The sequence below is a fragment of the Spinacia oleracea genome, chromosome 4 (genome assembly GCF_020520425.1).
Source record: "Spinacia oleracea cultivar Varoflay chromosome 4, BTI_SOV_V1, whole genome shotgun sequence".
Classification (NCBI taxonomy): Eukaryota; Viridiplantae; Streptophyta; class Magnoliopsida; order Caryophyllales; family Amaranthaceae; genus Spinacia; species Spinacia oleracea.
The window spans coordinates 162052364-162124452 of NC_079490.1; the positions used below are offsets into that span (position 1 = coordinate 162052364).

The 72089-nt window shown below is 38.5% G+C and overlaps 5 protein-coding genes across 6 annotated transcripts in view; 4 read left to right on the forward strand and 1 right to left on the reverse strand.

Moving 5' to 3' along the window:
• LOC110788713 (probable pterin-4-alpha-carbinolamine dehydratase, chloroplastic) overlaps positions 1-831 on the forward strand; it is a 958-nt gene extending 127 nt beyond the window's left edge. Inside the window, exons 1-2 of the mRNA XM_021993361.2 lie at positions 1-112; positions 247-831. The exon at positions 1-112 is cut by the window's left edge and continues 127 nt beyond it. Coding sequence (XP_021849053.2) covers positions 1-112; positions 247-752 — 618 coding nt within the window. The 3' untranslated portion in view covers positions 753-831. The remainder of the gene's footprint in view (positions 113-246) is intronic.
• Positions 832-4774: 3943 nt separating this feature from the next.
• On the reverse strand, positions 4775-7417 carry LOC130459783 (ubiquitin-like-specific protease 1). The gene is made up of 6 exons (XM_056827330.1): positions 7111-7417; positions 6852-7031; positions 6655-6759; positions 5203-5272; positions 4993-5091; positions 4775-4891 (listed from the first exon to the last, which is right to left on the reverse strand). Exons 1-6 carry the CDS (start codon positions 7278-7280, stop codon positions 4793-4795), a joined length of 723 nt encoding a protein of 240 aa, XP_056683308.1. The 5' UTR covers positions 7281-7417; the 3' UTR covers positions 4775-4792.
• An 8647-nt stretch (positions 7418-16064) lies between these two features.
• LOC130472105 (uncharacterized) lies at positions 16065-29354 on the forward strand. Its single transcript, XM_056842544.1, has 7 exons — positions 16065-17112; positions 17205-17458; positions 17551-17634; positions 17710-17793; positions 17872-18570; positions 18652-19177; positions 29236-29354. The coding sequence occupies exons 1-7, from the start codon at positions 16065-16067 to the stop codon at positions 29352-29354; spliced, it is 2814 nt and encodes a 937-aa protein (XP_056698522.1).
• Positions 29355-29592: 238 nt separating this feature from the next.
• Positions 29593-36427, forward strand: LOC110788714 (endoglucanase 11). 2 transcript variants are annotated; one of them, XM_056841584.1, is made up of 6 exons: positions 29593-29987; positions 31559-31771; positions 32813-32863; positions 34298-34498; positions 34586-34840; positions 35695-36427. In XM_056841584.1, the coding sequence occupies exons 1-6, from the start codon at positions 29769-29771 to the stop codon at positions 36334-36336; spliced, it is 1581 nt and encodes a 526-aa protein (XP_056697562.1). In that variant the 5' UTR covers positions 29593-29768; the 3' UTR covers positions 36337-36427. The 2 variants fall into 2 exon arrangements, with proteins under 2 accessions (XP_056697562.1, XP_021849054.1); XM_021993362.2 differs by lacking the exon at positions 32813-32863 and having other exon boundaries at positions 29606-29987.
• Positions 36428-71911: 35484 nt separating this feature from the next.
• The window catches only part of LOC110788678 (uncharacterized), a 1359-nt gene continuing 1181 nt past the window's right edge, over positions 71912-72089 (forward strand). Inside the window, exon 1 of the mRNA XM_021993318.2 lies at positions 71912-72089. This exon is cut by the window's right edge and continues 786 nt beyond it. Coding sequence (XP_021849010.2) covers positions 71912-72089 — 178 coding nt within the window.

Consider the following 72089-nt stretch of genomic DNA (forward strand, 5'->3'; position numbering starts at 1 on the left):
CTCTTCTACCCCCACCCTTCCATCAAACCCTCTTCTACTACTTCCTCACCTCCTACCCTTCTCCCTTTCCTATCCCCTCGAACGCGCCGTACCACTAGAATCATGGTCACAGGTATTGAGATAATATCAATATAAAGGATAATGTATCCTTTATATTATTACTAATTATGTAAATATATTTAACATATTAGTGGTAGATTTGATTATATAATATCTTCTAATTATGTACAATATCTTTGTTATTAGACTTCCTAGGCGATTTCGGAGCCAGAGATCCATTCCCAGAAGAACTAGAGAGCAACTTCGGCGAAAAAGTCCTAGGAAACATGAGCACTGAACATAAGATTCTCATTCCTCAAGCTATAGCTCTTGCTCTTTCGCAACAGTCATGTATTCCTGTCTCTCCTACTGATACTCCCTTGTCTAAGGATGATGCTAAGCAGCTCCTCTTCAAGGTTATCGGGTGGCGATTACTCGAAAACGAACAAGAAGATGGTAAAACTGTGTTGAAGTTGACATGTTTGTGGAAGTTGAAGGATGTTGAAGCTGGGGTTGAGTTGAAAGATAGGATTTCTAAGGTTGTTGAAAGTGCAGGGCATTCTCTTGTGTTTCAGCAAGAGGATAATAAGGTGACTGCTGTTTTGTGGACTCAGATTATTGGTGGTTTGAGTATTAATGATTTTATTGTTGCTGCTAAGATTGATGAGGTTAACATCTCTGATCTTCTTCCTAGAAAGAGATCTTGGGCTTAATTTTATTTTTTTTGTTATCGAATATTGTACTAGGAATTTGGTTCCATTTTGTTTCGTAATCCCAATTTTGATATATTTACATTAGTTGCGTTATATAAGTTTCAGAATGTTCAACCAAATGGCATATTATGTTCCTATACTCAGAAACTTGTATTATTGTAGATTGGGTAAAACCTGACACCTATTACGCTATCAATTTTGCTCCTAATCGTAAATGTGGCTCGGGATGAATGTATTTTTTTTTAGTTGATCTTGGTGTTTGGGCTCCCAATTGATATTCAATTGGGCCACTAAATCCAAAGCCCAATGGCTCTAAACAACAACATCAAACCTACCACAATGGCTATTCAGCCATCCATTAAGGCCCAAAGCCCAATAGCAATAAATGACCTATGGGCATTTATTATGCAAACACTATAAGTAGGCCGCCAAGGCTCACACCTCAAGGTACGTCCAATTTATTGCCTTAAGACTACTCTTCTAGAGAACTTCTCTCTAGAATCCGAGCATCATTCTTACTTAGGCATCGGAGGGGCTTTCCTCGGAAACACCCCGAGGCTAGTGACTTTACTCTTGTGCAGGTGAATTCGGACTCGACTCATTCATGCAAGCAAGATCTTCAACACACACGAAAGGGCCTTCATTCGAAACCCATTGTTTCCATCTTTACAACACCGGAACACTTGATATTCTCTTCTTTAAAGGACATATTTTTAATCAATTTTGAGCTTACTTCAACTAGAGTCACTCAAGTTTTGTCCCTGGAAATTACAATCAAAGAACCATTAGTCCATTACACATTATTTTTAAGCTCCGTTCTATTAGACTTATTTTGACTGAACTTATATTATTTGAACTTATCTGAACTTAACTGAACTTAACTAAACTTATCTGAATTTATTTTATTTGAAAATAACTTATTTTGTCTGAAATAAACTTATTTGTGTATGAAAATGTCTGAAAAAAACTTATTTTTGTTGAACTTAACTGAACCTATTTTGTCTGAAATAAGTCAAAATAAGTCGAACAGAACATAGCCTAAAGGAGGGTTTTGCAATTAAAAGGAATCTTCTTATGTAACAACTAATGACTACCTACTGAATGTAAAAAAAAAAAAAAAAAAAAAAAAAACTAACGACTACCTATAACTTTCACAAAACGACTACCTACTGAATGTCAAAAAAAAAAAAAAAAAACGACTACCTATGACTTTCACAAAATATTTAGATTTTAATACGATACGGAAGTTGGATGTATATGATAGTCATGGAGTCATGGGGTACTAAAAATTTGATAAGGTGCTAGGTTAACGGCTTAGTTGGTTAAAGTCATGTGAGTAATACCTATGAGGCTATGACATAAGATCGAATCCCGTCTATATCATTTGTCTTTGTAAATCTTTCTGCACAAAAGTTAGATGATAATCTGTAGGAGTAATTATATGTTTCATTTGGTTAGATTGTGAGGAACACGTTATCATCCATCAAATATAATTTGGGTAGAAAAATCCATTTCAATTTCATTAGAATAAGGAATTTGATGTCAATGTTTAAAAATGCGATCTTCTTACCTTAAAAGTTAAAATAATTACAAAAAAAAACAAAGAGGCAGGTAATGTTTTTGTTAAGTAGGCATATAAATCATAATTGTTGTGATTTTATACCATATTTACATAATGATTTTAATTTTCATAGTCAACAGATAACTTACCCTATTCCCACTTCACCTAAAAATCTCGTGTATAAAAGCTGCATCACATTTTATTGTCGAGATTTGAATAAAGAAAAGAAAACGCATCTTAAAAACGTGTTAATGTTAACAACTCCAATTTCAGAAATCAGAACCTAGCATGCTTATTTTTAACAAAGAGTAAATCTTATCATTTTTGCTTTATCTAGCTATTTTTTATTTTTTTTATTACTTCTTACTATCCCTCCTTTAAGATTGCCCCGTTACAATTTTTAATAAAGTGTTACATAGTACTCCGTAGTAAGAAATTATGACCAATATATTTCTACTTTCTCCGTCTTTTAATACTCGCAACGTTTGTTAGTTTCACGCATGCCAATGCACAACTTTGATCATTTATATTTTAAATTCTCTTTACACAAAAATTATAAAAAGTTGATATTTTGAAAATATACATTAAGGCGAATCTAACAAGATCTCACATGACTATGTTTTATCTTATATAAAAAACACTACGAATAGTCAAAGTAGATTATATGAATAGTGACAAAAGTCCAAACGTTACGAGTATTAAAAAACGGAGGAAGTATTATATAAGTCAACTTATAAGATGACCTTAATAAAAGAAAAAAATCATTTTCATTGTTTTAAAATAATTTTAAAAATAATCAACACATATCATATTATGTTTTTTGATATCAATTCTGATTCACGATCAATTCTGATTCACAATCAATTCTGATTCACAAGAAAGAACAGTTGAGATTTGTGAAACCAAAATATTACATTTCAGACATATCCAGCATTTTAGCAAAAAAAATTCTCTATACACTACTGTAGCACAAACTCTTAATTACTTCCGGTATACAATAAAATATTATAAAACAGATGTAAAATCATCTCAAAATGCTTAAAAGTTATCCCAATATAATGTAAAAGTTATTTAATGTATTATATAATGATAACCTTTTTCTTTATAGTAAAAAATGTCCTTTCAAAATCACTCATACATATTGTTCCGGTGTTGTAAAGATGGAAACAATGGGCTTCGAATGAAGGCCCTTTTGTATGTGTTGAAGATCTTGCTTGTTTGAATGAGTGGAGTCCGAATTCACCTGCACAAGAGCAAAGTCACTGGCCTCGGGGGTGTTTCCGAGGAAAGCCCCTCCGATGCCTAAGTAAGAATGATGCTCGGATTCTAGAGAGAAGTTCTCTAGAAGAGTAGTCTTAAGGCGATAAATTGGACGTACCTTGAGGTGTGAGCCTTGGCGGCCTATTTATAGTGTTTGCATAATAAATGCCCATAGGTCACTTATTGTTATTGGGCCTTGGGCCTTAATGGATGGCTGAATAGCCATTGGTAGGTTTGATGTTGTTGTTTAGAGCCATTGGGCTTTGGACTTAGTGGCCCAATTGAGAATCAATTGGGAGCCCAAACAACATGCCCCCCAGACCCGGTCCATTTAGAATTAAATGGGTGGGTTTCCAGCTGTCAGAAGTCCGAAAGTTCCCTCTCTTTTTTGAAAAGGGATGATTTGCATTGATGACAAGTGTTGGGAATTGTACTGTGTCATGGAGATCGTGGGTTTGAGGAAGTTGATGCGCCCTTTCACTAGTGGAAAAAGGGTCATTTGCATCGCACTTTTAAGCACATTTGCGTCGCACATCGTGCGTGGCAAAAGCTCTCGACGCAAATGACTAAAAGTCATTTGCGTCGCACATTTGTGCGACGCAAATGAACCTTATTTGCGTCGCACATTTAGCTAATGTGCGACGCAAATAACTTTTCAGGCATGGTGCTGAAAAGTCATTTGCAACGCACATTAGCTAAATGTGCGACGCAAATAAGGTTCATTTGCAACGCACATTTAGCTAATGTGCGTTGCAAATGACTTTTCAGCACCATGCCTGAAAAGTTATTTGCGTCGCACATTAGCTAAATGTGCGACGCAAATAGCTTTTTAGGCATGGTGCTGAAAAGTCATTTGCAACGCACATTAGCTAAATGTGCGTTGCAAATGACAATTTTAGCGCCAAAAAATTAAGTCATTTGCCTCGCACATTGAGCTAACGTGCGTTGCAAATGACTTATTTTTTTTAAAAAAATATTCGTTTTTTAATATTTTAGTTGGAAATTCCGACATGATCGTCTTTGAAATTAGACGCTTCATTCCCAATACCGGGAATACATTTATAATTAATACCTGTCACTAAAGTTTACAACGTAATTAACGTTCCCAATAAAAGGCAATTAAATTCGTCATAGATCGATCAACCAACATGTTACAACAAACATAAAATTATTACAACAAAGGTACGTAGCTAGCTAGAGATCAAGTTCATATTACAAATTAAGCTAAAAATTCGACATTGTTCATGAAGTAATCTGCCCAAAAATCTTTCACCTCATTAATCTCCTCCGGTGAATAGGGCAATGTTCTTGAAAAATCCTAAAAAAGTGTAAATAATTCAATTTATCAACGATTGATCAATATAATAGTTTTGTGTACTTCAATTTATTATATAAAGTACGTAGTTTATGAGAACATACCTTAGTAAGATCTTGACTATTACCATGATTCATTATTATGTCGTACATAAAACGCATGACGTAGTAGCCACAATCTAGTGATCCCGGTTGTTGAGCACACTAAATGCATTAAAATAAATAACACAAGTAAAATTTCTATCACATTGTATGTTATAATTTTGAAAAACTTATTTCTTAGGTAAATAATAAACTAATTATATATATATATACCTGTGCTGGAATCCATGTTAATTTAGTTCCCTTAGATTGTCCACCTAGTCTCTTGTAACTCCGAAAAGCACTACACATTCGATAAAATATGCAATTATATATACTTTGTTTACACATGTAAATGCAAAGAATATTTTACATGTAAGTGCAATTATATACTTTATTTACACATGTAAATACAATTATATACGTAGTAGTCACATTTAAGGCTAATTGGGTCGTTCTAGGTCATTTTTAGGCAAAAATGATGTTTTCGAACCCAACTTTGAACCAAAGAACCTAAGGAATGTTTTCAAACTTATTACACGTCTCATATGCATAGTTATAACTTTCTAAGGCCCTTTACAATCTATTATTTCACATTTAAGGCTATTTGGGTCGTCCTAGGTCATTTTTAGGCAAAAATGATGTTTTCGAACCCAACTTTGAACCAAAGAACCTAAGGAATGTTTTCAAACTTATTACACGTCTCATATGCATAGTTATAACTTTCTAAGTCCCTTTACAATCTATTATTTCACATTTAAGGCTAATTGGGTCGTCCTAGGTCATTTTTAGGCAAAAATGATGTTTTCGAACCCAACTTTGAACCAAAGAACCTAAGGAATGTTTTCAAACTTATTACACGTCTCATATGCATAGTTATAACTTTCTAAGGCCCTTTACAATCTATTATTTCACATTTAAGGCTATTTGGGTCGTCCTAGGTCATTTTTAGGCAAAAATGATGTTTTCGAACCCAACTTTGAACCAAAGAACCTAAGGAATGTTTTCAAACTTATTACACGTCTCATATGCATAGTTATAACTTTCTAAGTCCCTTTACAATCTATTATTTCACATTTAAGGCTAATTGGGTCGTCCTAGGTCATTTTTAGGCAAAAATGATGTTTTCGAACCCAACTTTGAACCAAAGAACCTAAGGAATGTTTTCAAACTTATTACACGTCTCATATGCATAGTTATAACTTTCTAAGGCCCTTTACAATCTATTATTTCACATTTAAGGCTATTTGGGTCGTCCTAGGTCATTTTTAGGCAAAAATGATGTTTTCGAACCCAACTTTGAACCAAAGAACCTAAGGAATGTTTTCAAACTTATTACACGTCTCATATGCATAGTTATAACTTTCTAAGTCCCTTTACAATCTATTATTTCACATTTAAGGCTATTTGGGTCGTCCTAGGTCATTTTTAGGCAAAAATGATGTTTTCGAACCCAACTTTGAACCAAAGAACCTAAGGAATGTTTTCAAACTTATTACACGTCTCATATGCATAGTTATAACTTTCTAAGTCCCTTTACAATCTATTATTTCACATTTAAGGCTATTTGGGTCGTCCTAGGTCATTTTTAGGCAAAAATGATGTTTTCGAACCCAACTTTGAACTAAAGAACCTAAGGCAAAAATTTTGGCAAAAATGGCATTTTCATATGCATACTTTACTTACTTGTTTAGTGGCTCCTTAATCATCAAATTTCTCTTCTTCTGTTGAGAATCAAATATGTAGACCTCACGTTTAGACAAGCAAAGAACTAAAAGCATCCAGTGACTCCTACATACAAACAATAAACGTATGTAGTTAGAAAAAAAAAAGTTAAATTTATAACAATCAATTAAAAACGAAGTTCAAAGTAATTTTCATACTTTTCGTAGTATGGACATAAGATGAATGTCTTAGAACTAAGTGCACTCATGGACCTCGTGATGTACAATAGAATTCGATCTGCATCGGACTTTAACATGGTGGCCGAGATCATCTCCGGGCACATGAATCCAATACTATTGGGGTGACAATCATCGTGAAAACACAACTCACTCAAAGCCCTATAATATAGAGTGTAAGAACGTTAAGACAATCATAAAAATCAAATTTAGGGGCAAAATATGAATTTAGGTAACTCACGTAGCAAAAACTTGTATTATTGATATATTGAGCCATGCTCCCGAGAGAAGTTGATCGGTGTCTTCAACGGTGACACTAATTTCAAAGTCCTTTTCCATATTGAATGTCCTTTTAGTGCAATGTACCTTAACGTGCTCCCCTTCTTTTAATCCCAACATCATAGTTTTCATCACATTGCACTTACCACTCAAATTTTGCACTTTATAATTTTCAAGGAAATAGGTTTTTGATTTAGTGTTGGACGCTTTTGTTCCACTTCCCCCAACCACTATCTCTTTCCCTTTGTTCCCTTTCCCTTTAGGCTCTTTACTTGTAGGCTTGTTTACCTGAGGTATGATTTTCAAATAACGATATACATATTAGTGAGCATACATGGTATAATAGTTCTACTTCAAATTATCATGCATATGTTAGTTACCTCCTCATTCGTAAGCGACACCAAATGTTTTGGCCACTGAGTGAAGGTACCATGAGCTTGAGCAAGTTTCTTAATATATTGAGAAGGCACGGGGACGGGAGCTTCTTTGTACGCGGGCTCAAAATCATCAACGCTCACTTTCACGTTATCGGACGTGACGTCGTTGTGGTGATCAAGGAGCAACTCTGGACATATGGTACCATAGGCAACAAAGACTTTCTCCGAGCCTATGTTCAGGTATAGATGGCACGGGACAGGTTCCTTATTATTTATTTTGAACAATAACGCAAATACAATGTAACATGTTAGAAAAGTTCAATAGAATTAACTAGAAACAAAGTACTTGAAAAACACAAATTATCATACCGTAATGTCGGCAAATGGATCTAAACCCCCGGAACGACAACTACTATGAACATTTGCGTCTATCCTCATATGGCTTGGTATTTGGACACCAAGTTCTTTAGCAAATGTGATAAATTTCTCCATGACCATGGCATCCATCTTGGAGTTCATCTCTTGTATTGTCTCATCTTTGACCCTTTTGGTCACTCTTGCTTCCATTTCCTCCATCTCCGCATCTCCATACCGTCGAAAGCTACGCCGCTCTCCGGTCCCCCACACAGCTTTGATGCCTACTCCACCACCAAATGTTAGTGGTCTCCCTTCTTTAGTCTTACCAAGTGCACGAGATAAGACATCATCTCGTGCACTTTTGGGAACAAATTCCCCTTCATCTTGTTTCCTTTTCCATTCATCCTACATGAAATCAAATGGTTTTGAGAAAAGTTCAACACTTGGTTTCATATTTAAGAACATATATGAAATTAGAGGAATCACAACATTACGCAAAATTGTTAAATGAACTTACAATATTTTCTTTGACCTTTTGTGTGCCCTCATCCGGCAAGTAAGGATTTCCTTTCTCATCTGGTTTCGATCTTGCAAGAAGCCATAAACATGTCCTACTCGGCAAACTTGAAGAAATTGTAGACGCAGAGGAACCTTCAGATGACGAAGAAACTGAGGGAATGTACCCTTTTCTCTGCCATTCACTTGTCATTTCAGCATATGATTTCTGTCCCATATGATGAGGATATATGTTGAAAGATTGACTTTGTCTTGCTTTCTCACTTATTTCCTAATTTTAGGGGGGTAAAAGAAATTATTACAACAAAATAAAACTTAGATTATAACAAGACTTTAAATAAGAATAATTTTTATACCTCAGCTTCTTCGGAGGTACGTATCTTCACAAATTCCTTCCATATATCCTTAGTTATATAACTATACAAATCATATGGCATCTTTTCATCTTTTGGCCTTTTCCTTGTACCCCGAATCCAACCAGTCGCCAATCTTGATTTGAATTCCCTCCAACGCTTATCACAACTCTTTAAGACAACTTCTTTCTTAGTTTCATCTGTGATATGAAATTCTCTCTAAATGAAAGAAAAAGAAAAGGAACAAGAAAGTCTTTTAGCACATGAAAAAGACACGTAGATATGTACAACTGAATTTCCAAAATAAAACCGGTTACCTTGACGTCTTCCCACAAAGTGTCTTTTATTCCTTGTGAAACATCTTCCCAGGTTCTGATCAATATTGAAACCTTTGCGCGACTTATCTCGCCAATGTGATTCTTGTAATCCGTTGCCCATTTCCCTGTGGGTCGGTCCAAGTGATCCCATTCAATTTTTCTTGGAACCCCGGGCATGGATTTTATTCCTTTTGTAGGGCCTCTTGGCTTCTTTTTTTGCTTTTGGGGCACTTGATTTGGTGATTTGTTAGAAGGACCTGAATTTGCGTGTTGATCTTCATCCATGCCTGACGCTACTGCATTGGAAAATCATTAAAATTACATACCTTCAAAAGCAGGATTTTAAAATAAAAATAAAGTTCTGATCAGTTCTGTGCACTGATCTGCACAGCTCAGATCAGAACTGTGCAGATCAGTGCACAGAACTGGTCAGAACTGATCAGTTCTGTGCACTGATCTGCACAGCTCAGATCAGAACTGTGCAGATCAGTGCACAGAACTGATCAGAGCTGACCAGTTCTGTGCACTGATCTGCACAGCTCAGATCAGAACTGTGCAGATCAGTGCACAGAACTGATCAGAGCTGACCAGTTCTGTGCACTGATCTGCACAGCTCAGATCAGAACTGTGCAGATCAGTGCACAGAACTGATCAGAGCTGATCAGTTCTGTGCACTGATCTGCACAGCTCAGATCAGAACTGTGCAGATCAGTGCACAGAACTGGTCAGTTCTGATCAGTTCTGTGCACTGATCTGCACAGTTCTGATCTGAGCTGTGCAGATCAGTGCACAGAACTGATCAGAGCTGACCAGTTCTGTGCACTGATCTGCACAGCTCAGATCAGAACTATGCAGATCAGTGCACAGAACTGATCAGTTCTGACCAGTTCTGTGCACTGATCTGCACAGTTCTGATCTGAGCTGTGCAGATCAGTGCATAGAACTGGTCAGTTCTGATCAGTTCTGTACAAATGCTGGGGAATGAATTTGAATATGCAAAATTTTGGTCCACAAACCCACCCAAAAACAGACTGTTCTTTAAAGATTAAGCAACAAAGAAAGCACAACCAAGCTCCTGAAATGACGTTTTCGAACCCAACTTTGAACCAAAGAACCTAAGGAATGTTTTCAAACTTATTACATGTCTCATATGCATAGTTATAACTTTCTAAGCCTCGTAATAATCTATTATTCCACATTTAAGGGTAATTGGGTCGTTATAGTACATATTTAGGCAAAAATGACATTTTCGAACCCAACTTTGAACCAAAGAACCTAAGGAATGTTTTCAAACTTATTACATGTCTCATATGCATAGTTATAACTTTCTAAGCCTCGTACTAATCTATTATTCCACATTTAAGGGTAATTGGGTCGTTATAGTACATATTTAGGCAAAAATGACATTTTCGAACCCAACTTTGAACCAAAGAACCTAAGGAATGTTTTCAAACTTATTACATGTCTCATATGCATAGTTATAACTTTCTAAGCCTCGTACTAATCTATTATTCCACATTTAAGGGTAATTGGGTCGTTATAGTACATATTTAGGCAAAAATGACATTTTCGAACCCAACTTTTAACCAAAGAACCTAAGGAATGTTTTCAAACTTATTACATGTCTCATATGCATAGTTATAACTTTCTAAGCCTCGTAATAATCTATTATTCCACATTTAAGGGTAATTGGGTCGTTATAGTACATATTTAGGCAAAAATGACGTTTTCGAACCCAACTTTGAACCAAAGAACCTAAGGAATGTTTTCAAACTTATTACATGTCTCATATGCATAGTTATAACTTTCTAAGCCTCGTAATAATCTATTATTCCACATTTAAGGGTAATTGGGTCGTTATAGTACATATTTAGGCAAAAATGACATTTTCGAACCCAACTTTGAACCAAAGAACCTAAGGAATGTTTTCAAACTTATTACATGTCTCATATGCATAGTTATAACTTTCTAAGCCTCGTACTAATCTATTATTCCACATTTAAGGGTAATTGGGTCGTTATAGTACATATTTAGGCAAAAATGACATTTTCGAACCCAACTTTTAACTAATCTACAAATTAACTTGGTGAAAAAATAGTTGCCAAAATAGTACCTATCTCACTATTTCTCTTTTTCAACATAAAATCCTTCATCATGATCTCGGCGTGTATAACTCATGTCAACATCGTCAATCATTTGAGGGATATGCCAGGAGGAAGGTGGAATCTCATTAAACTGCTCATCATACTCTTCTTCATCATCTACATCCTCAACGCCAAGTATTCTTCTTTTGCCTTCCAGAACAACTGACCAACTACGATCGGCAGGGTCAACCATGTAAAAGATTTGTTTTGCCTGTGATGCTAATATGAAAGGATCTGCAAGATGCCCAACTCGACTAAAGTTTACAAGTGTCAGGTACCCATGTTCATCCTTTTTGACACCGCGACTAATATCAACCCACTTGCACCGGAATAGAGGAATCTTAAAATACTTATATTCCAACTCTAATATTTCTTCAATGACTCCATAGTAAGAGTTCGTCTTATCTACAAGTGTTCTATCTTTTACACTAGCATACTCTGAAGACAAACATATTGCCGTAACACCACTATTTTGCATCGTCGTTTTGTCATCTTGTCGCTTCGTGTAAAAAGAATAGCCATTGATGTCGTACCCCTCATAAGATATGACTTGACATTTAGGACCATATGCCAACCATCTCACCATGTCAGATACCTCATTAGGCGTGTCGGAAAATTGATCCATCACTCGACGCTTGAACCATGTGAGGAATGAACGATTATGCTCTTTTATCAGTTGAGGACCATTTTTTGAAGGATATTGCTCTCTAAGAAAGTTCATGTGCTCAGCCACGTATGGATGGACTTCACTAAGACTTTGCACCACAAACAGCTCAACCTTACACATCATTTCAGAACTGATTGATATCCTTTTCTTGCCAATTGTACCTTGACCCCCAAGTCTCCCATCATGTCTAGACTTTGGTACTCCGACTTCTTTCAAACGTGCCATATATTGAGAAACCCATGCAGCAACTTCCTCCGCGACGGTTCGTTGGACAATACTAGCTTCAGGTTTGGCCGGATTCATCACTCTATTTTTCAAGGTACCCATTTCCCGTTCAAAGGGATACATGTACCTCATACAAACTGGCCCACAAAGCTTAATTTCACGAACAAGATGAATAATCAAATGAGGCATCATGTCAAAGAATGATGGCGGAAAATACTTTTCAAACCGACACATGGTCTCAAGTACATCAGCCTGCAAATCATCCAGTATTGTTGGATTGATCACCTTGCTACAAATTGTGTTGAAAAAGAAACACAATCTTGTAATGGTATACCTCACTTGTGGCGGCAATATCCCTCGAATTGCAACCGGCAGCAATTGTTGCATCAACACGTGACAATCATGAGATTTCATTCCAACTAATTTCAAGTCAGACATGGACACAAGTCTACGAAAATTTGAAGAGTAACCGGCAGGGACCTTTAAGCCATGCAAAGACTCACAAAAGCTAACTTTCTCCTTTTTAGACAAGGTGAAACAAGCTGGGGGAAGGTACCAGCGTTTTCCCCTTTCTTGAGGTGCCAACTCGGAGCGACCCATAGCAGCCATATCTTGTCTAACTTTAGGCCCATCCTTCGTTTTCCCTTGCATATTCAACAATGTCCCAACAATGGCATCACAAACATTTTTCTCAATATGCATTACATCCAAACAATGCCTAACTTCCAAATCTCTCCAATATGGGAGATCCCAAAAGATAGACCTCTTCTTGTAACCACCACTTGGCTGACCTTTATAAGGCTTACCAAACTCTGTCTCAATGTCTTTAACCCGTTCATAAACCTCACACGCACATAAGGGGGCAGGAGCTTCTCTCATCTCCAATTCTCCATTAAAAGCTTCCTTCTCTTTTCGAAATGGATGATCTTCAGGAAGATACATCCGGTAATCCATGTACACATCTTTCCCACAAAATTTTAGGCGCCTCGAGACCAAATCATCATGACAAACTGGACATGCCTTCTTTCCCTTTACAGAATACCCTGACAAATTTCCATAAGCCGGGAAATCATTTATCGTACAAAAAATCATGGCACGTAAAGTGAAATTGGTTTTGGTGTATGCATCAAACATCAACACCCCTTCATCCCACAACAATTTCAAATCTTCAATGAGTGGCTCTAGATACACATCTATGTCATTTCCGGGTTGTTTAGGCCCAGAGATTAAGAGCGACAACATGATGTATCTACGCTTCATGCATAACCAAGGAGGCAAATTGTATATGGTGAGAAGAACCGGCCAAGTGCTATATTGGGTACTAAGTGTCCCAAATGGGTTCATTCCATCCGTGCAAAGACCAAGCCTGAGATTCCGAACTTCTTCCCTAAAGACCTTGTACTTTCGATCAATGTTCCTCCATTGTGGAGAATCAGCAGGATGCCTCATTAACCCATCTTTCTTCCTCCCCTCGGCATGCCACCTCAAGAGTTTTGCAGTTTTCTCTTCTGAGAAAAGGCGCTTAAATCTTGGTATAATTGGAAGATACCAAAGCACCTTAGCCGGAGAAGGTTTCTTCTTAGTTGATGTTGCATCATTCTCCACGATCTTGTAACGGGACAATCCGCATCTTGGACACTCATGCAGATTTGCATACTGCTTTCGATACAACACGCAATCATTTGGACACGCGTGTATCTTCTCATAATCCATACCCAAAGGACACATAAGCTTCTGGGCCTCATAGTTAGACCTTGGAAGTTTGTTTCCTTCAGGAAGATTACCAGACGTGGCCTCCAAAAACTGTGAAAAACTCTTGTTGGTCCAACCGTTTTCCACCTTTAAGTTGAAATATTCGATGACGGCACCAAGTACAGTTTGTGTAGAACCAGGATATAATGGTGTTGCGGAAGCTTTGATTATACTATCATACATATGGGGACGCTCAACGAAATGATGGTCTTCCACATCATGCATCATATCATCTATCCTATCTTTCTCCTCTTCTTCCTCACTTTCAACACCAATATCATCCTCAATTTCATTATCATCACCATTATCACAATGATTATGCTGACTCGAGCTCGGCATACTAGAACTTGCCCCATGATCTATGCTCTCACCATGCCATGTCCACGTCGTGTAGTTACCCTTAAAACCGCGACGAACTATGTGATCAACAATATCATCAATATCCCGATACCCCCTTGAATTATTGCAATCACAACAAGGACACAGAATTAAACTTGATTCATGTTCTGATTGATGTTTCAAGGCAACCTTAATGAACTCTTGAATCCCTTGTAAGAACCTTGTAGAAAATCGTTTACTACCATACATCCAACTCCGATCCATTTTCAACCACTAAAGATAAAACAATATGACCAAATTTTGTCAAAGGTTAGAATATAAACTAGGCTATTCATATCATTATAAATCCATGGCTTCCAACAAAACCTACCATAACTAATAACAAGTTCCCATAGTACAATTCATTTCACATCACAAATTCACAAACCCGAATTTTGTAGCAAACCCAAAACATCATTTCATAACCTACACAAACCATCTCATAAACCTAAACAAACCCAAAAATTCATTTCATAACCTTAATTCAACAAAACCTAATTGTAATAAACAAATAATTTCAACAAAACCAACTATTACAATTCACCAAAAACTACAATTAAAATTCAACAAAACCTAAATCTTAAATGTGCACAATTAAAATTCAATTAAATAATATCCACAATTAAAATTCAATCTTAAAATTCAACTAAAATGTACCATTAAAATTCAAACATAATATCCACAATTATAATTAAAATGCACAATTAAAATTCAATTAAATAATATCCACAAAATAAAATTTAAATGTACCTAATTAATCGATGGAGCAATTGAAGAGAGGAGGGCCAGCGGCGTGGCAGCCGACGGCGTTAGCAAGCAGCGGCGACAGTGACCTGTGAAGAGGCCGGGGGTTGAACGACGATCAGGGGGCGGCGACGAGCAGGAAGTTGGAGGACAATGAGCTGTGCGAAGAGGAGGTTGACGCGGCAGGAAGACGAACAGCAGGTCGAGGAAGACGGAGGTTGACGGCGGAGGACGAGGTTGACGGCGGAGGACGAGGAAGGCCGAGGAAGTTGGAGGAAGGAATTGAAGCAGTGAGGGGTGAAGCTTTTGCAATTGGGTTTCAATTTAGGTCGCGCGCTGTGGAATATCGCATTTTAGAAAAAATACAAAACATCATTTGCGTCGCAGAATTACTAAACTGCGACGCAAATGACTCTAGGATGCCCCCCAGAGTCATTTGCGTCGCAGATTAGTAAATCTGCGACGCACTTGATTGAGTTAATTGCGTCGCAGTTTTACTAATCTGCGACGCAAATGACTCTGGGGGGCATCCTAGAGTCATTTGCGTCGCAGTTTAACAAAGCTGCGACGCAAATGACTAAATTTTATGCTAAAAATTGTCATTTGCGTCACATGTTTAGAATGGCGTGGCAAATGCGGGGATGCAAATAAGCCTTTTTCCACTAGTGTTTAGAATTAAATGGGTGGGTTTCCAGCTGTCAGAAGTCCGAAAGTTCCCTCTCTTTTTTGAAAAGGGATGATTTGCATTGATGACAAGTGTTGGGAATTGTACTGTGTCATGGAGATCGTGGGTTTGAGGAAGTTGATGCGCCCTTTCTCTTTTCTATAAATACTGGGTGCCTTGCTCCTTTTAAACTTTTTACTCCTTATTTCAAACCCATTCTCTCTCTAAATTCCGGCGATCGCAGTGCAATTTGCTTCTTCAGATCTACGAAATTCGGCCAACTTTAGACTTCGGGAACTTGTGTTGTTCGCTTTATCGGCGAATTCCGCTTCGGAAAAAGGTAATTTGTTTCTGAGTTCTCCTTTTTTCTTCGTTCTTCCTTCTACCCCTCAATCTAAACCCTAGATCGAGATTTCGCGACCATGGCAAAGAATAGGGGCAAAAACAAGTTCGTTGTTGGCTCCTCTAGTGAGAGAGAGAACGTGCCTTCGGGGAGGTTACCGAAATCTTCGAGGGGTCGACCTTCGGAGAGGCCGTTGGAGAAGAGTTCGATTGGTTGGGATGCTTCCGAAGATGAACGTGCAACCTCTGGTGAGAGGGCTGGTTTTTCGGGTGTTCGTCGTCGTTACTCCGAGTTTCCAGTTCATTGGTCGGAAGCTGATCCGAAGGGCAAGTATGCCTCAATTTTGCATGAGACCACGCAGATCGACGGTCCGTTGGAGAAATCGGTCAGCGGTGACTGGTTGGTGGAAGCGAAGTTAGGGAATTATCATCGGAAGGCCGAGGAGCTATACGGAATTCAGCATGCCTTGGGGTACTGGTGCGAGCTTCCTGAACAAGAGCGTCCTCGGGTGACTCATCCACCGAGGGGGTTCATTTCCGTGTATACTCACCATTTGGAGAATGGTCTCCGCTTTCCTTTGGATCCGTTCGTATCCGAGGTTTTGGTGTCGTACAACATTAGTTTGGCCCAGCTCACACCCAAATCTATGAGGCACATAATCGGATTTAGATGGGTGTGTGACTTCGTCAATTTCCCTTGCTCTGTCGCTATTTTTCGGGATCTTCACGATCTGGTTCTCAACCATGCTTCCAAGGGTGATGGGTATGGTTGGTGGACCATTGTCAACAAGAAGTCCCGAAAGAGGGGGGATCCGAACTACATCACGGCGTACCCCTACCTTAGCTCTGACCACAATTGGAAGACGGAGTGGTTGCTCGTCCGTGTGCCGACGGATCCGAAGCATCCCAACTTTTATCGTCCTCCGAAGTGGTTCGTGGCTCCTGATCCTGATATGAGGGGTGTGGCAGCTCCAGATCGGAACCATCGCCACTATGTGGACCTCCTCCAGTGGTTCTTGGCTCAAGAGGATAACCACCGACTGCCGTCTAGCTGGCTCCCGAATCTCAATTACATTCTGAGGGAGGACATTCTTGCTGTTGCCGGTCTCAGCAGGATTTTTGACAGGGGTAGGTGTCTTTCGGCTGAGACCGTTTTTTCAGTGAGTTTGTCCTCTTTCCTGTTTCGTTTTGCTGACATGTTTTGTGCTTTGTTTTTGCAGAGTACGGCTTTAGCTGCATTGATCCTAAGAAGTTGGGCATTTCTTTGGATTTGAAGACTATTCACGACCCGGCTCCCGAGTACAAGTTCGGAAAAGATAACCCTCGTAATCCTCGTCTGAAGGATTACGTGTTGTCTCCTTTGGGGGTTGCTCGGATATCCGAAGTTCGAGCTGATCCGTGGGATTCCGCCTCTTCTGTTGAAGCTGTTCCTGTGAAGGTTGTGCTTCCTGAGTTGAAGACGACTTCGGATCCGGTGAGTGTTCATTTATAGGCTCGATTTTCTGTTTATCTTTTTCTTTTCGGTTGGCCGTCGGCTAACGTCTTGGTCCTGGACCATCTTTTTAGGGTCCTGGGACTGACGCTGTGCCGCGTGCCGTTCCTTCGGTTTCATCTCCGGCTCGGATAGATATCTCTTTATCTAGGAACCGGGTATTTCCCGCTTTTTTCTCTATTTCTTCCTTTTTCTTCTTTTACATTCGTTGACCCTTGGTCTCCCCTTTTTAGGATCAACGCAAAAGGAAGGGTAGCACTCTTTTGAGGCCTTCCACGCATCCGAAGAAAGCGAAGGCTTCTCAGCCCTCGGAGAAGGTATTTGTTCTGACTTGGAGTTTTTGTAGTTCGTTTCTCCCCTTTTCGGAAACTAATCTTTGAATGCTTGCTATGCAGGAAGCAGTTTCGGAAGTCATGCCTCCTCCTAAGAATCTTCTTCACTTCATGCCCTTGCCAGGGCAGAAGTTAAAGAGTGTGGTGGTTGCTGAACCGCCGGCCGTGGATCAGCCGCTGATCGAGGAAGATATCATCCCTTCTCCCCTTAAACCATCTGCTGCTTTGGGGATCGAAATCCAGGATATCACCGAGGTGATGGAGGCGATTGAAGCCGATTTTGTTCCTGGTTCGGATGTCCCTGAGGTAGCTGGGGAGAAGAAGGAGTCTGCTGATCTTCCCTTCGAGAGGGAGAAGAGTCCAGACAAGGAGATGATAGATCTCTCGGGCCCCGAAGCTGCGGTCCCCGAGGTTCAGAAGGAGGTTCCCTCTGCTGGAGAGGAGGAGCAGCCCGAGCAAGGTTTGACGAGGAAGAGGCGCCACTCAACTTTGGGTTCTACTTCTACCTCGGCCCTGGATAGGCTGATCCATGCTGATCCCTGTTCGGATGTTCCGCTAAAACGGATCCCCGAAGAAGTAAGGGAGGCGATGGCTCGATATGCCAGGGCTCCGATTTTTGGAGAGGACCCTTTGGCTCACGTGGGATCCTTGGTGGGCCCCGAGGCTGCTCGGGAGAATCTGCTTCGTGCTAACCCGCAGTGGAGGGTTCCTGGGGCCGAAGAGAGGAATCCGGCAATGATGGCCCAGTACTATCTGAACGAGGTAATTTGCTAGATTTTTCTCTTTGAGTTGTGTTTTTGTTTTATGTTTTTCCTATTTTGCTCATCTTTCTCTCGTTCCCAGGCTGTTTTCTGGTCTTCGTTCGCTTCCGAGTGTAGCTCGGTTGAGGAGAAACAACTGAGGAAATATCGTGAGGCTTATGCTCGTGATATTCCCATTTTGGACCAGAAGGCTGGGCAACTCCTCTCCGAGCTTACGGAACTCAAGCAGCTGTACCTTCACTATAGTCGCGAGGCTAGAGAGTCTGCTGAGAAGATCGGGACCGAGGTTGGCCAGCTCATCTTCCGAGTTGAAGAGGATGCTGAGAAGATCGCTTCCTTTGCTGAGGAGAAGAAGGATATGGCCGCTAAGTTCGCTAGCGAACTTGAGGAAAAAGATAGACTCTTCCAGGAGATGAAGTCTAAATTTGAAGCGGCCGACAAGGAGCGTAAAGAGGCGGAGTTAAGGCTCCACCATTTTGTCCAGCATCGGGAGCTGATCCAGCAGCAAGCTGATAAGGTGCATGTCCTTCGGCTGAAGCTTCGGGAAAAAGATGACTATATTCGGAAGCTGGAGCAGGAGCGAGTCAACCTCTACACTGCTGATCAGTGTAGAGAGCAGTACTGGAACGGCATCCTGGGTGCTCGGCGCATGTTTGCGAAGCACATGCCTCACTTCCCTTGGAACGAGAAAGTTCCTCTATGGATGCAGGCCGAGGACCACTTGGTGGAATGCCAAGCTGATCGAGATGAAGCTGAAGCTGAACGCCAAGCTGCTCTTGCAGAGGCTCGGGCCCAGAAGGCAACTTCCGAAGGTGATACCACTGCTGGGGGTTCTTCGAAGGATGCTCCCCTAGGGGCCGCTTCTGAGACTCCCAAGAGTTAGGGATTCGGGCAGTCGTCTTCTTCAGAGTCGGTCGGTTCCAGTTGAGGACTTCCGAATATGTGCTTGCTTTTCCCCCTTTTGCCTCGGCGCTGCGTTGTACTCATTTCTTTTTGCTTTCTTTAGTACTTCGGTAGGCCGGTATTGTCTGTTGATGGCTGCCGATTTTAACTTGTTTCATTTTGTTTTCAATTTTTGAGGTTTTCGATGTGTTTGTACTTCCCCCAAATATTGAATAGAAAATGAATGTTTGTTACTTGGCTGCTTCTTTTCAACTTGTTCTTTCGCAATTTTTAGGTCTTTAAATCCGTAGATTTCTCGAGCTCCTCTTTCTGTAGACTTGCTAAAAACCTTTTGATCTTGCGAGCTCTTTAAATCCGTAGATCTGCTAAGAGACTCTTTAGTTTTGCGAGTTCTTCAAATCCGTAGATCTGCTAAGAGACTCTTTGACTTTGTGAGTTCTTCAAATCCGTAGATCTGCTAAGAGACTCTTTAGTTTTGCGAGTTCTTCAAAACCGTAGATCTGCTAAGAGACTCTTTAGTTTTGCGAGTTCTTCAAATCCGTAGATCTGCTAAGAGACTCTTTAGTTTTGCGAGTTCTTCAAATCCGTAGATCTGCTAAGAGACTCTTTAGTTTCCAGACTCTTCAAATCCGTCGATCTGCTCAGAGGTTTGGATTGTTCTTCCGATCTCTTGTGGTTCGGAAACCTGGGCAAGAGATCGCTAGTCTGCCTCTTTAGTTATGCCTTCGGCGATCCGTGGATCTGAGCCGGAGTTTTATAACTTGATTCGAGCGACTGTTTGTTGCGAACAAATTTTATTAGGGTACCGCGAATCCGAGGATTCTGGACGGTTCCCTGAAGTGTATGATTTGGTCATTTCTTGCATTTTATCAAGGAATGGGCAAAGTCAACCTGATTTTGGTCTCGGATTGATCAGATCCGAGGCTGCATATATATATAAAGGGACAATAAATGTAGAGATAAGTTTAATGAAACACATGGTGCCTATGGCTTTCCTCTTCTCATTAAACAACTTACTTGGTTTACAGACAGAGATAATACAAAATATTTCTTGAGAACATCGGTATTCCAATGGTTCTTCAGAATTGTTCCATCTAACTGTTTCAGCATATACGTGCCTGGCCTTTTTTCGGAATGGATGATGTATGGTCCTTCCCAAGTGGCTGAGAGTTTGCCATGGATCCGTCCTTTCTGAACCGAGGCGGCGTTTCTGAGTACTAGATCACCGACTTTTAGGGGTCTGGCGTTGACTCTTCGGTTGTAATGCTTGTTGACCCTCTGCAAATAGGCTGCGTTGAGTGTCCTTGCATCGTTCCGAGCTTCATCCAGTAGATCGAGAGCTTCGGATAGAAGCTGGTTGTTGCTTTCTCCTTGGAGCCCATCATACCTGTTGTATGCCTGGATCCTCAGGCTTTCTGTTCCGATTTCCACAGGAATTACAGCTTCGGATCCGTATACAAGGTGGAACGGTGTTTGTCCGGTAGCTTCTTTTTCAGTGGTCCGAAGGGACCATAGCGTTCCGGGTAGCTCTTCTAACCATTTGTTTTTGTCATCCTCGACTCTTTTCTTGAGTGCGTTGAGGATGAGTTTGTTAGCGGCTTCGGCTTGCCCGTTGCTTTGTGGGTGACAGACTGCCGAGTATGCTAGGTGTATGCCGAACTGTTTGCACCACTTTTGCAACGGGGTGTTGTCGAACTGTTTCCCGTGGTCGAAGACCATCAGTCTTGGTATGCCGAACCTTGTGATGATGTTCTGCCATATGAACTTGCGGACCTGAGGTTCGGTGATGGAGGAGACAGCTTCGGCTTCGATCCATTTGCTAAAATAGTCGACTCCTACAATCAACCACTTCTTCTGGTTCGTCGCTGAGGGGAAGGGACCAATGATGTCTAACCCCCACTGTGCGAATGGTAAGGGATACAGTGTTGATTGTAGGGCTTGAGCTGGTTGATGGATGGCTGGTGCGAACTTTTGGCATTTCTCGCATTTCCTTGCCATCTGCTTTGCCTCGGAAACCATAGTGGGCCACCAGTACCCAGCCCGAAGGGCTTTATGTGCTAATGTCCTACCTCCAATGTGGTTTCCGCATATCCCGAGGTGGATTTCCCTTAGGATGTAGTCAGCGTCTGTTGGACCCACACATTTTAGCAGCGGAGCAGAGAATGATTTCCTCATGAGCTCTCCTTCGGCGCTGATGATGAACCATCTGTTGAATCTTTTCAGTTTTCTCGCTTGCAGCTTATCTTCAGGAAGTTCTCCCCTTTCTTTGTATGCAACTACTGCGTCCATCCAGCTCGGTTCGGTGCGTAAGCTGCATACTGTGGTGGGTAGCAAGTCGATGCTTCTCTCCTGGTGAACTTCCACGTGGACCGACCTGTTTAGGTCGATGAGTGTCGAGCTTGCGAGTTTTGACAGTGCGTCTGCTTGCGCGTTCTGTCCTCGGGGAATGAGGATGACTTCAAAGGATCTTAACTTTGACGTTAAGGATTTAATCTTTGCTAAATAGGCTGTCATGCTGGGCCATTTGGCCTCATACTCTCCTCGGATCTGGTTGGCTACAAGCTGGGAATCAGTTTTGAGGCGAACATGTTCGGCCTCCAGGGATAAACAAAGCTCTATCCCTGCGATTGCGGCCTCGTATTCGGCCTCGTTGTTGGTTGCTTTGAAGCCGAACTTCAATGCATACTCTATGCTTTTCCCCGTCGGGGGGATTAGTACAACTCCTGCCCCTGAGCCGTTTACTGTGGAAGATCCGTCAGTGAAGACCTCCCAAGTGCTTTTCGTATCATCCAACATTTCCTGGTATGAGCACTCGGCCAAGAAGTCTGCCAATGCTTGTGCTTTGATTGCTGTCCTCGGCTGATATTTGATGCCGAACTCTGATAGTTCGAAGGCCCAGGCAGCCAATCTTCCTGACCTCTCTATTTTGTCGAGTACTTTTTCGAGCGGTTGGTCAGTTAGCACTGTGATCTGGTGGGAGTCGAAGTATGGCCTCAGTTTTCGTGCAGCTACCACTACTGCATATGCGACTTTCTCGATGAGTGGGTACCGGGTTTCGGCTCCTGTAAGTGTTCGGCTGGTGAAGTAGATTGGCTGTTGCTTCTTTTCTTCTTCCCGAAGAAGCACTGCGCTGACGGTTCCAGGGCTAACTGCGACATATAGGTACAGGGTTTCCCCCTCCTTTGGTCTGGCCAGTGTCGGCAGTTGAGCTAGGTGGGCTCTGAGTTGCTGAAAAGCTTCTTTTTGCTCCTGTTCCCATATCAGTTCGGGATCCACTTTCCTCGGGACCCCCTTTTTCTTGACTGGTTCTGCTTCTCCTCCGGGGAGGTTCTTTGGTTTCAGTGCCTTGAAGAAGGGGGCTCCCTTGTCCGAGGCTTTTGATATGAACCTTGTTAGTGCGGCTAACCTGCCGGTTAGCCTCTGCACATCTCTCTTGGTCTTCGGCTCGGGTAAATCCAATGCCGCTTGGACTTTGTCTGGGTTCGCATCAATTCCTCTTTCGCTCACCATGAATCCGAGGAATTTCCCTGACTTCACCCCGAAGACGCATTTTTTTGGGTTCAGCTTCATGCTGTATTTCCTCAGATTTCCGAAGGTCTCTGCCAAGTCTTTGACATGGTCTTCCTCCTTGATGCTTTTTACGATGGAGTCATCCACGTAGACCTCCACGTTCCTCCCTTTCTGGTCGGCGAAGACGTGGTCAACTAACCTCTGGTAGGTGGCTCCGGCATTTTTTAAGCCGAAAGGCATCATTTTGTAGTTGAACACTCCTGCGCTTGTGATGAACGCTGTCTTTGCCCTGTCATCGGGGTGCATGAATACTTGGTGGTAGCCTGAAAAGGCATCCATGAAGCTGAGCAGTGCATGGCCGCTGGTGGAGTCAACCAGTTGATCTATCCTTGGCAGGGGATAGCAGTCTTTGGGGCAGGCTCGGTTCAGATCTGTGAAATCTACGCACATTCGCCATGAGCCGTTCGCTTTCTTGACCATCACCACGTTGGCCAGCCACTTCGGATACATGCATGGTTCGATGAATCCGGCCTCTTGCAACTTTTTAACCTCCTCGGCGATGGCTTTGTTTTTCTCCGAGGAGTAATTTCTCTTTTTTTGCTTGATTGGCCGAGCTTCAGCGTTGACATCCAGCTTGTGACAAATCAGCTTCGGATTTATCCCTGGCATATCTGCTGCTGACCATGCGAAGATGTCTTTGTGATCCCTGAGTAGTCGGATCAAATCGATTCGGAGCCCCGAGCTTAGGCCCTTGCCTATTCGGACGCTCCTGTCTGAATTATCTTCGAGGAAGATATCCTCCATTTCTTGATCTGGTTCGGGAGATAGGGTTTCGGGGCGAGCATCAACTTCTGCGGGAGACAAGCTGCTCGTGCTTGCTCTTCTTCTTTTTGCCTCGCTTTCTTCTCCCTTAGCTCCTTTTTCTTCCTCGGGGCCGTCCTCTAGTTTGGGCTTTCGGACAGCAGTGTGGCAGGTTCTTCTCGCCACTTCTTGATCACCCCTGATTCGTTCGGCGAATCCTGCATCCGAGACGTATATCATCAGCTGGTGGTATGTGGAGGGGACTGCTTGCATCTTGTGAATCATGGTTCTCCCCATGATTACGTTGTATACGGAGTCGCAGTCCATCACCAAAAATTCGTCCCGAAGGGTTTTTGCTGCCTGGCCTTCGCCCACTGTGACTGGCAGGGTGATCTTTCCTCGAGGGATAGCTGCGGATCCGTTGAATCCGATCAGAGGATAACTGACTTTCGTCAGTGCTTCCTCTGGCTCTTCGAGGATCAGCTGCTCGAAGCAGTTTCTGAAGATGATATTGACGGCACTTCCTCCGTCGACTAATACTCGATGTACGTTGTGGTTATTGAGGTCCATGGAGATGACCAGAGGATCATCATGCTTGTACTGGACTCCGAAGCAATCATCAGCAGTGAAGGTCATGTTCGGGGGGTGTGGCTGGTTGTCTCCCACCGCGCTGAAGTTGACCCGATGGGAGAGGGCTCTTAGGTGTTTTTTGCTGGCCTGGCCAGACTTCTGTCCCCCGAACACCACTAGGATGTCATTTTTCTTGTGCCCTGTTGCTTCGTAGACCCTTTTCTGGGGTTGCTCGTGTTGTTTGCCGCTTGCGGCCTTTTCTTTTTCCTCCCTTCGGTCTAACAAGTACTGTTTCAGGTAGCCTCGGCGAACGAGGTCCTCAATGTTGTCTTTCAGCGAGTTGCATTCTTCGGTATGGTGACCGAAGTCATCATGGAACTCGCACCATTTGTTCTTGTTTCTCCGAGCTGGGTTGGACTTGAGCTTCCCAGGTAGTTTCCACTTTTCGTCATTTCTGTTGAGGCTGAATATCTCCTTTCGGGGCAGAGCTAGTGGAGTGTAGTTGGTGTACTTGGGTTGAAGTTCACCCCTTCTCCCGTCTTTCTTCGGGCTCATCTCTCTAGCTCCTACTTTCTCTTTCCCCTTCCTTGAGCTACCCTCGGGCTTGCTCTGGGTATTCTTTGTGTCTCTCGGATCCGACGATCCTTTCAGTCTTGCAGCGGCCTTGTTGAACTCCTCGGTTCTGATGAACGCGTCAGCCATTTGGAGCACGTCAGCTATTCTGGAGGGGTTCTTCATTGAGAGTTCGTCACGGAACTTCCCTTCCTGGAGCGCGTGCTTCAAGGCGAAGATGGCCACGTCTGGCTGCAAGTTTGGTATGTTTGTTGATTCCTTCATGAATCTGGCCATGAATTCTCTCAGACTTTCGTCTCTTTCTTGTTGGATTGAGGTCAGTTCTGCTGTGGTTCGCTCGGGGCGATTGTTGCTCACGAACTGTGTGCAGAATCTCTTTTTCAGCTTTTTCCAGCTCTTGATCGATCCCTTCGGCAGCGATCTAAACCACTCTCCCGCCACTCCGGTTAGCGTGGTTGGGAAGTATTTACACCAGCATGCTTCGGAGTAGGGACTCAAGAACATTTGCTGCTCGTAGGAGATGACATGATCCCTCGGATCTGTGATTCCGCTGTAGGTTAGGTGAGCTGGCAGTCTTACCTTCGGTATTTCTTCCATAATCAGCTCGTCCGAGAAAGGGGATGACGTAGGAGTCATGATTCTTTTCCCGAGTCTAGCCCTGATGCCTTCGTTTGCCGAGGTTCTATGATTAGAACGTTCGGGCGTACGATGGGGGCTAGGGGTTCGATCATGCCTCCTGTCTCTTCTTCTTTCTCGGCTACTGACCTCGGGTCGTTCGCCAGATCTGCTCGACTCACCTACCCCGAGTCTCGTGTGGATCGAAGGTCTTAACCTTGAGTGGACCGAGGGCCTCAACCTGCTGAGCACCGAGCTTCGGATCCGAGTGTTACGAGTAGTTGATTCGCTTTGGAGAGCTGTTGGAGTAGGCGATGGTCTCGCAAACCAATCTGGTTGCTGTTGTGCCCTTTTTTGGGTGTCCCACGTGCTTTCCGTCCACCTCGACGTCAAGTGTGTTCCTGTCAAGGGAAGGAGTTCTCGTTCGGGTCTGGACACTTCCGCACTGGGTGGCTCGTTCAGCCTTCGCCTGGTCCTCCTCTCTTCTCTGCGGTCGTTTGCCAGTCCTTGCTGCTTCTCATTGAAGAGGAAGTTTTGCATGATGGTCATGGCCGCAGTGAGCTCTTCCCTAGTTGGAATCGGAGGTCCTGCATTTGTGGCGGTCGTAGCTCTGCTTGGCTGTGACCTCGCCATCGATTGAGGGTGCCCCTCTTGGTCAGATTCTGAATCTGACCGCACCATCATATCGTCGTCATTGTTAACAACATCATTCACCATTTTCGCGGAAAGAGGTGGTTGATGTCTTCCAAAGGCTTTGAAGTGTTCTTCCCCACAGACGGCGCCAAATTGTTCCGGTGTTGTAAAGATGGAAACAATGGGCTTCGAATGAAGGCCCTTTTGTATGTGTTGAAGATCTTGCTTGTTTGAATGAGTGGAGTCCGAATTCACCTGCACAAGAGCAAAGTCACTGGCCTCGGGGGTGTTTCCGAGGAAAGCCCCTCCGATGCCTAAGTAAGAATGATGCTCGGATTCTAGAGAGAAGTTCTCTAGAAGAGTAGTCTTAAGGCGATAAATTGGACGTACCTTGAGGTGTGAGCCTTGGCGGCCTATTTATAGTGTTTGCATAATAAATGCCCATAGGTCACTTATTGTTATTGGGCCTTGGGCCTTAATGGATGGCTGAATAGCCATTGGTAGGTTTGATGTTGTTGTTTAGAGCCATTGGGCTTTGGACTTAGTGGCCCAATTGAGAATCAATTGGGAGCCCAAACACATATCTATAAAAAATTACTCCATGACTCATACAGCAATATAAAAATTTAATAAAAACAGGAAGTTTATAAAATTTGGCTAAAAGTTATACAATTGAACAATAAGTTTATTATATAATGGGTGCGCGCAAGATCTGTTGTTGCTGTAGACTACTCTTTTCGTTCTTAAATATTAGTCATATTTTGACTTTTCAACTCGTTTCAACTCAATATTTAAACGTAAATATTTCCAAATACGTATTTTAGAAAAATATAAAAATTTGATATTGTTAGACTACACATTAAGACGAACAAAATAAGATCTCACATGAATATGTTTTGAAGTAGGTATTGGAAAGAAATTAGAAGATTATATTCAATTGTGAATAGTGTCAAAATTCCAAAAGGGACTAATATTCGAGAATAGAGGGAGTACTCTTTTTTCTTTTTAAGTGTTATTCTCAATGTTATAATGTAAAATGACAATTTTATTCTCTGTACTTTTAAACACATGGCATAGTCGCACAACGTGCATATAAGAGCAACTCCAATGTGAGTTGCAAGGTGGTGTATTTGAGTTTGTCACATCAAATTTCTAGCTACAATTGATTTAAGTTATAAATTTTCACATTAGTTGGCAACAATACCTTGTAGTTTCCTATAATATTTAATTTAACCGATTTATTTATTTTTCCCCTTACTTTTTTTTCCAACAAACTGCTCAAAATAGCTAAAAGATTTTAATAGCCCCAAATTCTTATATGAGACTGTCTTCACCATCAACCGATGGTGAGACCAGTTCACACTTGCGAATTTAGGTATGTTACTTCTATAGTTTAGACATGTTACCTTTTTTTTAATTTTAGAGGAGATACTTTTTTTAGTTTAAGTATGTTACTTCTATAGTTCATACATGTTACTTTTTTTTATACGGAGTAGTTTTAGGGGATATACCTTCTTAGTTTAGGTATGTTACTTTTATAGTTTAGACATGTTACTTTTTTTTATATATAATTTTAGAGGAAGTATTTTTTTTAGTTTAGGTATGTTACTTCTATAGTTTATACATGTTACTTTTTTTATACGGATTAATTTTAGGGGAGATACCTTCTTAGTTTAGGTATGTTATTTCTATAGTTTAGACATGTTACCCCTTTTTTTTTTTAATAATGTTAGAGGAGGTATTTTTTTTAGTTTAGTGTTACTTCTATAGTTTAGACATGTTACGTTTTTTTTTTTTTTTTTTTTTTTTTATAATTTTAGATGAGGTACTTTTTTAGTTTAGGTATGTTACTTCTATAGTTTAGACATGTTACTTTTTTTTTATATGGAATAGTTTTAGGGGAGGTACATTTTTAGTTTAGGTATGTTACTTCTATGGTTTAGACATGTTACTTTTTTTTTATAATAATTACAGAGGAGGTACTTTTTTAGTTTAGATATGTTATTTCTATAGTTTAGATATGTTACTTTTTTTTTTTATAGTTTTAGGGGAGGTACGCTATTGGTTTCGCGCTCGTCACACCATCAAGTTGATGGTGTGACTGGTCTCACAGGAGACGCGTTGCTCAAAATAGCAAAAAGATTTTAATAGCTTCTTGTGTTATCGATGTACCAATAATTAACTACATGTTCACATGTTTTTATTTTTTGTGAACATGTTCCTTTATTAACCACTGAAGTTACTCTAAAGCTAGTAAAATAAAATACAATTTGTTAAATTCATTTCATTGTACATTTTTTTTATATTATAATATCAATCGTTTGTGATATTAATGTGTAACATTTATTTTACACGTAAGTCGTTTAATATTAATAAATGTAGATTTTTGTTTAAACTTAATTCTGAAAAATCAGACCAGATCAGATCAGATCATATAGGACCATATCAGATTAGATCAGATGAGAAAAAATAAATTCAGATCAGAAGAAATAAGGTAAACTAAACAGGGCCTAAGTTGTGTATAGGGATGTCAATAAGCCGATACACTCGTGAACAGCTCGTGAACAAGCTCGGTCAAAGCTCGTTCATTATTAAATAAACGAGCTTGAACAAAAATTTTAAGCTCGTTTAATGAATGATACTAGCTCGAACAACCTAGTGTTCGGCTCGTTTAGGCTCGCGAACAACTCGTTAATGTTCGTTTTCAAGCTCGTTCGTGTTCGTTTATAAGCTCGTTTAAAAGCTCGTTTATATTAAATTTCTAAAAATATATATTTATAGTAAATATAATAAAGTATTAAGAAACAATATATTAATGATATTATTTATATAACTATGCTAAAATTAAGGGTAAGAAATCAACTATATACTAGCATACTACCAAAACTACCAAAACCATATATGTATAAAATTCTTATTTCTTCAATCAAGGGTATATTAAAATTCTTAAAGGTCAAAACTCAAAACCCTTAAGTTTATGTTTTTAGTATTTATAATTTTTTAAAATAATATTTCGTTTATTAATATGATCGTTTAAATTCGATCTTATTTGTTTATTAAGGCTCGTTTGTTAAAAGCTCGGCTTGGCTGGAGCTTGAACTTAAACTTAAACAAGCTACTCGTGAGCTAAGCTCGAACAATGAAAAAATTAAACGAGCAAAGCTCGAACAGGAAAAATAAAAGCTCGGCTAAATTCTGCTCGAGCTCGAGCTCGGAAATTTCTTATCAAACCTAGCTCGAACAACCAAATACTCAACTCAGCTTGGCTCGTTGACATCCCTAGTTGTGTAGTACTCCGTAGAAAGTAGAAACCACAAATTAACCAATTTAAGGGACTCAGGGAGTATAAAAGGGTGAAGCGGAATGTGGATGTGGGTCATCATTGATTAAATTTCACTCCAGTCAAACTTTATTCCTCAACAATCCCAATATTATTTACATAGTAATTTTATAATTATAATTATACAAGTATATATATACTCCAGTCTCCACTATCGTAAGTTCGTAACTGCTCTCCTCCTCCCTAACATTTTGTTGGCTCATTACTCCAGATCCTTCTTCCTCCCTAATCCCATTCTAATCAAACCCAGAAAAATGAAAGACAACTCCAGAAATTGGAGTTTGGCTTTCATTTTATTCAATTTTGCTATGAATTTACCCTTTGCTTTCTCAGAATTTACCTCAAAACAGTACGGTGATGCTCTTTCCAAGAGTCTATTGTACTTCGAAGCGCAGCGTTCAGGGCATTTGCCTCATAATCAAAGGGTTTCTTGGCGATATCATTCTGGCCTACTTGACGGCCTTGATCAAGGGGTAAGTCTTCTTGTACTACATTTACCGTCATTTACGGTCATATTCTGTAAATTGCGATTTTGAAACATTTTGCAATGTACAACCCAAGACTGGTAAAAAAAAAACGAGTGTGAATACACCCGAACATACAATAGATATTTTGATCAATATTTTTGTAAAATTGATTTTCTACTTACTACTTTATTAGTGTTATTAGGAAAGTAATCTTAAAAAAAAAAGATTTTTTTATCATTTAACACCTTAAAGACTAGTTTTTGTAATTTAACACCTTAAAAAGACTAATTTTTGTAATTTAACACCTTACTTAATTTTTATTATATTTAAACACCTTAAAAAAAAACTATATTTTTTGAAATCGACACACTTAGCGTTTTCCTTGAGAAAAACGTTAGTTTTTAACCATGATATAGCTCCCAAAGTATAATTTGATGGTAGGAGTTGTTTACCACCAACTCATACCTTGGGAACTTTAGCATAGTTAAAAGCTAACGTTTTTTTTCTAACGAAAATCGTGAAGTAGTGTCGATTTCTATTTTTTTTTTTTTTAAGGTGTTTAAAAACAATAAAAATTAAGTAAGGTGTTAAATTACAAAAATTGATTTTTTTAAGGGGTTAAATGGCAAAAAATCAAAAAAAAAAATGTTACTTCACCTTAAAAAAAACAAATGTATGGAAATAGAGTGTCGGTCAAATTGGGTAAATTGCGATGTTGACACAATTCTTAATGTTCAACCGGCAAAACTAGTACTCCGTACGTAGTAAAAGAACGAGTGTACGTGTATTGTATGCGGGCATATAATAGATTTCTGCTGTTTTAATCTATGTAATAATTATTTAGTGTTAGTATATTTAGGAATGTTTTTTATCTTAAAAATGAATGTCATTTACATTATAAACAATTGTGTTATGAAAATATAGAGTGTCGGTCAATAGTGAAATGTGAAGCCTCTAAAGTCAATATTTATGTGGCTACTAAAGTACTGGCCAATTTTAGCTGGTTTAATAATTCCATAAAGATTTGCTAGCAATTTTGTCCAAAACAAATTCGTGTAAAAGGACGTCCAACACTCGTTGAAGTGACGATCACGTGTCATGTTATCCATTTTTTACCCACCTCACATATAAATTAGGCATGGTCTGACTGTTAAAAGTAAGTGTAGGACGGTCTGATAGGAGAATAGTTATTTATAAACTTTTATATAAGGCAGTCTTACACAAAAGACCACATTTGTGTCGTATAGTTAAACAACGAAACCAATTAGTTAAACAATAAAACTAATTAATTAAGCAATGAAATTAATTAGTTACGTAATGAAAACAATTAGTTAAAAAATATAACCAATTAGTTACGCAATCAAAGTGGGTTTTTCGGTAAGGCGATCTTACGCAAAAGTTGCCGATAGTTATTTACCCAATTCAAGATAGATATAGAATTCTTGATTATACACCTTTTATCTTTGAACAAATTAATCATCTTCGATCTTTACTACTCATAAAACCTCCTAATTAGACGGTCTGATAGGAGATTAGTTGTTTACCTAAGTCATGATTGTATTTTTATACTTGTACAGGTAGATTTGGTGGGTGGATACTATGATGCCGGTGACAATGTAAAATTCGGGTTTCCGATGGCGTTTACGGTGACAATGTTGTCATGGGGAGTAGTTGAATATGGGAGGGAGATGATGGCCGCCGGAGAGTATGATCATGCACTTGAAGCAATCAAATGGGGCACAGATTATTTCATTAAAACTCATCCTCAACCTAATGTTTTATGGGCTCAGGTTAGTTGTTGGTATTACTTCCATAAATTCAATTTATTACTCCAATTTTTGTCAATTAATGGTACTAGTTTTATTTAGATACAATTCCATACAAAGGACTAAAACGAGGGAGAGCTATAACTCTATGGTCTATACCAAAAGGCACTTTATAAACCATCTTCAGCTGTCGGTTTCTAACATTTTAGTGGCCTATAAAGTATTCCCTCCGTCTCTTTTTGTTTTTTACGTTTGATGTTTTTCACGCGATTTAACGACTATTTAATGTGCATTGAGATTCCTCCACTTTTTTTATTTAAACAAGAAAAATTACGTTTATTTATAATGTTTTCACTTTTATCAAAAATCTGACATTGGGAAAATGAGAAATATTTAATGTCCAATGGATTTAATTGGTTAAAATAATATTTGGGCACAAATTTTGATAGAATATTAATGCATTATGTGACAATATAAAAGGAAATGTAAAGAACAAAATGAAACACCCAAAATAGAATACGTAAAAAACAAAAAGAGACGGAGGGAGTATAAACATACGGAGTAACAAATTGAGGTCCTTTAACAAGTAGACAATTAGTTTAACTACCCCGTAATAACTTTTTATTTCGAAGAACAAGCAATCTAATAAAAATCAATTGCTTGTTGGTTTAGTGGTGATTGAGGCTGAACTTGGTAGGGAGAACCTGTGTTCGATCCCCGCAACAACAATTGGGGGGGATTGAAACCTAACCACTTAGAACTCGCTCCAAATCCGGATTAGCCTTAAGGGTAAACCAGGTGCTAACACACAAAAAAAAAAAAAAAAATCACCAAATTTCATATTAGAGAAAAGAAATATACTTGCTCCAATACGCTTGTTAATATACAACATTGAACATACTTGTAATACGTACTCCATAGTTTCTATAATTACTCAGTACCATTTATTATAAATTAGGAGGATAAAAATGTTTCTATAAGTGCATACTACTCGTATATTTAAAGAAATCTAATAAGATTTTACATAACTTTATGTTTATAAAAAGGATTCCACCCATTTGACAGGGGTTCGATTCTCACCATTTGCAAGAAGGATCCCCGATTTATCCCCCTCTTGTAAGGAAATTCTCCTTACCCTTACAAAAATAAATAAAATGTTTTTTATACTTGTAAAATGTTTTTTATACTTGTGTATTCTTACGTGTGAACCACGAAAGAGAGTCTAATGGAAACGCATGAACTGCAAAAGAGTCCAAATGTTGCAATCAGATGAGAACAGTTACGGTTAAATGTTTTTTATACAAAACACTGTCGATAGAGGAAAAGAAAAGAACGCAAAATTAATTTGCACAACTTTTTGCAATTTAAAATACAGGATTTGGAATGAAATTAAACTTTTTGTTTTTTGGGAATATGAAATTAAATGAACATGGAAAGTTATGATTTACTGATTTAGTGGAAAGCATTAAAGGAATGTTAGCGGTGGAAGGCGAAAAATCTGCATTCATTCCATCTATTTCCTGTAATTACGCCCCTTACTCTTTTAAAATAAAATAAAATAAAATAAAATATACTTCGTACTTTGTACTCCATCCGAACCTAAATGTTATTCCCGTTTGTCATTTTACGCGGTTATTAAGGAAAAAGAAATATTATAAGATTAATTATTATTAATGTAGTTTTATGGGGAATTATTGCTTTTTTATTCCATTTTCACAAGAAAACAAAATAGTTGAACCAATAGAATTTAAGGAATAAAAATGCCAACTCATTAATCCACCCAAACTTAAACCAACCAATGAGACTAAAAGGTTTTTTTATTGATAAACCAATAGAATTACAAAGTTAAAATTACAAGGAAGAGATTAAAAAGGAAATAAAAGAAATGGAAAGATTATTTTGGGACACTAAAAAAGGAAACGGGAATAACATTTAGATTCGGAGGGAGTATTTATCTAGCTTATACGGAGTAATTGGACTATTGTGAATCTGGGCTTTATTTTACGAGGCCATAAGTCCAGCCTCGAATACGGGCCCGGACGCATCACCTTTTTATGAACTTTTTCTATGAACATTGTTACTCACTCTGTTTTTTTATTTTCGTGGTACTGATAACACTTTACTTTTCACAGTCTCCAATGCACACAGTTGACCATTAATATTTTTCATAAAGATTGATATTTTGACAATGCATATTAATAGAAATCCAACAATATCTCAAGTATATTTATTTGATTTTGGTAATAGACTAATAGCGAGAGTTTATGGTAAAATTAATAAGTTTGACTAAAAAAATTAAAGCGTAACCTTAAAAAATAAATAAAAGGCAGCTAGATGCACCTTAGATTTAATCTAAAAGCACTCCTTAAATTAGTAAGAGTTACAAAAAATTGACTATAGTGATAGTTCAGGAAAGGAGTAACTTTTGTGTGAGACCGCCTCACAGGAAAGACCGCCTTGTTGGCAGCCTTGTGACGTGCGCTGACGTATGCTGCCATCATCGTTTTTCAATTTTCTGTAAGCCCGCCTTATCTAAACGTTTGTATTTAGGTAGGTGATGGCAACACCGATCACTATTGTTGGCAACGGCCAGAAGACATGACAACATCACGGCAAGCTTACAAGGTCGACGAATCAAACCCGGGATCAGATATAGCTGGCGAGACGGCCGCAGCAATGGCGGCTGCTTCCTTAGTGTTTAGAACTACCAACCCAACTTACTCTAATATGCTCTTGGACCATGCTCAACAAGTAAGCATTTAGTTAATTAACTAATCAAGTATTAATTTTAATTATTAACACGATTTTGTTACAAACTGTAAACGTATTTTTATGCAGTTGTTTGAGTTTGGGGACAAGTATAGAGGAAAATACGATGATAGGCTGAAGGAAGTAGAAGGTTATTATCCTTCATGGAGTGGGTACAAAGATGAGTTGTTATGGTCATCTTTGTGGTTATACAAAGCCACTAACAAGGATTATTACTTGGACTATGCTATCAACAATGCTGTCTCCTTTGGGGGAGTCACTTGGGCTATCAATGAATTTAGCTGGGACATCAAATATGCTGGCGTTCAAGTTATTGCCTCCATGGTACTTAATCATATTTTGTCTCAATATGTTTGCAACATTTCCTATCTTCTTTAATTGCTCCTTAATTGGAGTAAAGCTGTGTATTAGCAAGTGTATCCAGTCCCAAACTATTTACTCCAATTTGACTGGATATACTTGCTAATACACAGCTTTGACCATTAATGTCTTTAACTACGGAGTAGCTATTACTCCCTCCGTATTTATTTAAGAGATACACTTGGCTGAACACGGGTATTAAGAATAATAATTGAATGAAATAAAGTAATAAAATAAGTGGGGTTGGATAAATATTTTAATAAGTAAAACAAGTGGGGACCATGCTATTGTAGGGGGTGGAGGTGGGTGAGTTATGAAATTATTTGCTTAATAGGTGGTGGGAAATTGCAAAAATGTTAATATTATGAAAGTTTATATTAAGGTGAAGTTAACAATATACTTCCTCCGTTCTTATTTACATGACACAATGAGGTTTTAGACACTATTCACACAAACACCTTTGATTTCCTTTTGTGGCTTATACATAATAAAATAACATAGTCGTGTGGATTCCTATTAGATTCGTATCAGTAAATTAATATTTAAATATCAAATTTTTATAATTTTTTCACATACACAATTAGAGATATTAATGTTTGAAATCGTGCATTGGCAAACGTATCTAAATAATTGTGTCATTTAAAAAAGAATGGAGGAAGTATTACATATTAACGTCTATTTTCATGTATTAGAAATAAAATATGGTTAAGGTGATCGAATCGTATAAATAGTATAAAAAGTTAAAATAGTACAAGTAATTTGGGACGAAAGGAGTAACTGATAACTCGAATAAATTTGTTATGGTTTTATTGTGGCAGCTATTAAGAGAAGAGAAGAATGGTAAGCACAAGCAAATGTTAGAGCAATACCGATCAAAAGCAGAACACTACATTTGTGGTTGCCTAAACAAGAACAAACTCAACAACGTGAAGCGCACCCCAGGGGGCTTACTGTACACCCGCAGGTGGAACAACATGCAGTATGTATCAAACGCAGCGTTTCTTCTTACAGTCTACTCTGATTATCTCCAAACGACGGGTCAAACTCTGAAATGCCCTCAAGGAGAAGTAGAACCACAAGAAATATTCTCCCAAGCCAAATCACAGGCAGATTACATATTGGGGACAAACCCAATGGGCCTAAGCTATTTGGTTGGTTTTGGGCCTAAATACCCATTAAGGGTCCACCACAGAGGAGCTGCAACCCCATCGTACAAAGAGTGGGTGGAATTTATTGGGTGTACTGAGGGATACAATAAGTGGTATGGACACCCGAATCCAAACCCAAATCTTTTGACTGGGGCCCTTGTTGGTGGGCCCAATGGTGAAGACGAGTTTATTGATAAGAGGAGTAATTATGCACAGACTGAGGCTTGTACATACAATTCTGCCCCATTGGTTGGACTTTTTGCTAGATTGCATAGTTCTATGAATTACTCCACTAATTATGCTTCTATTTAGTGTTTACTGTAAATTAAGTGAAAGAATTATCACTATTGATGATAAATTTACAATTTTGAAGCGTGGGCCCATGCTAAGAGGCCAGCTAAAATAGTTGATTATGTTCAAACAATAGTATTTTTTTTTTTTTTTTTTTCTTTTTGCGGTCGTTGAAAATTGAAATGACCAAAATTGATGGAAGGCTGTGATGTAAAGATGACCGTGGCCCGATTCGGGTTTGGCTTCGGGCTGAGGGCCTAACCGGGCCCGCATTGTACCGTGTTGGATCGGGTCAAAAAGTTTAACGAATACAGATTCGTGTAACAATGACTTAAAACGGCCGAGTTACCAAAAAGAATAGGGTTGATCCACAAAACCCACCCCACGTCCGAGAACCGCATTCCCAAGGCCCACGCCTGGCCCGGCCCGAGCGTGTAATATGTGTCCACCCATAGCACTCTCACACTTTCTTAAACAAGAGTTACATCCATTCCCCAATTAATAAACAAGGAGAATATGAAGAGTTTTTTCCCTGTAAAACTCTCTATTTTTCTCTCTCTTTTTTCTTTTGTGTTTCCCAATGAAAATTTCCAACATGCCTGAACCAAGTCCACGAGCTTTCGTTCCGAAATGGTCGGCTGTTGTCGTACCTAAGGCTTATTTTACTAAATTTAACGTGCTTAGTCGTGCTTTATGATGTGTTTTCCATAAAACTTAGGCCCAACCCGACCCACGGCCCACAACTTCTTGCCTGTGCCGGATCATGCTTTTTTCGTGCCGGGTCGGGCCAAAGATACATTAGTTGTTGAATTGAAAGACACATAGCTCTAGTCCCATCGCGGCAATAGTCACACATCTAACAAAATACCATTTGACTATAAGATATTATGGGAAAACATCCATGCTACATGTACGTAATAAACATCAACTAGCTTGTGCAGTAACACAATGCCACCAAAGGCACCATCAAACACTCGTCCAGTCATTCTAATTACACTCTAATCGTTGTAGACTAGATTAAAGTTATGTATTGACAGAAGTGACTAAAGGAAGACAATAAAACTTATACACTAATTAATATGTTGGTTAAAACATAATCACTCTGAGGTTTTGTACTTCTCTTTGAAGGCGGCCTCAGGGTTAGTATCACCACTAATATTATCCATGACCTTATCAGAGACGTCGCTTGCAAAACCTCGATGGGAATCTTCATCCAAACATCTTTCATTCTCTTCCTCCTTTTCATCAGTTAATTGTTGCATCACCTCAGCTGTTGATGGTGCCCTTTCTCCTCTGTCGGATGATGATGACACTGTTTCTTCCTTACCTTCTCCTCTGTGCGGGCTGTACTTCTAATCACACAAATTCACAGCACATGTTGTTAAAATCCCATATTTATATTATACGGGTTCAGTGGGATCTTAATTGGCCAAGGTTTAACTTTTACTCTCCCGTATATAATTAATTCGTGCACTTATACGAGGAACTAGGAAGTGTTTTTCATATGTGATATGAACTTGCAACAAATACACATTATAGCAAAAGACAAAATAGAAAAAAGATAAAATATAAATTGAATGGTACTGTTTATTTTTAAAACAAATTGAAAAAAGGAAGGAAAATTTGACAAATACAACCCAGTAAAGTTCATATTTTTCAATTATGACCTCAAACTTCTAATTTTGTCAATTAGAACTTAAACTTATACATCCATTTTAAATTACAACCCAAAGTTATTTTTCGGCAAAATTTATCGAAAAATGATGTCATAATGTTATAAAAAAAAATTACATAATCTATAAAGAAAATTAAATCGAAAAATAAGGACTAAAACAAAAAAATAAAAATCGGAAAATGACATTATCTTCTGGTGATTTTTGTTGGGAAATGACTTCGGGTTGTAATTTAAAATGGAGGTATAAGTTTGAGTTGTAAATTTTAATAGGTTGTTTTTACCAAATTTGCCTAAAAAGAATGATACTTATTTTTAAGTGAATACTTTATTTTTTTGCTATTTTATCGTTTTATTGACTGTTATCGCTCTCCAATCTCGCACTGGATTGTTAAAATAAAATGTGAGTGGATAACTGAAGAATAAACAATTATAATAAAAGAAAGTGGAGTATAAAAGTATTTAAAAAAAAGAAAAGACAAAAAGTAAATAATAAATATTACTGATAGATCGTTGTTGTAAGAAAAAATTACAGAAGGCAAATTTTTTATATAAACGAAAGGTAAAATTAATAAAATATAGCCGATTACGGAAAATATCTTACTCAACTCAAATACGTTCAATCAATTGAATAAACCTCAATGAACAAACATGGTAACCTAGTACTATTTTGTAATTTGACGTTCCTAACTTGATTTAAAAATAAAAAAATTAACATGTCACCGATATGTGTTTACACGTATGGTTTGTCCCACATCCCAATTAAAGAAGCTTAAAGAAATTATAACAAAGGAAAAACATTTCAATCAAAACTTCAAAATTGAAAGGCGTCTAGGAAAGTGTTTACAGATCTACAAAGGACGAAATTGCATGATATCCACTAGGAATGGACAGTTGCAAGAATTCGGCGTCTAGGAAGGTGTATTGATCGATATGTGGTCTATAAGGCAAGTCGTGAATAAGTCCAGAAGGTGCACGACCTAAACTAGGAGTGCAATTCAACAAGGTTTTGCAAGTACTAAAAGAGAGCCAGATTAGATATGAAAGTTTATCTTATTTTGTTTTATGTTTCTTTAGTTTTCTTGTTACTCTATGTTGTTTCTTTCTTGTATCTTTTCTTCATTTCAGAAGAAAAAAAACAAATAAAAAAATAATTGAAAGGCGTAAACTATACCTTGATAGAATTACAAGCATATGGAGTTACAATTGGCTTCATTTTTGAAGATTTGATGCAAGAAGTACTAACGAGTTGCAAGAATCGACTCATATTGACGAGTTTGCTAGGTAGCTAGCTCTATTTTGTGTCTAAAAAGTTTCTTAAATAAGAAACATTTACTAGAACTACTTAACTACAACAAAAATAGAAAGAGCTGCAAAATCTGTTTCACGTATGCATACCGTGGCGTATAAGGAGAACTACTCTTAGCACGTGGTGGCGTACGAGACTGCCACGTATTATTTACTAACTTCTTCTTTTCCTCCTTATGTTTCAAACATAGAAGCATTATCTTATCCGATCAAGTCACATGGTTCTTTACTACTACTCCGTTTTAAAATGATTTTTATATTTTTTTGTCTTAGTCTGTTTTATAATATTATTTATACTTTGCTTATTTTATTTTTGAACGTGAAAATTTACTACTTTTCATCTTTACTCCACATGAAGTACAACTTACCAATCACTTTCTCTTATTTTATTAATCTTTTATACCCCCGTTTATTTTTTTACACATTTTTCTTACTTTATTCATATTTTAGTATATTTAACTAATTTTTCCGTTTTTATCTTAATAAATGATACAAATAGTAACTGTAAAGATCTTTATAAAATGGAGGTAGTACGAAGTAAAAAAACTTAGTACCCCTTAGACCTACTTCAATAGTTCAATGGTCCATTTCTTTTCTATTGTAAAATTTGGATTTTATAACTTTTTATCAGAATTATCGTACAAGACTTAATTTTGATCATTTATATATTGGTATTTATGTAACTAAATATATATCTACTTTTAAAATATCAACTTTTTATACTTCTAATTGAAAATTAACTAAAAACAATGTTCAAATGCGTACATTTATAAATGAAAATACTCCACATATTGCTATACACAAGAACAAAGGAATCAGTACGTATTATTTAGTAATTGACATAATGATTACCCCGATTATCGATTTTAGTTTGAACCTAGGATCCTAACTTGAATACGCCATGAGCAAGGCCTATGACAGAGTGCACTGGGGTTTTCTTTTCAAGGTTCTAAAATCTTATGGTTTCCCGGATCATTTTATTATTCTGGTTAATCAATGCATCTCAACAGTGTCATTCAAGACACTAGTTAATGGTAAGGTTTCTGAAAGCTTCAAGCCTAAGTGTGCATGGTCTAAGGCAAAGAGACCCTTTGTCACCATTCTTATTTCTTTTTTTGTATGGATATTCTGAGTCGAATGTTACAATTAAGGGAGGATATGAAGCTTTTTCAAGGAATTAAGTTAGCTAGACGGTCTCCGTTTATTTCTCACATGTTTTTTGCGGATGATGCGATGGTTAATTTAAGGCAAGTAAGGCATCTTGTGAGACTGTGAAGGATATTCTGGGTCGATTATGTAAGATCTGGGGTTATATCAAATTTATCCCTAATACTTCTTTGGAGAATCATATCATTTTCAAGGGAATCTTCAGAATGCCCCAAGTAACTGTTTTCAGCCATCATTTAGGTATGCCTATCGACATGTCGGGGAAAAAGGGAGGCATTTCAATTTTCTTTTAGATAAAGTTGTGGTTAAATTACTGCGTGGAGTGGGTTGCTTCTTTCTCCAATGCCGACATTGATAATGATCAATTCTGTCTTAGTATCCATGGTGTCTCATGTATTTTCGAGTTTGGAAGTTCCATGCGCTTTCTATTTTTGTTCAAAAATAGATAGTCTTTTGGTTCGTTTCTTTTGGGAGAAACAAGGTGACAAGGGTATTCATTGGATAAATGAAGACATTTTGCACAGGCCTCGTGGAATGTGGGACATGGGCATTAGGTGTTTGTCGGATTTGAACAAGGCATATTTAATGAAGCAAGTATGGAGAATGAAGCATAAACCCCAGTTACTGGTTTCTAAAGTTTATTCAGCAAAGTGGCCCTTTAATCTGGATATAGGTAGAAATGTTTCATTCCATGGTAAGGTGCTATCTTGGGGCTTAAGAGGTCTTCAACGAGCAGAAAATAGAATTATTGAAGGTTGTGCGTGGAAGATAGGGGATGGGAGAAGAGTTTCAGCTGGAGGGGATAAATGGGTAAATGGTTGTGTACCTGTTTTTTCCTCTAATGTCACTCTAGCACAAGCTCGAAATTGGAAGGCGCGAGATTTTATTAATCAAGGTACAAGAGGGTGGAAGGAACGACTTATTAGGCAATCATTTTCTTTTGATAATGCAGTGGCAATTTCAGCTATGGAGATTCCTAATCTTAAGGAGCATGATTTCTTGTATTGGGTTTCTCATCCGTCAGGTAAGCTTTCAATCAAATCATCCTATGCGTTTCTTCAACTTTCACAAGGTTTAAGAGAGCCACGTCATTCTACGATCAAATGGAAAGACTTTTACAAAATACTATGGCGTATTCCTGCTCTTCCAAAGTGGAAGTTCTTTATGTGGAGGATTTCTTACGAAGGTTTGGCGGTCAAGGATCAACTTACTCGAAGAGGTATTGACATTTCGGTAAGCTGTGAGGAATGTGGTGATCCATTAGAATCGGTGACGTGGATCATTTATTTCGTTTTTGTGAGTTAGCAAAGCAGGTTTGGATGCAGGGGTTATTGGGTGTAAACTCAGAATTTGATGGTGACCTTTCCTTCTGTGAATGAGTCTCTAAACATATCCAGCTCTTTTATAGCATGGATGGAAGAGTATAAGAATTATCTATTTCATGGTTACTATGTGGGAAATATGTGTAGCTCGTAATAATAAGGTTTTTAGGGATGAGACTATGAATGCAGGGTCTATTTTAGACAAGATCTATTCTTCAATGGAGATACATGTATGGTTACAAAGTGGAAATTTGGTTAACCTTGCTTTCCTTCATCCGCCGGAGTTGACAAATTCCCCTCCTCCGGGTTTTAATCTGGCATCTATTGGTTATGTTTTTTCGACAGCGCAAGAGTACACGTTGCATATAGATGCAGCTTTACAGAAAAAAATTCAAACGAGCAGGTTATGGGTGGGTTGTGGCGGATAGCATATCTCATCTTCATATAGGAATGGGAGGTTCAGATTTTGGTTCAACAGACTCTGCTACTCATGCAGAGGCCTTGACTTGTAGTGCTTGCCTTTCTTGGGCTTCAGCTAGAGGTTTTGCTAATATAGTCATCTTCACAGATTCTTTTAATTTAGTTTCTATGTTACAAGGGAAGTAATTGCGGGATATTGGGCTCAAGTGGACAATTCAACAGCTTGTGAGCAAAGGAGCATTTTCACTCATGCGTGATTTACAAGGATGATAGGGAGATAATTGCAGTTGCTCACCAGAAAGCTCAGCTTGGACGCCATCTAGCAATTTCTCTTCAGATGTCTTTTTAGCTTAGATTAGTTTAATGTTCATTTCTTCTTATGTCAAAAAATAAAATAAAATAACGTATCTAGGATCAATTTACCTCAGCTCAAAGTTAGAGCAGAAACATGAAAATTATTTAGATTGAAAAATAAGTATTTTTCTTTATCACCCTTTAATAATCCATATAACCTTTTTGTGTTCGACATGCAATCAACTAATCGAGTCGCTAATATTATACGAAGTACGTAGTAATCAGTTAGTCCAATGAGCTATCGACCTACGGTACACCACTGTATAAAAATATGATTCATGAAAATATAGAGACACAACTCCGGCCATATTACCAACATTGCTTTATATATGGACAATTGAGACATATAAGAACACAATTTTCATTCTCTAGGCTCTAGCTATCGCGCAACCGTGCAACAACGAGAAATTTCAAAACAATTCCCTTGATTGGCATATTAAGTGGCATTCTCGTAATAATAATGAAAATTATACAATATAAAAATTACTATGTACAATATATTTGATATTTTAAAAAAATAAAAATAAAAGAAAATATTTTTAATATAAAAAGAAATTATATATTTAAATATGTAGATTGTATATTTTACAATTTATTTACGAAAATATCCTTGATATGTTTCACTTGCCAATCATAGAGATTGACTGGACGGAGCTCGTGCAACAACCCCTTGAATGATTGCTCCTCCACTACCCGCCACTTGTTCTCTAACAACCTCCGGCGAAATATAATGATGTACTCTCTCTTTCATCATCTCTTCCATCATAAGCTCATCTAGCACTTCCATCTTGCTGATCTCTGTGATATCCGTTCCCTTCCTTCCAAATATTGGCACTATACGGTAACCATCTAATTAACCAATACAAATCATAAGTAACATTTATCATTATACGAGCTAGTACTACGTATACGTTAACAAACAAAAAAAAAAAAAATATTACAAATACATAAATATAAATCATCATGCTATAATTCAATTTCCTTCCTAGGTTTTAACTGACAAAAAAAATACATCCACTACAAAGTCCTCCTATAAGACCATGTGCATCCTTGACCCTCGGTCAAGAGGAAAATAATTTCTCTCTCATCCTTCTCCTTCTTATTCCACCTCATATTCCACTAACTTGACATACCACTTACTTAAATCTCTCATTTTGCTTTTACAATCTTGACTCAAGGTCATTAATTTCTCTTACCTATTTTTTTACTTTTACATATACTCCACTTTAAATTCACCTTCAAACACAATTATTAATTTTAACAAACGAATAAATATGAAATTAAATTAACATTACATATAAATAAAAAATATAACGTATAATCTTAAACATACATGTATAGCACAATGAGGTAAACATGCATTTTCTTCAGTACATTATACACACGTGGATGGTTATCATTCAAAAAGAAAAACAAAAAAAAAAAAATTAAAAAAAAAAAATTAATTGATGGCAGGTTCACATGTGAACCCAACATTGTTGCATGCATACAAAATTACAAATGACGGTACAATTGCATTTTCTCTTTGCATGCAAACACCCAAAAAATACTGCAAGTGGAGCAGGATGCGGTCCCACGCCAATTTTTACGCATTTGACATTGGGTCACATATATATGTGACCCGGGTCAAAGAAATTATTTTTTGACCCTTGTACACTGTCAACATTGTGGTCATTTTGTCATGTCAATTATCACTTAACCCAAGCCACATGTCAAGGTTGTGTGTGCTCTAAGAATCGAACCATTGACCTTTTGGTGGAAAGTTGATGACAGAACGGGCTTATCTTACCAACCTATAACCTTTCCCCCCCCTTCTTTATTCTCGACCGTGTTAATCACTATACTTTGAATGATGAAAAAGGTAAATATAGAAAACTAGATTAGGACGAGATAATCTATGTCCTTAGGATAATATTAGCCCCCACTATATTGCTGATGGGATTCAAAGCTAATCTACCCCCAGGATTCCCTAATCACGAATGGAATACATCAAATTCAACCATTTCCATGAACATGTGTTTTTGAAGAAAACTGACATTGTGAGAAATATGATAAAACGTAATTAACATTATCATTATGCATTAGATTAAATAGGGAACCAATATTGCAGTTACCCTTTGGTATTATCCTATTTAAAATAAATAAATAATTAATACGAAATATTAATGTTAATTAAGTATGTCATTAAATAAACCGTGCGCGTCTTTATTAATAATATATAGCCATATTACTAATATAAGCCCAATGCTCCACTTGGCTCAACAACTCAACCCAACACATATTTAATATATGAGTTACATGAGTATATTTAAAGACACTTAAAAGATCATATTTCTTCCATGTGGGAGAAAAACTCTCACAACAACTAAATGAAGACTATTTATCTAACAGACCATACTATGTATATGCATGGTAAATGGAATTACATATAATTAGAAAATTTTATCACCCCTTACATATATTAATTCTTTACTACTGCGTGGTAAGCACGTATAGTACATGTTATAAGTTGTCTAAGGAAATCTAGCTAAAAGCCTAAAAATATTCTATAGATGCATGCATATATATACACTTTTCCGTGTCAAATAATCTCTTATGTATAAATGGTTATAAGAAAAGTGTATTAACAAGTTTCTTATATACATTATTATAATTATGACTCAAGGTTAAGGAGTTTTCTCATAATCTAACAATTAATAATCGATAAAATTAAGGAAATTACAAGAATATATTGTATGTATTATCATTATGTATAAACGAACCTGCGAATGTAGTGATGAGCAAGAAGATGGCAAGGATGGCCAACCTCTCCATTGTTATTTGTTAATGTACTTACCTTTGAGAGTATGTTGTGTGAATAGCTAAAGAATCTTTGCCCTATAAAAATAAAATGCACGTCATAAAAAAAATTCACAAACAACTGCAAATAGTAGAGGCCAGAAAAAATATTAAAGGTGGCTGAGGCCTGAGGCCAGGCCAATCCATTGGCATTTTCCTATGATTATATGGACTACATTCAGTGGCAACGGATAAAAAAATGGAGTGATCCACAACAGGAATAGCTTTGTTGTTTATGTATTGCGACTGTGGTACCAACTACCAATATCTTGTGGAGTATCCAATTACGGAGTACGTAGTATGATACAACGTACCCTAATACAAGTGTCTGACTCTTATGTACTATAGTACATACATATTTTTTTTAAAGGTAAGATGAAGTGCCCTATCGGATCAGAACTTCGCACGGATCAACCCGCCCGGGTTAGCAGGCTAGACACTTTGAAAACGAGGGGAATGATAAAGGGAAACCACCCTCAAAGTGCACCTAGTGGGATCGAACCCCCAACCTTTTGGTTGGAAGGTGAAATCATTTCCACTAGGTCAAGGTATTGCTTACTGTAGTACGTACATAAATAATGCAATTTGAATAATATACTTCGTATTACGCATTCAATTACATAATTTATGTAAACACTATCATTATTTATGGGTCTTACTATTCGTCGCCCGCATTTATGCAAAACGCCCACCTCTATTTAAGTAAATGTCCATCTTGTCCCTCTCACCCCACCTCACCCTCACTCACCCCACTTCCCCACCCACTTACCCCACTTACCCCACTTTCTCTCACTAGACCCACCACAAAATTCCGGCAACCACCATTTTTATCGTCTCCACCTTAGCCACCGCCATAATTAGATGGGCCACCACCACCACCTCAATTCAAATTATTGTCACTCTCTCCACTCAGTGAGCTCAACCACTAGCACCACCACCTTCGCCGCCACCACCGATGTCGTCATCATTGTGATTGTAGTGAAATTTAAGCTGAGAACGTAAATGGACGACGACCTTCCTTCAACGCCTCCGTCGTCGTCGGCGGCTTCAGCAGCAACTTGGGAGGTAAATTTTTTTTTTTTTTTCCAAGAAAACAAAGGAATAGGGCTGGAAATCTCATTCCTCCTAGGCATAGAAGTAGTATTACCAACCCTATTCCATGCATAAGAGGGAATCTATAATTCAATGGAACGGGATTGTTTTTCCAATTCTTCCTAGACAAGGAATAGGGATGATAATCCCATTCCAGAAATATAAAATTCATTTCCCTTATTTTCTTTAATTAGTTTTTAATTTAGTTTTGTTAATATGTTGACTAGAATTAAATTATTTGTTGACCATAATTAAATTTGTTTGTTTATTTGTTGAATATAACTCAGTTAATAATTAGATAAGTAAAAAATGTTCAGTTTTATTTATTTGGATAAATTTATTTATTGATGATATATTAATAAATGACTTTTTATAAAAATGACCTATTTAATAATAAATTATTAAACATAATAAAAATATTAGAATATTAACTATAATAAATTGACAAAGAATTAGTTAAGGAACGCGTGGCAACAAAAATGAAAAAACACGGAATAGGGTTGATATCCCTATCTTGTTGTCCTAGTGTGGGAATAGGGAATTGGGAGCCCTATTCCGTGTTTTGGATTGGAACAAAAATGTTAAACACGGAATAGGGGTGAGACCCTTATCTTGTCCTAGGGCTGAAATTGGGATAAGAGCCCTATTCCGTGTCTGTGGATGCGACATAAATGATAATACGGAATAAGGCTTAGATTCTTATTTTGTCCTAGGGTGGGATTGGGAAGTGAGCCCTATTCTGTGTTGGTAATGGCGACAAACAAAAGATGGAATAGGATTCAGATCCCTATTCCAGCCTAGGATGGGAATAGGGTTGAGACTCCTATTTGTCCTAGGGAGAGAATAGGGGTGTGAGCCCTATTCCATGCTTTTTTATGTTTTATTCGTGTGTCCACCGACATACTTGTTTAAAATTCTTGACTTTTTTTTTTTTTTTTTAAGGAAAGATATCATAGGCTTTAATTTTTGACTTTTTCTTAATTAGTTTGTAACATTTAGTTTGTTTACTCACTAAATAGAATTAAGTTTTTTGTCGACTAATATGTATTACGTGCATTATATTGCTTTGTTTTCAGGTAAATAAAAAAATATAATTATTTGATATAAAAAATATTAAATATGTTTAGTTAAAAAAAAGTAAATTGATTTTATTAATTAATGCTATTGTCAATTAATGTTTAAATGTTTAATATCGAATTATATAGTTTTAAGTTATTGTGCAGTATAGTAACTTGGGTTATTATTTAATGCTCAGATTCCGTTGCCTGATGATTATGGTGGTGATGGTAAAGACTATTCTGATCATTTTGTTACAAATGACATTTTTCCGAGTTTTGAAGATGCGGCGAAATGGGTTAAACAAGTGACTATTGGGCTAGGTTTCTTGTTGACAAAAATGTCGTACAAACAATTCAAGGATGGTCGAGGGTATCGTTATTTTAAATGCGACCGAGGAAGGAGAAAATGTGCTCGAGATATGGAGGCGGCGGAACGACTAAAGTACTAGACACAAAAACTAAGGCGTGCGGTTGTAAATTTGACGTGAAATGTGTCCAACGCATGGATTTTGGGTGGCAAATTGTTAAGCGTGAAGGTCATGGCACGCACAATCATAGTTTGGTTGTGTATGAAGAGGGTCATCGAGGTATAAGTGGTCTAAGTCCAGGAGCTAAGAATCTCATTCGTCAGATGAACAGTGCGCACGCCAAGCAAAAAGTGATTATGTCCGCCGTGTAAACAGAGTATCCAGATGATCATCCTAATATGAGGCACATTTACAACTACAAAGATAAAATTAGACGGGATGCAAATGAAGGAAGAAATCCCGCTCAACAATTCTTGCACCTAGCGAAAGAGCACAAGTATGTGAAGGAAATAATGCCCTTGGTCCAAGTATGCATTTAATATTAAGTCTAATAAATGCGGTTCAGTATTAATTAACAAGTTAATAATTCAGTGAGATCAAGTGAGCTGAATGCCTAGCTAGAGGCCGCTTCAGTTCAAGTGGAATTAATGATATTAATCCACAGCTTACTCTTGACGGAACCCGTAGGGTCACACAAATAGTACGTAAACGGATCAAGTATTTAATGGCATTAAATACTCCATCTATGGATATTCGGAATCGACGGATCTTGGTTTCAGTGGGAGCTAAGATTGTCAAAGGCAAAAAAAATGAATACTCCGGAAACGATGATATTGCCGGAAACGGGAAATATGGATCGTATCGGAAATATAAATATTATCCAAGTCGTAGATGTTGCCGGAAACGGAAACATGGTACGTATCGGAAATGGAAATATTGCCGGAATCTGAAATATTGCCGGAAACGGAGATATTGCCGGAATCGGAAATATTATTGGAATCGGAAAATAATTCCGAAAACGGAAATATTAAATATTTGTTCGAAACGGAAATTAATTCTGTAATCGAAAATGTTAAATATTGTTCGTATCGGAAATGAATTCCGGAATCGGGAATTTAATCAGAAGCGCATCGTACGAATTAACATCGGATGAGACTTGCTAGACGAAGGCCCAGCACGAAGCCAGGCCCGCGTCCAGCAAACCAAGCGCCCAACCCAAAGGCTGCCAAAGCCTCGCCAGGCCCAATGCAAGGCCAGGCCCAGCAAGGCCATGGCGCGAGCGCGAGCTTGGGGGCTGCGGGCTGTGCATCTCGCGTGGGCCGCAAGGCTTGCGCGGGGCTGTGCGGCTCGTGCTCGTGCTCGTGCAACGCTTGTGTTCAATACGAATCCTAAATCTAATGGAATTCGTTCTATGATTAAATCCTAATACTAATAGATAGAAGTTGTTTAATAGAGTTTTAATGAGATTCTAATTAAAGTAATTGGTATCGTAATAGGATTCTAAATCCCTTTCCATGACTCTATAAATATGTGCCTAGGTTCACAATTTATGGAAGAGATTTTTTCAAGTATTCAAAGGTAAGATTTTCAAGCAAAAATCAGCCAAACACTTGCCCACAAATTGCCGAATATTTCTAAGTACCTTAAGGGCGATTCTAGTTGGTCAAGCTTAAGGCGGATCCGGACGTGCTGTGGACTTTCTACGGAGGGACGACACTTGGATTCCTAAAGACTTGTTCTTGTTCGGTTCGGGCGCAGCTAGGGAGGGCACGCTACAAAGTGTATGCATCCTAGACTAATTATATGATTATGTGCAATAAATATGATTCCTGGCATATAGGTTTTTCCGCATGATTTATGTTGTTCATATGTATCATAACCTAACAGTGGTATCACGAGCCTCTTATTAATTGCATGATCAATATTTCTTAACATGGTTAAATTTTACAAATTTGCAAAGAATTAAAAAGGGGTGATTAATTTTCGTAATTGTTAATTAATTGCAAATTGCGTTTATTTAATTATATGTACGCAATTTTTCGGCAGTTTCTTCGTTACTCAACCAAATCAAGTGATTTTTGTGTCACTTCCGCATGTAAAAGGCATTCTAAAATTTTGACAAATTTTTTTTTTTCGGCCGAACCCAGAATTCCCAAATTCGAAGCCTAACTATGACTTTTCGGAGGTTTTAGTTTTTCGAACGCAAAAGTTTGTAAATTTAAGATGTTAAATTGAATATTTGCGATTCTTGTTGATAAATCTTGAATTTTTTATTGACCTACTGTATATGTTTAACAAATTTGAATGCCTAAGCTTGTTAATTATACAGCCAAATTTGTAATTGTAATTAATTTGTTAAAATTTGAATAATTTAGAATTTGATTTGATTTTCATAATTAATTGACGATTTAATTAGGTATCCATGATTAAAAACCACCATAAAAATTGTTAATTTGTGATAAATTTTAAATTTTTATGGCCTAGATTTGAATCCATGTTAATCGGAAATTAATTGATTAATAAATTTTCGATTTTTCGCCCTAAAATTATGAAATTAATATGATTTATTAATTTGTCGTTAATTTTGAATTAAAAATTTCAAATTTTTATGAAAATCGCTCATAAATGTTGCACGCACAAAGCGATGGACGCTACGTGTTACCCTTAAGGGGTGTTGTATAGTGTGGGCACGCGGCGACGAGCTGACGACGAGCAAGGGAGCTCGTCGCCCGTGCGGTACGAATGCAGCGAGCAACAAGCTAGGCGCGCGCGCATGGCCCAGCCTGGGCGTGTGTGCTATGCGATGGGCGAGGGCGATGAGGCAAGGCACAAGCGACGAGCGAGACGCGTGTGGGCAGCGATGGTGCTGCGCCACAGCGCGCCTGGTTCGCCCAAGCAAAGCATCAGCAGACGCGACGCATCACAGGGGCTGCGCGCAGCGTGGCCAGCGATGGCTGCGTGTGCGTGTGGCTGTGTGTGCCTTGTGCAGCGATTGGTCGAACGGGGCGTAGCAGCCTCGTGGCTCGATGGGGCTTGGGCGCAAGCCCAAGTGCCTCGTCTTGCTACGATCGATACGTTTTGTTTTTAATTTGGATTTTCAGTTCGGAAATAATTTTAATTAACTTTAAAATTAATAATTTAAATTGTTTTCTCGGAATTTAATTTTGATTATTATAATTATTATAAATTTTAATTTATACTAATTATTTTATTAAATTAAACCTTGAATTAATTTAAATTCTTTTAATTCAACTGAAAATAAATTAAATGGATTCGATTATAATTTTATATGAGCTTTAAATTTTAATTAAACTTGTATGTTTCCGGTTAGACTAGAAATACATTTTTATGTTTAAAATTAGTAAAGGATATAAAGTTATTGGTTTAAGTGGGAGCCTTTAGTCATAAACTCTTGATTAGGTCTACAAATCCTTTAAGGTTAAACAACTTGATTAGAATTAATAAGGACTGAATAATTGGTAGATTATTGGTGCCCTTGATTAATTGCTGCAAATATTTATGTGATGCATAACATGTTTTACTAACCAGCTATGTGGGCCATTCATGATAATGAATGGGTGAATGGTATATATTGTATTTGTACTGTTTTGCAGGGTATAAAGTGACTAGTATGACCCAAATAGGATAGAAAATATGGTCTGCGTACCATTAATTTGAATGTAATTGGTCTAATGCACCAAAGTTTGTTTTTCAATTCAAATATGGTTTGCGTACCATCAAATAGTTGTAATTAGTTTAATTATAGCTTATCCTATTTGAAGAAAATGGCGCCTCCCATGGTGAAATTCAAAACGGAGTTTCCAATCCATTTTCAAGACGGACTTTGAAGTTGAAGCTTCAAGATGAAGTCGGGCCATACTAGATCACATTTATCTTATGCATGCTTTAAGTTATTTATTGCTTTAAATATGTCTTAATTATGCATGAGATTATGACTTGATTATGTTGCACGATTAAGGATTTTAGTTCACTTCAAATCTAACCAACATAGTAAGAGCCTTAAGTTCTAAAATAAAAAGTTGAGTTAAAAGGTGCCATGCCAAAATAACACTTACTTGGATAACCTTTACATCAATCTTAGTAATAGTTTTCCGCCATAACGAGGTGTTACTTATTGATTCTAAAGGGGTAAGGTACACAAATAATTGTGAGTACATGTTAGTTTTGGTGAAACTCAACGATATAAGTAAGAAGTCCTTTTATGTCGTGGAAAATTCGATAGGTTTACCTAATAAGTTCTTAGACGTACCTATCAACCAAGAGTAGTTTCTAGACTATTAGCAAAAGGCTTTTGCTTACCTAATTTTTTTAGAATTGAGTCTATATACATAATGTGCTTAATTCTTCAATGGTTTTAGGGTCTTGGAATCATTTTATTCACACCTACCGGAACAATAAATTCGAATAAAATGCCAATAACTTGTTTAAATTGCATGATTGCTTTAATTTTCAAGTTATTACTCATGATAAATGTTTAGACTTTGCATGCTTCAATGTATGTTTTAATTATTGTTTATAATTAAATATCTTGCACTGCAGTAAATCCTTTTAGAAAGGTAACAGTAAATTTCCTCGATTGGTAGTGAATCCAAGAACGATTCACGGAAATGAGAGAATGAGCGATTTAAAATGTACGTTTCTTTTAGCGACTTTTATGGTTGTTTTCGAGTATCAAAATCGAATGACAAACCGATTGGTGCTTGTGAATTCAAAATACAATTTAGTTTTGAGATCATAAAGCATTGAGTTTAAACGCTCAACTTTACCAATGGTTAACAACCTAATATCTTTTTCCATTTAATTCTCCAATGAGTCTAGTCCCTAGACATTCTAATAGATCGATGCTTAGAGAACTTTGGAAGCTTCTGGTAAGATCATCTATTTGAAACAAAATATTCAACATAAATAAAATGGTAAGAACTTTGTTGGAGTGACATTGGACATGTCTAAACAAAGTATAAAAGTCAACACAAGAGAATTCAATTCTTAAAGCTATAAGATGAAGGAAATAATGCCCTTGGTCCAAGTATATATGCATTTAATGTTAAAGTCTAATAATTGCGGTTCAGTATTAATTAACAAGTTAATAATTCAGTGAGATCAAGCTAGTGAGCTGAATGCCTAGCTAGAGGCCGCTTCAGTTCAAGTGGAATTAATGATATTAATCCACAGCTTACTCTTGACTGAACCCGTAGGGTCACACAAATAGTACGTAAACGGATCAAGTATTTAATGGCATTAAATACTCCATCTATGGATATTCGGAATCGACGGATCTTGGTTTCAGTGGGAGCTGAGATCGTCAAAGGCAAGTAAATGAATACTCCGGAAACGATGATATTGCCGGAAACGGAAATATGGATCGTATCGGAAATATAAATATTATCCAAGTCGTAGATGTTGCCGGAAACGGAAACATGGTACGTATCGGAAAATATTATCGGAAATGGAAATATTGCCGGAATCGGAAATATTGCCGGAAACGGAAATATTGTCAGAATCGGAAATATTATCGGAATCGGATAATAATTCCGGAAACGAAAATATTAAATATTTGTTCGAAATAGAAATTAATTCCGTAATCGGAAATGTTAAATATTGTTTGTATCGGAAATGAATTCCGGAATCGGGAAATTAATCGGAAGCGTATCGTACGAATTAGCATCGGACGAGGCTTGCTAGACGAAGGCCCAGCACGAAGCCAGGCCGTCGCCCAGCAAGTCACACGCATCAAACAAACACGCCAAGGCCTCGACCAGGCCCAGCGCAAGGCCAGGCCCAACCAAGGCTTGGCGCGCGCGCACGGACCAAACGAATGGGCTACGAAGCATGGGCCAAGGCGCCGTGCGCTCAGCGTGGGCCGCGAGGCATGCGCATGGGCGTGCGGTGCTCGTGCGATGCTCGTGTGGGTGCTATACGTATCCTAAAGATATCGGAACTCGTGCATTGATTAAATCTTAATCTTAAAAGATTAAATTAATTATTTAGAGTTCTAAAAGGATTCTAATTAATTAATTAGTATTCTAACAGGATTCAAAATTTTTTCCATGGTTCTATAAATATATGCCTAGGGTCATAAATTTATACACGAGGTTTTTAACAAGTATTCATACAAAAAGCTGTGATTTTTGAGCAGAAAAATCAGTCACATTACTTGCCCATTTAGCCGAAAATAATAGTACCTTAAGGGCGATTCTAGCTGGTCAATCTTAAGGCGGATCCGGACGTGCTGTGGACTATCTACGGAGGGACGACACTTGGAGTCCTAAAGACTTGTTCTTGTTCGATTCGGGCGCAGCTAGGGAGGGCACGCTACAAAGTGTATGCATCTGAATTATGCTAACTGATTATGTGTAAATAATATGTTTCCTGGCATTAAGGTTTTTCCGCATGATTTATGTTTTTCATATGTATCATAACCTAACATAAGAAAGGGTACAAGAAATAGGAAAACAAGGAACAAATGAAAGGAACTTACGATTCCGTTTTTACCTAAAAGTTTATGTTTAAAGAGCAGTGACCTAGCAATTAAACTTCCTTGGTATCATATACCGCTTGAGGTTCTTACTTCGGTAATAACTCAAACAATGGAAGCTAGGCTACACTAATGACCTACAAGTGGGAAATGAAGCATGGCAATGCTACATTAGTTGTAGGGTCATCTAGTTTGTTTTAAGTCCTTTCAAAGGCTGGAACTTAATGGCTATTTTGTTCCATAATCAACATACCTAAATTTCTGCTTCAAACACAGAAAGACTCACATCCAGAAGAACGAAAAAAATGCTTGTTTGTTTGTTTATTTGAATGAAATGGTCATTTACGGTTTGAGTCAATATGCTTGATTAAAACAAACAACTCTTTAACAATAAGAACTTTACTAGGTTCAAATCAATCTCTTGATTTGAGTTCCACAAACCTTTAGCATTGTTTCTTAGACCATATCAACAAGTTAACATTCAAAAGCTCTATTTTGATGGACTTTTGAATGTTGGTTGATTTCTAGATCAATTCAAGACAAGGTAGTCTTACTTGTTGAAAGTAACAAAAGATATGAACTATTGTTAGAACGCCTAGACAATAGAGTTTAAAGCTAAAGAAAGATTTTATGACTTTATTATTTCACATGGATTTGAGTGAATATAGGTTTATTTACTCAAATGTGATATAAGTTTGAATCTGTTTGGCTAGTTCAAAGATTCAGAAGTATAAAATCCACTTGGTAAGAAATCATAAAGATCTAGGATAGATCATGTTAATGATTACTTTAAGACCAAAAATGATCATCAATGATTGTGTGTTCACGATCTAGCTCCATAAGATATGACATATCTAAATTGGAATGGTCGAAGTCAATTAGTACTTGATTCGATCAATGATGAATCATAAAGACTTTTCCTATAATTTCTAAAACAAAATGCTCAACTACCACCAAACTAAACCAAATTCGTCAAAGCTATTTGAAAAGTAATTTCAGAATATCTTTTCAAAAATATATATATCTAAAGAGTTGCAAAACTCATTTGGAGCTTAGTGTTTGTTATTCGACAAACTAAGGCCCAAGTGTAGATATATGTTTCATTGTGATTTATTCAAATGAGATACAAGGGTAGTTTTTTCTACCACAAATTTTTGAGAACATAATGTTTGTTTGCTCGAAATAATGTCCTTTTGGGATTCGTTTCCAAAATGACAAGTGGGAGAAAATAGACCTCGAAAGTCTTCGAGGCGAACAACAAACATAAACGGACATTCCGGAGGCTTTTCGAAGTTCTTCAGAAAATCCGGACACTTATTCTTTAAGGACTTTAGAAGTGGTTTTAAAGAGTAGACATCTCTTAGAAGACTTTACAAGTGCTTCAAGGAGAACGGAATATTCAAAGGACTTTCAAGTGGCTATTGATATTCTATACCCAAGTAGGCATAGATTTAAAATCAATGAAACTATGAGATTCTTCTATTAGATAGCGAAGAACCATAAAGTTCAGGTCACTAAAACTATGCGGTCTTCTATTAGATAGCGAAGAAACCTACAACTTGCAGTCAAACTATTATCATTAATGAGTTTGTGACTTGTAAGAAAGCTATGACAAAACCTAGATTCCCTAAAATGGTTAGAGGCCATATATAGACTCAAATGTTTTAGATGGTTAAAGGCCATAAAACATAACCAATGTTTTGATGAAAAAATTGAAATTTTGTTGATTTGCAAGAATAGATTAAACACATATTGGTTGCAAATTGGTTTTAAGGATTGTAGACACCTACTTTTGTCCCCATTCCCGCAAGGGAAAGGTTCGATGATGAAAGCATAAAAACTCCACTTGACAACGCATCTCCTATAAAATAAACGAATCTCGATTCCCCATTTCATTTCACCCGAAACCTGCTATTTATGGAAACCTGCTAAAAATAGTAACTGCCGTAAAAGGTAGCTTCTAAAAGTGGCAAATCATAAAAGATAGAAACCTGTCAGAATTAGGTGTTGCACTCAACCATAAATCCTAAATGAGATAGAAAACCGCGAGAATCCTATTCCTAATAGGATTCGGAAATAAGAGTTACGTATTAATCAAAATCCTAACGAGCCTAGAGTTCGTAACGGGCCCAAACGCATTCCGTCACAAAAATGATACGCGCTAAAAGACTCGAATTAATCTCAAACTCTACGGATTTCAGGAATCCGAATCTGACAAAGGATTCGGCCCAGACATCACTTTCAACGCCCAGAGCTGGGCGCCGAAATCTTTGACGCCCAGCCCTGGGCGCTGAAGTTACATGGATCTCTATTTTCAACGCCCAGCCCTGGGCGCCGAAATCTTTGAAGCCTAGAGCTGGGCGCCGAAATTACCTGGGACGTGTTTTTTCCTAATTCTTTATGGACTAGAACTCTGCAATTCTATCTTTCCACGAACTCTTCCCTATAAATAGGCCCCTAGTTTCGACGTGAAACAAGACACAACAACACATAATATATTCTGAGCATTGACTCTAAACCCCTCAGCCTAAGCCTCTCGCTGCGAAACTGTTCACGCGTTCTGTCGCAATCGATCCATAAATCGAACAGAACGTATCCTGTCCCATAATTGAGATTCGTTAAATAAAAAGGAGAAAAAGCAAAGTCAAAGTGGTTAGTTTTCTGAGAACCGTGACGCACCTCTCAAGGGTGCGTCGTAATGTGTCCCTTTTCGACGATTTAACCGCTTTCCTCGCCCTTTTTATGAACTGTTAAACTAACCTAATTTGAATGTTCTATCACGCCTAACAAATATAATATTTTTGGGAAATCGGATTATCATGCTAGGTCCCTTAATGTTATTTAAATCAGATAATCACGATCGAATTAGTTTTATATGTTGCATATTGCTAAAATCAACTCAGATTAGTTTAATAGTTAACGCATGTCCCTTCAATTATTTATGCTGAGCTAGTAAGGATATCCTGCCTCTGGAGTTATCAATGAGCGAATTACTCCTCTCGGTAGTTACAGTCCCCCGAACCCTCAGTCTCTACCTTGCGGGTGTATATTGAGAGATCCCCACACCAGGGATCACAAGGGAACCTACGACCGTCGTGGTCAAACATAATTGCACTCCCTTTATGTCACGATAACCGGGTTTTGTCAGTTTTTCTCATTGTCGTTAAAAACTGAATGGCGACTCCTATATTACTAGTCAATTGGGTGTATACTCACAGGAAATCCAATTACACTTGATTGAATAAAAAGAATCGTCACACCCACGAGGGACAAGGTCACGCATTAGCCTCGCGCTTTTTCGACCCCCCTCACAGTGGCGACTCCACTGGGGATAGTTAAGGAAATACTCGTGCTTGTAGGTAATCAAAATAGCCGAAGGGTGAAACGATCCTACCCCGCGTTTATTTCCCCATCAAGTTGGGACGACCTGAAAATCAGCATATTAATGTGAACGGGCAGAACCGCATAACGAATCTCGGCTCCCTCGGGAGTTGGGACTAAGGATACCTTTTTTCGCCAATAGGGGGGTGCATACGCCGCGCATGTTTCCCACTCGGTACTTGTGCAGATAGTACACCTATCCCGAACCCAATCGCTCGCCCATTAGGTCCCTCTCGCCTGCATGCCCCCTTGGCTTGCACTTGCGGGTTGGCCTCTTGGGCGAAATTCGTCTGTTGAAGACACTACCTCGACCAGGGCATGTGTTGGATCTACGATAGAAGCGGTACCAAGCCAGGCGTAAATAAACTACCCATAGAAGCCTATCATAAACTACGTGGCGTATTTAATTTTCAAATCCATGTTTGTAATATAGTTATGTGTAGCGAAATATGTGATTGTGTGTGACAAACTATCCTAGAAAACCAATGACCTTAAAATTGCCCAAACATTCATAGACTAATTTGCCAAAGAGTTATACCGAAACACGTGTTCTGCAAACCCGAATGATCTCCACAAAATAAGCGACGCTCGGGATGGCCTGTAACGAATCCCACAAACGTTGTTACGCGCAAAGGACGTTATTAGGCAAGCACGCAAATCTAAGTCGCATGAACAGAAAACGAGAACCAGCCAGGGACGCATTTTCAACGCCCCTGGCTGGGCGCTAAAATTTCTCACGCCCACTGCTGGGCGCTGATGTTGCTGCCTGGCCTTTTGGTCAGGCACAGCAGCCTCGGTGCCCACGCATGAAGAAAATACGTAGCAAAAAAAAACATTTTTTGTGAAAAAAATTGCTACGAGTGCGTATGAAATAGCACTCGATTCTAAAAGAGACTTATATAAAAAATTAATAACTCTTTGTGTCGTTGTTAGGCCTCCTACGACGATAATGCTCGGCACCAAAAACCGAACATGCTAATTAAATAAACCTTGAATGTCACATGGGCGAAGTATTCAAAAAAATAAATGTTCGAATAAAGTCTTCAAAAAATAAATGTTCAAATAAATCCGAGACTAGACTAGGCTATGCCAAAGTACAATCCAAATCCTAAGTCTTAGTTGTCTTATCCATAGAATCGGTCCCAATGCTTGGTGTCGTTCTGCAAGTTAAAAGGTTAAACCATATTGAGTCTCCCTTCCTAACATTTAAATCAATAAGCACCCATATGTAATCCCTTGCTAAGAATCCACGGTCCCAATACTCTCTCTCACCAATAAAAATAATAATATTATAGTATTTGCAAAATGGAAACGGTCACATTCTGAAGATCATTCCCCCATAGTCGCACAAACCCCAAAGTGAACCTAAGGTGTCAATACCGTTAGCAAAAAAAATTAATAGCCTTAAGGCTTAGGATCACATTGGGTCACGACTATCATAGTCCTCTCGAGTCACTCAATCCTTGAAATACTACTAAGTACGGACTAAAAGATTTTCCATGAATGCAACATGACCAACCATGAAAATACCCAAATCGGCATACCAATAGGGCTACCATTGGGGTAAAGCAATACACACTAAGAGAGAAGCCGCACTAATGATTCTAGTCTTGCAAAAATAAAAATTCGATCTCCCCAATTAACTACCTTGCCAACATTAAGCAAAATGGCGCATGACAAATGAACACCCAAGGGTTAAAATCTAAAGTGTCAACCAACGAAAGTTATGGTCCAATTAGCCTAAGTCTGAGAGTCGTTTGGTCAAGTATTATAGGCTTACGCCACGTCATTATTTTGAGTCTAGGCCACCCCCTTGTATTCATACACGGGTTATAATCAAAAAAGATTAATGAAAGTTTGAGTCTAAATCACAACTTCCAATTAAATCCCGGAAACTGGAATCTGAAAAAGAAGCAAAAAATTATTTTCGATGTAATTCTTTCTTTAAAATTCAATAAGGTAAAAACAACATTTTGAATCTACGCTATTTGCACATTTTAAGAAACGACTAAATACGCTTGCAAAGTAAGACAATTTAAAGGTCCACTATAGGCTTACCAAACGAGGCTCACTCAGTCTCGCCTCGTAACTCGAAGACCACAACCATCTACCTTTTAGCCCAAATTGATTGAAGGATTTATGTTAGGGGAGAAATCCCAAGCAAAAAGAGATACTTAAAAAGAAAGAGAAAAAGGAGAGAGAAAAGAGCAAGCCATGAAATACTTAGCCCGTACCTCCCGTTTTACACAAGTAAAGCAAAGGAAAAAAATTGAGTCAACCAATCCAAATCATGCCACAAAAACTACATAAAGTTCTACGATGTCCACCTCTTCCCATCCTTATGTTCTTAGACGCCTTCGCTCTGGGGTCCCTGTTCAGCTCATTTAACCCATCCATGTTCTCATAACCCGAGAAACCATTACCTCAACTCTTGTTTTTGAACTTGTTATCAACCGCAAACCACGCACGACCATTGACACGTGCGTCATGCCCATCATTTCCAAAGTCCAAACCTGCTCTTACACCACCATTAGCATAATTACCATATAACTCGTGTGGATACATCCTGTTGATATACCCTTGAACTGTCCCCATTGGCCTCGGTTGATGTAAACTCATGACACTAGTTTGAGACTGCAAGTTGTGAATCCTAGCAGATGTAATCCTTATGCTTGACCAATACCGATACAAATCACCCTATCTCATTCAACCCATCTTTCAAACCGTCTTGAGTCACAAATAAAAAAAAGAAAAAAGACAAATGAAAAGTGCACAAAAAAATAATAAATAATAAAAAAAAAGCGAAATTTGCAAAGCGCCTTTAAAAATTCGTTTAAAAAGAAAAAAGAACATTTAGCGCACAAAAAAGATTCACAAATATTTGGCACAAAACCAAAAATCTGCCCAGATATCATTTTTAGCGCCCAGAGTTGGGCGCCAGAATCTTTAGCCCCCCAGTCTGGGCGCTGATTCTCTCTGCTTGCCAAATTTTGTCCAGAAGTGCTCGTCATTTTATCCGCACATACACGTAACAATAACAAACACTTGGGGGGTACAACACGTATTCAGACATACGTACCACCAAAAAATACATGTACTCAAAAAAAATATATAAAACAAATTTTTGTCTTACGGCAAGGCAGCAGATTAAAATAATAATAAACTTCACTTATTCTACCGTTTCAAATAATATGTTTCCACCTCAGAACGTACTTGTTTAAAATCAGCATTCTAAGAAACCATTTTCTGGCTAAGAACTACGCAAGACCTGATTCCAAATTAAATTTATTTAAGGCGGATACGTAGGCAATCCATGATTCGGTCCAACCAATTTGCAAAAATATTAAAGCCTATAGAATAACAAGAATAAAAATAGAAGTCCCTTATTGAAATTTAATTACTTGCAACCCAAGTCGAAAAGAAAAGTCAAAGGAAGAATCCAAGTCACCAAGATGCCAAAATTAATGAGCACACATCGAAAAATAATAAGGGCACGTACCCTTGCCAGAAGGAGCACTCACACTCCTAGGCACTTAGCCAAGACTCAAAAGATCGCTTTGCCTCAATTAAATGGGGGCTGGCGCAAGCGTCCATGACCTCTAAAATACTCGACTTGACCCTCCCTAAAGCGAACTAACTCACTTAAAGACTTTCTTTCACCACTAGACATAGTCGCTCGCTTAAAGACCTTCTTTCACCACTAGACACAGTCATGATCGCCAACAAGTAGTAAAGGCTAAGCTTGCAATGGAAAAGAATTGTTCTACGGCATCACCCCATCGTTCCTTCGAACTCAGGGCACCCGATCATAGTAATTCAAATGCTTGCGAATCCCCTTTGGAATAAATCAGACATTGTCAATAGGACTTGGCACTTAACCAAGGCTCACCCTACTCAGACATATGACACGGACATCTAAAAATCGAAATCTAAAAGCATCATTAATGGGAAGACATAATAGCAACTGGGGGCTAAAAATTGAAATGGAAGAGCTAGGGGAAGAACTAAATATACCTTGACCTTTTGTACAGACATACACCAAGTAAATCTAAGTCAATTTGAAAACGGTTTATATTCCCGCAACTCTGGAAAAGATGGCCATAAAAGCCTAAAGCATATGCCGAACGGGCACAAGTAATATCTTGACGCCTGCACCCTGGCTTCCAGCAAATCCTTAGACATCATTCCAAAAATCATAACAGTATCTTGATTCACGCATGTACAAACCCTTCTATAAGTCAAACTTACTTAGGACACCTCGGATTGTACACAGTAGGACTCGGATTTCAAATAATTTTCAAAAGACTTCTTCGAACATAATAAAGAGTCGTTGGTTTAAGCTAAGTATGTGTTTATCTCGATGTTACAAGTGAGTCAAAAAATTTCTATATACGATTATGGGTAAAGAAAGGCACCTAGCTTTTGGTCAAGGCACACTTCAACATGTGACTACCTTGACCATGGCAATGTCGCACAATACGACATTTACAAGAGAAGTAGCAGATCACTACTCGAACGTACCTCGCACTAAACGAGTCTGGTTCAAACTATTCATGATCCGTGTCACCATGAATGCATAAAAATGTATGCAAAGCGTTATAGCACCAAGCCAATCCCGTAGCTACAATTGGGGCTTGAGAAAAACACTCTAAAAATGCTAGAAATGACGATTTTATCGCAAATTCTCAACGCTAATGCTATACATACATCATAGGGGCACAATCCTAAGATTTAATCGCGTAAAACGAACCTTAGAATGGCTACAACCCCTCCCAAATTCTAAGCACTACTTAGAATATATAAAGTCACCCCACTAACAAGGGTAACTGAAAATCGCGAGTCACCAAAACTCCTATCAAACCACTGCACATAACGCTCGCCCTATAAAGCGCCCGTTACACAGTCTACATCGTTCCAAAGCAAAAGCGAAAGAAAAAATACTGTCAAAGTCCTGCCCAGAAATCATTTTCAACGCCCAGAGCTGGGCGCCGATATCTTTAACGCCCCATCCTGGGCGCTGAATCTTTCTGCTAGCCAAGTTTTGCCCAGATATAAAAATAAGAAAGAAACACCTACGATCCTCGCATCGAACGAAGTAATAAGCCGTGCAGACCCACGCAGAAGGTGCCACACTTATTCAAGCACCTGAACAAGGCATAATGAAATACTCCAATGCAAATGATATCCCAACACCTGGGGAAATGTTCTAATACATGTTGTTAGGCCACACAAGCCTACGTCGCACCATAAGTTCAACCATCCCACGGTACAAGTCTAAAAGAGAGAGAGTAAGGCATATTGCACTAACACGGGCACGACCAAGAGCACGTGTAAAAGAGGCAAAGACGACTTATCGCCCAAATTCAAAATGCAAGCTACACGACTTCTACATTAAGGATTAAAGGTAGCAAAATATTACCTACCACGAAAGGGATAGCTCGCACCTACACGAGCGGAACCCCAAGGCATCTTTCTCGAAAGAACCTACAAATTAAATCGTACGCCAAAAGGAAGCATCTCAACATGCATACTTGGGGGCTCCAAGCTACGAAACAACCATGGCAAAATAAAAAATCTCGAAGAAAATGTTTGAACAATCAAAAGGGCACGATGTTTGAGACCACTTCATGAATGGACCTGACCCCTATCAAGCTTCTAAGCAAACTATTCAAAATCAGTCATTGCTCAATGATTCAAGCAAACTGATTAATGGACTGCACACAACGGCCATTCTATGAACGCTCGTTCGCACATACATATCATCATTCACGAAGACGTTCAAAAAAATATAAGAGCGATCAAATTCTTACACCTCAAGGTATGTTCCTCGGGCCATATAGACTCGCCCGACTATTGCAATAACTGTACACCTTAAGAGCAACAGTTCCTTAAAATAATTGCCCCAAAGCGACAAGCACCGTAGTCCACCAATCGGCTACGGCTTCTCAAGAAAATCATCACGTTCTAAAAACAAAGAAAAAAACAGAAGAACAGAGAATACATAGAACTTCCAAGTGAAATAAACGAATGAATAAGAGGCCAACTGTGTCATCAAAAGACCAGCCCGAACAACACTTTCAACGCCCCACCTGGGCGTGAATTATTTCAACGCCCAGGCCTGGGCGCCAAAAATGTACCCATGCTCAAAAAAGGCCCTAACTTCTAGTGGGCCCTGCCATACTCATTCGACTTGAAAATTGCTGAAAGTCGCACCTCAAGGCTTCACTAAAAATAGCACACTACTATAGGAGGTCGCTCGCACATACGAGCGTGACCCCAAACATGATTACAAGACGCGAAAAACAACCGACGAGCCCCAACACTTAGGGGCTCGCGAAAAGTGGACTCCAACAGGGAACGCCAATCAAAATCACATTCCCAGACTGCGCCACGCACCATAACATGTTTGGATATCCCAAAAAATATTGTTAAACAAAAATACACAATATGGACCCACTTATAGGACACATCTAATCAGGAAATATTACGACCCACCAACAAGTTGTAATCACCAAAAGCTCTTCTATATAGGCAAAATAAGAAATTCAAAATGGGCTCGCCCACCCTCAGCGGGCAGGGTCTGCGTCAATAGCCGCGCAGGTCCTCAGTTTTCGAAAAATAAAGTCTTCAAATTTAAAATAGGCTCGCCATCTTCAGCCGGCGGGGTCTACGGCGCAAACCACGTAGGTCCTTATTTAAAAAAAAAACAACAAAAAAAAATAAAATTTCAAAACAGATTCGTCCACTTCTATCGGACGGGGGGTCCACCCTCAGCGGACAAGGTTCGCCACCTTCAGCGGGCGGGGTCTACGTCACAAACCGCGTAGGTCCTTATTTTCAAAAACATCAAACAGATTCGTCCACTTCTATCGGACGGGGCGTCCACCCTCAGCGGACAAGGTTCGCCACCTTCAACGGGCGGGGTCTACGTCACAAACCGCGTAGGTCCTTATTTTCAAAAACATCAAACAGATTCGTCCACTTCTATCGGACGGGGTGTCCACCCTCAGCGGACAAGGTTCGCCACCTTTAGCGGGCGGGGTCTACGTCACAAACCGCGTAGGTCCTTATTTTCAAAAACATCAAACAGATTCGTCCACTTCTATCGGACGGGGTGTCCACCCTCAGCGGACAAGGTTCGCCACCTTCAGCGGGCGGGGTCTACGTCACAAACCGCGTAGGTCCTTATTTTCAAAAACATTAAACAGATTCGTCCACTTCTATCGGACGGGGGGTTCACCCTCAGCGGACAGGCTCGCCCACCTTCAGCGGGCGGGGTCTGCATCACTAACAGCGCAGGTCCTTAGTCGCTGCAGCGATAACTTTTATCGGTTTTCCCTTTTTCCAAAAATTAAAGGATTGGTTTGTTGGATTTTCCTTTGTTTTAGGTCCTATAAAAACAAGGGGGTTTTCTCGTTTAGCTAGCCCTGAAAATGAGAATCTTTAAAAACGTTTTACCTCGTGATTGGGCTTGGCAGGCCCAATTACACTTTACATCTTTAATTTCGAAAACATCTGTGGTTACTCCCAATGACAAAGTGAGGGAGTTTCTACGCATCTTTAGATCCTTCCAATGACAAAGTGAGGAAGTTTCTATACTATCAGTTGACAAATCCCAATGACACGTGAGGGATATGTCGACACTTCAAGTGATGACCCTTAAGTCAAATGTTATCACTCGGGGGCTCGTGAGACCCTCGCAAAACAGGTCACATACATCATGGCTTGTGTGACGCACTCCGTCTAATACTTTGACCATCGTCTTACTCCAAGACTCAGTCAAAGTGGGGGCTAACTATAGACACCTACTTTTGTCCCCATTCCCGCAAGGGAAAGGTTCGATGATGAAAGCATTAAAACTCCACTTGACAACGCATCTCCTATAAAATAAACGAATCTCGATTCCCCATTTCATTTCACCCGAAACCTGCTATTTATGGAAACCTGCTAAAAATAGTAACTGCCGTAAAAGGTAGCTTCTAAAAGTGGCAAATCATAAAAGATAGAAACCTGTCAGAATTAGGTGTTGCACTCCAACATAAATCCTAAATGAGATAAAAAACCGCGAGAATCCTATTCCTAATAGGATTCGGAAATAAGAGTTACGTATTAATCAAAATCCTAACGACCCTAGAGTTCGTAACGGGCCCAGACGCATTCCGTCACAAAATTGATACGCGCTAAAAGACTCGAATTAATCTCAAACTCTACGGATTTCAGGAATCCGAATCTGACAAAGAATTCGGCCCAGACATCACTTTCAACGCCCAGAGCTGGGCGCCGAAATCTTTGACGCCCAGCCCTGGGCGCTGAAGTTACATGGATCTCTATTTTCAACGCCCAGCCCTGGGCGCCGAAATCTTTGACGCCCAGAGCTGGGCGCCGAAATTACCTGGGACGAGTTTTCTCCTAATTCTTTATGGACTAGAACTCTGCAATTCTATCTTTCCACGAACTCTTCCCTATAAATAGGCCCCTAGTTTCAACGTGAAACAAGACACAACAACACATAATATATTCTGAGCATTGACTCTAAACCCCTCAGCCTAAGCCTCTCGCTGCGAAACTGTTCACGCGTTCTGTCGCAATTGATCCATAAATCGAACAGAACGTATCCTGTCCCATAATTGAGATTCGTTAAATAAAAAGGAGAAATAGCAAAGTCAAAGTGGTTAGTTTTATGAGAACCGTGACGCACCTCTCAAGGGTGCGTCGTAATGTGTCCCTTTTCGACGATTTAACCGCTTTCCTCGCCCTTTTTATGAACTGTTAAACTAACCTAATTTGAATGTTCTATCACGCCTAACAAATATAATATTTTTGGGAAATCGGATTATCATGCTAGGTCCCTTAATGTTATTTAAATCAGATAATCACGATCGAATTAGTATTATATGTTGCATATTGCTAAAATCAACTCAGATTAGTTTAATAGTTAACGCATGTCCCTTCAATTATTTATGCTGAGCTAGTAAGGATATCCTGCCTCTGGAGTTATCGATGAGCGAATTACTCCTCTCGGTAGTTACCGTCCCCCGAACCCTCAGTCTCTACCTTGCGAGTGTATATTGAGAGATCCCCACACCAGGAATCAAAAGGGAACCTACGGCCGTCGTGGTCAAACATAATTGCACTCCCTTTATGTCACGATAACCGGGTTTTGTCAGTTTTTATCATTGTCGTTAAAAACTGAATGGCGACTCCTATATTACTAGTCAATTGGGTGTATACTCACAGGAAATCCAATTACACTTGATTGAATAAAAAGAATCGTCACACCCACGAGGGACAAGGTCACGCATTAGCCTCGCGCTTTTTCGACCCCCCTCACAAGGATAAAAACCATCAAACATGAAATTGCGTTCACACACAAAGCTAGATTAGTTGGTAAAGGTTACAAGCAAATTCAAGGTGTGGATTGTGTTGAAACCTCATGCAAAATCGTAATGCTTAAGTCTATAATTCAAGCAATGATTGCATATTGGTACATATGGTAATTGGATGACAAAAACGAATTCCTCAATCAAATGTTGGAAGAAACTATGTACATGGTATGTCATAGGATTTGTGGATCCAAATAAATACTTGAAAAGGAAAGCTAGCTTATGAAATATAAGTACAGATTTAAGCAAGCAAATTGGGAATTAAAACTGTATTTTAGTGAAGCTAATAAGTATTTTAGTTTCATAAAATGTACATGATTCTTATAGATATATAAGAAGTTTGGTGGGAGTACATAAAAACTTAATTGGTCCTATGTGTATCACACACATATTTCTCTATTGTGAAATAACATTCAAATGCTAATAACTTAGGTTTGAAATTATTCATCAATGATGGACCAAGGCAAAACTTAGTACATACTGGGTATAAAGATCTATTTACAAAGATCTTATGATATTGTTTTGGATTAAGTAATGGCATTTACTAAATCAAACACGAAAGACTCCATTGGAGATATTCGATCCATATGAATAAATCTAAGTAATGAATGTTTGAACTATGTATAAGCATTTACTAAGTTAAACATCAAAGGATCTAAGTAAGATTCTTAACTTATATTATATGTCAAAGAATATAGCTGGATTTAGTATCTACTGAAACTAGATGAGCTAAAGCTACATGAATAGAATTCAATTGGGAATTATTCTGCAAAAGAATTTATCATGTATGATATAATATGAGGATCGCCAAAAACGTATCGTATGGCTTTAGGCATGACGAACACATACCAATCTCTATTGGTCTAAGTAAAGATCAACTAGATTGAGATCAAGAAAAACTTATGGTACTTGAAAAGGTACATAGGAATAGTTCTTGATTTTCAAGGAAATAAAGATATGCTAAATATTGATGCTACACGCATAAACACTGGCAAATGATCAAGAAAGATCCCTTTGGAGTTAACCATTGGCAAGGACGAGCTATAGAGCATCGTGTTTTGAAATGGCAACATGGATTGGAGACCATGAGTTGTTACGTGGGAAATTAAATATTAATTTCTATGTTCTATAGATACAGATGGAAAGTCTTCCACATATCCGTGAACTTTTTGGATAAGAAAATCCAAACAAAGCATCACTAGCAACCTATACAGTTGAAGTAAAAGTACTTATTGCCTAAGAAGCAATAAAACAGGGTTGTTTATGTTAAAGAGTTCTTCACTGAACTTGGGTAGATCACATGTCTGTTGACTTAATGGTTCTTCATTGCAAAATGCGTAGAACCACTATTTTAGCAAGAAAGACTAGATCACAAAATAAAAAAACTCAAAAGATCTTATCATCTATCTCGAAGAACATTCGAAGAAAAGGATATTAAGATTGGTAAAGCATGATAACTAAACCTATGCAACAAGTGAGAAGAAACACTCACATTGTAGCACTGGAAATCAAGCATAGCTTTGAATTCCATGAACTGTTTTAAAGATGGGTTTGAGGCCCATGGTTGTAAAACATTAGGGTCGAACATTTATCATATATGAAATGTATTTTCATATTCCATTTAATTTGTGGTTTATTAAATGATGAGTCCCTTCAATTTGACGAAATATTCAAGATAGACTGTCAGGACCAGTCCTGTGACTAAGAAATGTCTATCAAGTGAACTTGAATGTCAAAAGTTGAAACTGGTCCCTGGTCGGAGTTTTCTATAAAGATGGACGCATAGAAAACGTTAGACGACTAGAATGCAAGATGACTAGTAGTTCTGTTTCTTGAACTATGTGGACATGGCAATATCGTAATCATTTGCATAGATACTTACTTTGGGAAGACTAGTATCGGACAGGCCTATGAAACTTTACTGTAAGAGATGAAAATCTGTCATAAGTAAATTTCATTAAAATTATTAGACACTAATCCTCAATACCTGAGTGATTTGAGATTACTTGTTTGGGAACTGCTTACTTTGACGTTGTCAACCGTCGCAAGGTAAAAGGGGGCTATAAAGGCAACGCTCAGGTAATCACCTATCAAACGAAGTCTAATATCAAGATCGCAAGATTGGGATTGTCCTCCCATAAATCGGGATGAGATACTGAAAGTTGTACAAGGCCACTCGGAGAGCTAGAAACTGTAAAATGCATGGCCGTCCTCAGATGAATCATAGGCTATGATTATCTGTTTATTTGATCAGTTGAACTCTGAAACCGAGAAATACCTCTGGACATAATAAGGATGACAACTCTTACCTTATGTTCAAGAGCAAGCATCGAGTGACAAAGGAATTAGGAAATGCACACTTGTCCCTAAGGACAAGTGAGAGACTGAAGGAAATAATGCCCTTGGTCCAAGTATGCATTTAATGTTAAGTCTAATAAATGCGGTTCAGTATTAATTAACAACTTAATAATTCAGTGAGATCAAATGAGATGAATGCCTAGCTAGAGGCCGCTTCAGTTCAAGTGGAATTAATGATATTAATCCACAGCTTACTCTTGACTGAACCCGTAGGGTCACACAAATAGTACGTAAACGGATCAAGTATTTAATGGCATTAAATACTCCATCTATGGATATTCGGAATCGACGGATCTTGGTTTCAGTGGGAGCTAAGATCGTCAAAGGCAAAAAAAATGAATACTCCGGAAACGATGATATTGCCGGAAACGGAGATATGGATCGTATCGGAAATATAAATATTATCCAAGTCGTAGATGTTGCCGGAAACGGAAACATGGTACGTATCGGAAAATATTATCGGAAATGGAAATATTGCCGGAATCTGAAATATTGCCGGAAACGGAAATATTGTCGGAATCGGAAATATTATTGGAATCGGAAAATAATTCCGGAAACGGAAATATTAAATATTTGTTCGAAACGGAAATTAATTCCGGAATCGGAAATGTTAAATATTGTTCGTATCGGAAATGAATTTCGGAATCGGGAATTCAATCAGAAGCGCATCGTACGAATTAGCATCGGACGAGACTTGGTAGACGAAGTCCCAGCACGAAGTCTGGCCCGCGTCCAGCAAACAAAGCGCCCAACACAAACACTGCCAAAGCCTCGCCAGGCCCAGCGCAAGGCCAGGCCCAGCAAGGCCATGGCGCGCGCGAGCTCGGGGGCTGCGGGCTGTGCATCTCGCGTGGGCCACAAGGCTTGCGCGGGGCTGTGCGGCTCGTGCTCGTGCTCGTGCAACGCTTGTGTTCAATACGAATCCTAAAGCTAATGGAATTCGTTCTATGATTAAATTCTAATCCTAATAGATAGAATTTGTTTAATAGAGTTTTAAGGAGATTCTAATTAAACTAATTGGTATCCTAATAGGATTCTAAATCCCTTTCCATGACTCTATAAATATGTGCCTAGGTTCACAATTTATGGAAGAGATTTTTTCAAGTATTCAAAGGTAAGATTTTCAAGCAAAAATCAGCCAAACACTTGCCCACAAATAGCCGAATATTTCTAAGTACCTTAAGGGCAATTCTAGTTGGTCAAGCTTAAGGTGGATCCGGACGTGTTGTGGACTTTCTACGGAGGGACGACACTTGGAGTCCTAAAGACTTGTTCTTGTTCGGTTCGGGCGCAGCTAGGGAGGGCACACTACAAAGTGTATGCATCCTAGACTAATTATATGATTATGTGCAATAAATATGATTCCTGGCATATAGGTTTTTCAGCATGATTTATGTTGTTCATATGTATCATAACCTAACAGTATGTTTAATGGATCGCCGTCGAAGAGGGGAGTAGGGCAGTAACTCACGCGTTCGTTGCCCACCCTTCAATGGTGGAAGGTCTATGTACATACCCATTGGTCATTGGCATGGACACGACGTACAAGACTAACAAATATGGATTTCCTTTCTTGGAGATTGTTGGTGTGACACCGACAAATCAGAATTTTCTGATCGCTTATGCAATTATGAAAGATGAGACAACAGACATCTATCGATGGGTGTTGGAAAAGTTGAAGATGCTCCTCGGGGCCTCCGTGAGCCCAAAGGCAATCCTGACGAATAAAGAACCGGGCCTGTTGAAACCGGTTGCTGAGGTGTTTCCCAACACAGCTGACTTGTTGTGTACATGGAATATCAACAATGATGTAGAGGCTCATGTTGGGATGATTTGTGGAAACAAGTTGAATGGTGAATATTTCAAGAACGGGGTGTGGAAGTATAGGAAATAGTTCCTTATTTTATTTTATTATTTCTTTAACTTATGAGTTTGTTACATATTCAGTTACAAATTCAGTTACACTGTTGGCTGATGTGGCACAATTGTGTTGTATATAAATCAATTAGCGTTGTATATAAAGGGCTAAGCTGCTCTTGAGCTAACTGTGAGCTCATAATTCAATAATAATTTTGTTTTGCTTCCCCAAATTCTCTCAAAATCCACTTCTGGATTTCTTCATGGTATCAGAGCAACAATCTTAATTCGAGATTGAAGTTTGCTCATTCTGAGATTAATTTGATCTTCTCTTTGATCGAAGCTGAGAGTTCTTGATTACAGGAAGTTTATTGCGAAATTTCTTGCGATTTATATTGCGAAATTTCTTGCATAATCTGTGAAATTTGTTCGTCGATTGATATTGCAATTTTGAATATCAGAAATGGCGATTGAGGATACTGAGAGTGATAATTCACACAACATCAACAATGGATATGGAGTAGGAATGTTAAGCGTGCTTTAGTTTCTAATAACAACGAAGGATTCATAAATGGTGAAATAATGAAACCTCATGTGAATCACAAAGACTATCCTAAATGGAAAAGGGCTGATTTCATGGTTGTAAGCTGGATCCTGAGCTCAATGAATCATGATTTAGCTGATGATTTTAGCTATATTGACAATGCTGGTGATCTGTGGTGTGAATTAAAGGAAAGGTTTGGTCAATCTAATGGACCTT

Excerpts from the sequence above, each read along its gene's own strand:
- LOC130459783 (XM_056827330.1), bottom strand. The coding sequence starts at position 7,280 with ATGAAAACTATGATGTTGGGATTAAAAGAAGGGGAGCACGTTAAGGTA. Across the intron at positions 7,032-7,110 it reads ATAATACAAGTTTTTGCTAC|GGCTTTGAGTGAGTTGTGTT; the intron begins GTGAGTTACCTA and ends TCTATATTATAG. Across the intron at positions 5,273-6,654 it reads ATTAAGGAGCCACTAAACAA|TGCTTTTCGGAGTTACAAGA; the intron begins GTAAGTAAAGTA and ends TCGAATGTGTAG.
- LOC130472105 (XM_056842544.1), top strand. The coding sequence starts at position 16,065 with ATGGCAAAGAATAGGGGCAAAAACAAGTTCGTTGTTGGCTCCTCTAGT. Across the intron at positions 17,113-17,204 it reads CAGCAGGATTTTTGACAGGG|AGTACGGCTTTAGCTGCATT; the intron begins GTAGGTGTCTTT and ends TTGTTTTTGCAG. Across the intron at positions 19,178-29,235 it reads CCTCTACACTGCTGATCAGT|GCTCGTTTGTTAAAAGCTCG; the intron begins GTAGAGAGCAGT and ends TTGTTTATTAAG.
- LOC110788714 (XM_056841584.1), top strand. The coding sequence starts at position 29,769 with ATGAAAGACAACTCCAGAAATTGGAGTTTGGCTTTCATTTTATTCAAT. Across the intron at positions 32,864-34,297 it reads CCCCGATTTATCCCCCTCTT|GTAGGTGATGGCAACACCGA; the intron begins GTAAGGAAATTC and ends GTTTGTATTTAG. Across the intron at positions 34,499-34,585 it reads TCTTGGACCATGCTCAACAA|TTGTTTGAGTTTGGGGACAA; the intron begins GTAAGCATTTAG and ends ATTTTTATGCAG.